This window comes from Aethalodelphis obliquidens, unplaced genomic scaffold (genome assembly GCF_003676395.1).
Source record: "Aethalodelphis obliquidens isolate GAN/ISIS:26980383/991018 unplaced genomic scaffold, ASM367639v1 scaffold43, whole genome shotgun sequence".
In the NCBI taxonomy this organism is placed as follows: Eukaryota; Metazoa; Chordata; class Mammalia; order Artiodactyla; family Delphinidae; genus Aethalodelphis; species Aethalodelphis obliquidens.
Genome location: NW_020837987.1, coordinates 8,177,650 through 8,233,806, shown reverse-complemented (window position 1 = coordinate 8,233,806; position 56,157 = coordinate 8,177,650). Strand labels below are relative to the sequence as shown.

At 47.8% G+C, this 56,157-nt stretch overlaps 2 protein-coding genes, 1 long non-coding RNA gene and 1 pseudogene across 3 annotated transcripts; 2 read left to right on the top strand and 2 right to left on the bottom strand.

The window, feature by feature from the left end:
* Positions 1-8,849: 8,849 nt before the first annotated feature.
* ACP7 (acid phosphatase 7, tartrate resistant (putative)) lies at positions 8,850-16,077 on the bottom strand. Its single transcript, XM_027079258.1, is given in 12 exon segments — positions 8,850-9,401; positions 9,520-9,587; positions 9,680-9,737; positions 9,829-9,936; positions 10,020-10,071; positions 10,074-10,133; positions 10,232-10,294; positions 11,709-11,891; positions 12,199-12,241; positions 12,243-12,326; positions 12,328-12,407; positions 15,874-16,077. Coding segments are annotated over 12 exon segments (1,035 nt in total). The 5' UTR covers positions 15,995-16,077; the 3' UTR covers positions 8,850-9,286.
* A 1,013-nt stretch (positions 16,078-17,090) lies between these two features.
* Positions 17,091-27,975, top strand: LOC113606236 (F-box only protein 27 pseudogene; annotated as a pseudogene).
* Positions 27,976-28,332: 357 nt separating this feature from the next.
* On the bottom strand, positions 28,333-32,338 carry LOC113605728 (uncharacterized). The gene is made up of 4 exons (XR_003427321.1): positions 31,535-32,338; positions 30,978-31,062; positions 30,743-30,864; positions 28,333-28,533 (listed from the first exon to the last, which is right to left on the bottom strand). It is a non-coding gene; the product is annotated as an uncharacterized LOC113605728 (long non-coding RNA).
* A 13,083-nt stretch (positions 32,339-45,421) lies between these two features.
* Positions 45,422-50,701, top strand: LOC113606234 (F-box only protein 27-like). The gene is made up of 5 exons (XM_027080364.1): positions 45,422-45,773; positions 45,979-46,093; positions 46,170-46,265; positions 49,748-49,883; positions 50,558-50,701. The coding sequence occupies exons 1-5, from the start codon at positions 45,422-45,424 to the stop codon at positions 50,699-50,701; spliced, it is 843 nt and encodes a 280-aa protein (XP_026936165.1).
* Positions 50,702-56,157: the final 5,456 nt, after the last annotated feature.

Below are 56,157 nucleotides of genomic sequence, written 5' to 3'. Positions count from 1 at the left end.
TTCGTAAGCATTTACTATGTGTCAGACACCCCGCCAAGTGAAATTTCTCGCTGAATACTCACAACAGCCGTATTGTATGTTAATACCCATTTTACAGATAAAACTGAGGTTTAGAGGGGCGAACGAGCTGGTTCGGGATCACAGGAAGTAAATAATGAGTTTTGGACGACGTCTGTCAGTCTGTCTGAGTCCGGGAACTTGGCCCGGAATCAAGGCACAGTTTGATTTAATCTTTTTATAAGGTTTTTTTGTGTGTTTTTGTTTTGTTGTTTATAGTATTTATTTGTAAAAAATTTTTTTGAAAAAAAAACCCCGTAATCTAAACTCGGACATCTTTTTCTGTGATTGCACTCATTGAGCTCCAGCCAGTTTGCTCTTCCAAAAAAAAAAAAAAAAAATCAGGTGCTCTCCCACTTCAAGGTCATTGCATTGCCTTTTCCTTCTGTCTGGAATAGACTCTTCCCCCAGGTATCGTCATGGCTACCTCCTTTCTGTCCTTCAGGGTTTTACTCAAATGTCATCTTATCAGTGGGACTGTTCCTGCCCATGCTGACTAATGCAGCAAACATCCCTCTCACATGCTACTAAAGCCCTTACCTTGTCTGCTTTTTCTTATTTTCTGTTGCTCAAATCATCTTCTAACATACTAGATCATTAGATAATCATAGTTACTGTTTTTTGGCTCTCTCCGCTGCTGTCGTGTCAGCACCATGAGAGCATTGATTTTTGTCTGTTTTGTTCACTGTACTTGCCCATTTGTTGAATAAACATTTGTTGAATGGATGGTTGGATAAGTTGTAAATCCACCTCCGCAGAGGTACTTTTAAATATTTAGTGCATCTCCCTTGCCCCAGCACAGTGTCTAGCACATAGTAGGCATTTAATTAATACCTGCAGAAGCAATGAATGAGTGATTGCATAATGTCTTTTTTTCTGTGCATTTACCTACCTTTTATTTATTTTTAAAATAAATTTATTTTATTTATTTTTAATTTTGGCTGTGTTGTGTCTTCGTTGCTGCGCTCAGGCTTTCTCTAGTTGCGGCGAGCAGGGGCTACTCTTCGTTGCGGTGCGCGGGCTTCTCATTGCCGTGGCTTCTGTTGTTGCAGAGCACGGACTCTAGGCGCGTGGGCTTCAGTAGTTGTGGCTTGCAGGCTCTAGAGCACAGGCTCAGCAGTTGTGGCGCCTGGGCCTAGCTGCTCCGCGGCATGTGGTATCTTCCTGGACCAGTGCTCGAACCTGTGTCCCCTGCATTGGCAAGTGGATTCTTAAGCACTGCGCCACCAGGGAAGCCCCCTACCTACCTTTTAAAACAGAATTGGAAACACATTTATAAAGAATTTTGTATCTTTTTAAAACAAGACTATAAATATCACCAGTAACTTTCCAGGTCATTAAATATTCTTCAAGAACATTTGTTTTAATGGCTGCATAAGATGCCATTCTATCAATGAATGCTAATTTGTCAGAACCACTCTTTCTTGTTGAACATCTAAACTGTGATAAATATTTTGCTATTATAAATAATTTATCCCACCCCCAAAATCCAAGCAGTTAAATATTTGTGCACATCTTTAATTATTTCCTTTGAAAAGATTACCACAGATGGAACTGCTGGGTCAAAGGAAACGTACATCTTTAAGATTTAATAATAGTAACAGTTCCCATGCTTCAAACATTTCTGTGCACCATACATGGTGCTAAGTTGCATAATTTAATCAGCAGGGGCTGTGATTATCCCTGCTTCACAGAGGAGGAAACTGAGGCTTAGAGAAGTAACTTCATTTGCTCGAAACCCCACACTGGGCTCATCCCTAGCTTTGATGCCCAAACAAGGCTCTCGCTAACTTCCCTCTGCTGCCTCCCCACGGCCTGGGACACACATTGCCAAGTTGTGCTGCAGGGATCCAATTCACACACCCGCCAGTGTTCGGAGAGAATATGCCCTTTAAACTACCCTTGCCAAAATTAAACATTCTTGTTCTTGTGCTCTTTTGAAGTCTTTCTGCCTTACTGGGTCTCCGTTTTTTAAAAAAAAACAAGTCTTGGGACTTCCCTGGTGGTCCAGAGGTTAGGACTCTGCCCTTCCACTTCAGGGGACACAGGTTCAATCCCTGGTCCCTGGGCGGGGAACTAAGACTCTGCAACCCCACCTCACCCCCCCACACACAAAAAAACAAGCAAGTCTAGTAGCTGAGACGATGGCACTTTATCCAAGTCCCAGTGATGGGAGGATGGCCAGGTACAGCCTTTGTCTCTCTCTTTTTTATTTTATCTTGGACTATAGTTGATTTACAGTGTTGTGTTAGTTTCAGGTGTACAGCAAAGTGATTCACTTACACATATACATATATCTAGTCTTTGCCTCTTTAATACCCTGCACACAGTGCAGGGCATCAGGCTCTAGAACCCATGTTTGGGGAAGCCCTCCTGTCACTTAGTTGGGGATCTCAGTCAGAGATCAGAGCCCTGGAACAAGCCCAGTGGTAGATCTGCTCCAAGGGTTTCCTCAGGATGGGCAATCGGGCCCTTCTACTTCAGGGCCCTGGGAGAGGAAATCGGGCCCAAAGAGCCTCCTATAGCAGGCTTCCTGGAGGGGTTGGTGAGGAGGTGACCCCCAATAGATGGAAAAGGTGAGGAGAGTGAGGAGGATTTGGCCTCATAAAAATGATAAATTTCGGGCTTCCCTGGTGGTGCAGTCGTTGGGAGTCCGCCTGCCAATGCAGGGGACACGGGTTCGAGCCCTGGTCCGGGGAGCAGCTAAGCCTGTGCGCCACAACTGCTGAGCCTGCGCTCCAGAGCCCATGAGCCACAACTCCTAAAGCCCGGGCGCCTAGAGCCTGTGCTCTGCAACAAGAAAAGCCATTGCAGGGCGAAGCCCGCGCAACGCAACGAAGAGGAGCCCCTGCTCGCCGCAACTAGAGAAAAGCCCACGCGCAGCAACGAAGACCCAACACAGCCAAAAATAAATAAATAAAATAAATAAATTTAAAAAAAAATGATAAATTTCAATACATCATGGGAAAAGATCAGTGGCAATATATAGATGGCAAGCAAATCTTCCTGTCCTTTATATGTAAAGAGCATTTACAAATTTGTGGTCCAGTGGTTAAGACTCCACACTCCCAATCAGGGGGCCCAGGTTCAATCCCTGGTCAGGGAACAAGATCCCACATGCCACAGATAAGCGTTCACATGCCACAACTAAGAAGCCGGTGAGCCGCAACTAAGGAAACTGCCTGCTGCAACTAAGGAACCCAACTGCTGCAACTAAGACCTGGCACAACCAAGTAAATAAAAAAAGAAAGAAAGAAACTGCAAGGAGCCTAAGGCCTAGTGGAGCCTGGGGGGGAATAAGATGTGAGGAGGCTGAAACTGCATGGCGCAATGGAGGAATACATGTGCCATCAGCCAGAGCTAGGGGCTCACAGGCTTCTCTCAGGGGAGCCCTCAGCCCTGGGGCCAGAGCCCAGCCTTTGCCTAGGACTTCTGGAGTCAGATCCTGTCCATCCCCAGCTCAGAGCCCTCCCTTGGTTCCATGTCACTCAGGAAAAAGGACAGAGTCCTCCCTGTGACCCACAAGGCCCCACGCGATCTGCCCCAGTCACCTCCCTGCCCTCATCCCCACTCTGCCTCTCACTCCCTCTGCCCTCTGACAGGATGGGCGTGCTTCTGTCTCAGGGCCTGTGCATTAGCTGTTCCTCTGCTTGAACTGCTCTGCTCAGAAGGCTTCCCCTTCAGATTCCTTCAGATCTAAACATCACCCTCTCAGTGAGGTCTCCCTGACCACCCTCGTGAAAACTGCCACTGCCCCCCACTACTCTCTATCCCCCTTTCTGCTTTTTCTGTGCATTTATCACTATTTACCATTACATGTTTTACTTATTTATTGTGTTTGCTGTCCGACACCCTGGATAGAATGTCGGCTCCATGAGGGCAGACATCTCTGTGTTGTTCGCAGCACGGAGAACAGGTCCTGGCACATGACAGGTGCTCAATAAATACCGATTGAATACAGGAAAGGAAGAAGGGAAACAGGGGGAGGGGGAAAAATTTAAAAAGGGAGGAAAATGGCAGCTCCGTGAGCTCCTAAGCTTGTCAGCTGCCCCAGTTGGAAGTTAGGAGTGTTAACACTTCCCGCCTTCCAGGATAAGTCAGTGCCAGGCTGGGAAACTGAGGCACGAAGGACACTGGTTACCGCTCCTTGGGCCATTGGAGACAGGCCTCTGATTGGCACTAAGGGCCGGCCTGGAGGAGAAAGTCACCAACGCCACCTGCTGGACAATGGTGTCATGACAGCCATGCCCACCCTGCTGACTTGGGGCTGGTGATGGCCCTCGCACGGTGGTCAGGAGAGGAGTCGGCCCAGTGGGGCATCCCCAGCAGAAGTTCAGAGTCCACGGAGACACAGTCATAAGCCTCTTTACTCCTGAGGCCCTGTGGACACTCTGCCCAGTCAGTGCTATGCAGGAGGGCAGGGTTGTGCCACCCAAGACCTGTCTTGCTTCACTTTGTCCGTACAGCTGCTCTCCCAACACAGCAGGTTGGGACCCCCACCTCTCGGGGAGGGGAGAGCTGCTCCAGCTCCCTCAGGGCTGCATCCACCCCACATGGGACCTAGGAAGGTAGAGGAGTCGAGGACCTCCCTGACACCCTCCCGGGCCTGGGTACCCCAGCCTAGGTAGCAAGGCCCAGGGTTCCTGATGAGAGCTGTCTCCATCCCCAGAGGTACATCATCTGGCCAAGCAGGGGTCTCACCACCCGGACATGGTCCACAATCTTCCCATCATGCAAGGGACAAAAAAAAAAAAAAAAAAAAGGAGGTAATGAAGGCTGAAAGCCCAGATTCTGGGGCCAAGTGGCCTGAGTTCAAATCCCAGCTCTGCCTCTGATAGGCTGTGTGACCTTGGGTGAGCTATTAGACCTCTCTCGGTGTCAGTTTTCCTCAACTGGAAAGTGAGGATGATAGTAATAGTACCTACATCATAGCTATCATGAGAATTAAGTGAGATATTTGGAAAAGGCTGAAAAGGGAACCTGGCACAAGGCAAGGACTGGGTAAGTGTGGGCTATTATTATTAGAGCACAAACCCTGGAGTCAGACAAAACTCACTTTATATCCCAGCAAAGCCACTCCCTATGTGGCCTTCAGCACATGCCCCTACTCTGAGCCTCACTTCCATATTCCATAAAATGGGGAGAACTGAATAGATAACATACACAAGAGCCTGCCTGTGGTGTATGGGCTACACAGTAAATAGGAGTTATTTATCATAAAAAGAATATGGTCTTTGGGGTCAGATCTTAGTTCTGCACCCTCTGGCTGTGTGACCCTGGGAAAATTACCTCCCCTTTCTGAGCTGTAAAATGAAAAGAAAATTTGTCGCATGGTATTGTTGTGGTGATAAAAGACCTAACTATAAGGCATCCAGTTCAGAGTCTGGAACACAACAGGTGTTCAATCAATCAGTTATTAGCACCTTTATAAAACTACAATGGCAGAAATAAAGAAAGGTGAGCCATGATTATTTGGGTCCGTCTAACCTTAAGCCATCCCTACCACACACACACCTCATATTGCTTTCCCTCTACCTGTCTCCCACAACCTACCTTTTTCTTCTCCTGCTTCATGTGATAAATACCTATAGAATCGACTGTGTTTTAGAAACTGTTCTAAGCACTTTATATATAATAAGTCATTCAACCCCCATTCAACCCTGTGAGGTAGAAACTATTAATATCCCCATTTTTCAGATGGGAAAACTATGGCTCAAAGTTGCTTGAGGTCATCCAGCTGGTAAATAGCAGAGGCAGGATTTGAACCCAGGATTTCCAGCTCTCACGTCCACTTCTGAAACCACTTGGCTCCAGAGCATGCTAGGCCTGGTTACTCAGGCAGGTGATTGGGCCACTGCTCACTGACCTGGTCATCAGACACCTGCTGGATGTGGACACGGGTCTCATTGAGGTTGTGTAGCCGTGTGTACCCGTTCTCTTTGACGCGCACGGTGCTCCAGGGCTGCGGGAAGAGGGTTAAGGAGGTCAGCCGCTCCTCACAACCCTGCCGGAGAGAATCATTTAGACCCAGGGCTGGCGCAGGTGGAGTACCCACTGGGGAGCAGAAAAGACCTGCCAGGCCGGGACCCTGCCACCCCCAAGGAAGACAAAGCCAGTTAAGACTTGATCTTGATAATGCTCACAGCTGAGTGTTTTGACCCAACCAGGCTTCCTGGTTCTCTGACTTCTAGAACAGTGCATGGCTGTACAAGATTGTCCACTGCAGCATTTTCTCGAAAAGCCCTGAGCTGGAAGCCAGCCAAACGGCCATCAGTGGGGATCAGTTAAATAAAATATAGGGTAGCCATCACAAAGTGGGGCAGTAGAGAAAAATGGTCAAGACGTATGGTTAAGGGGAAAATGCAATTCACAGAATAGAAGAAATTGGTGGCTCTCAACCGTCGCTGCCCAGTAGACCCTCCAAGAAAGCTATTGAAATCGTCATTGCCTGGGGGAGAGGAAGTGCTTATCCTTGCAGTAGAAACCCAGGTAATGTGAGCAGAAAGGATGAGGGAGCATCAGCCTCAAAAACAAACAAAAAAAAATCACCATTTTGCAGCCATCATCATAGTACCTGATTGAAGCCAGAACCATCAATGGATGGTCAAAGTAGCGGCGAAAATTTGAGGAATATCAGGATATTTGTGGAGTCTCAAAGTACCTCCAGGAGACCCTTGTTAATTTTAAAGGGGAAAACCGTGACTATGGTGGAGAAGATGTGTAAACTGAGACTTAAAGGGGCTAAAGAGGTACCACGCACCTCCTCATAGGGTGCACTGAAAAGAACACAATATCGCTTTTGTCTATTCTTACCCAAAATGTGTAACTTCAGTCTAATCACCAGCAAACATCAGACAAATCCGAACTGAGGGATAGTCTATAAAACAACTTTGCTATGCTCTTCAAATTTTTCAAAGTCATGAAGAATGAAGAAAGAGTGGGGAAATGTTTCTGATTAAAGGAAGGGAGAGGGGGCTTCCCTGGTGGCGCAGTGGTTGAGAGTCCGCCTGCCGATGCAGGGGGCGCGGGTTCGTGCCCCGGTCTGGGAGGGTCCTGCGTGCGCGGAGTGGCTGGGCCCGTGAGCCATGGCCGCTGGGCCTGCACGTCCTGAGGCTGTGCTCCGTAGCGGGAGAGGCCGCAGTGGTGAAAAGGAAGGGAGAGAGATAAGACACGGAAGTAGAATGTATGATCTTAGACTAGATTCTGGACCAGAAAAAAAAAATTCTTTAATTTAAAGGACATGAATAGGACAATTGGCTAAATTTGAATGAGATTAGATAATGGTATATTATCAATGTTAACTACTTGAATCTGATTATTATACTGTACTGATGTAAGAGAATGTCCTCGTTTTCTTAGGACATACAGATGGAAAGATAAAGGGGCATCATTTCCTAAACGTACTCTTCATCGGATCGGAAAATAATAGTAAAATGTATACACTCACACACACACACACACTTAGACAGACAGACAGACAAAAACAGAGATTGAAACAAGCGTGGTTAAATGTTCACATTTGGGAAATCTTGGTAAAGGGGATATGGAACATCTTTGTATTATTTTTGCTACTTTTCTGTTAGTCTAAAATAATTTCAAAATTTAAAATGAAAGAAAAAAGCTAATCTGCACTGATTAAGGTCAGAATAGTGATCACCTACACCTATGAGGAGCCACCTGCACTGATAACATTCTATTTCCTGCTGCAGGTGGTGGCCGCACAGGGGTGGCAATGCCAGGGCCGAGCCCTCGGAGATTCTGGTGTTTGTTCTGGGGTTGGGCCCAGGCATTGGAGTTTTAAAACCTCCCCAGGTAATTCTAACGTGCACCAAGGCTGAGAACTGCTAGGGTGTGAAGCATGATCCAAGCTGTTTTTAAAAAGTGGGTGATGCCGTAACACATCTCCATTGAGACAATGACTCATTTGCATACATGGAAAATGTTCTCAAATGCCACCCGAGATGTAACCATTGAGAGTGGGACTAAGAAGGGTGCGGAGAGTTTTACCTCCTGCCCTCTGTTCTGTTTGAATTTTTATCATGAGAGGTTCTTACTGTGATCTCACTAATTTGTAAGAAACAGCTTAAAAAATAAGCCCTTGCTTCTTGTGGAAGTGACTGATTCCAAGGCTCGGCGGGTGGGGGTAGGGGGACAGAAGATGATCCTGGAGCACCCTGTAGTGCCAAAAAGTAAGGGAGAGCCCACAAAACGACAGGGACACATCGAAAGGACACGGCCTGATCTGAAGAGTTCCCAGCGGCCAAAGTTAGAGCGATCTAGGCAGCAGCATAAACGGCAGGAGTACTGGATTAGAGCCCACGGGAGAAGACAATTACCCATGAGCCCATACTAGTATAAATCCATAACTAACTAACCAAAGAAATGGGGCAGAAGGGACAACTCTTCCTCATGGGAGGATGCTAACTAATAAACCGAGGAGGAATGAGGGAAACAGAAGATCCCCAGTAGAACATCCCAGTGATCACTGTAACAGACAAGACCCACTGATGGGTTCAAAAATTAGCAGGTGAAAGCTGGAGGAGAAACAGGACATTTGCAGGGTCTAAAAGCATCTCCCCCAAGATGTTTATCAACTAAAAAGGGAAATACAACAACTTTACAGAGCAAGAACCCAGCAGACACTTCCTTAAACAGGTGATTCAGAGAAATCCCTCCAGGAATGAGACACAGTGAGGACAGGGACCCCCCCGGTATGGCCCGCTGAGAAGGACAGACCATCATTTGTGACTGTGTGGTCCCAAATGCATAACCCGAATCTTGGCAGGAGAAAATATCAGACAAACCCAGATCCAGGGGCATTCTGAAAAAAAACAACTGACCTGAATGAAAGACAAGGGAAGAGGGAGGAACCATCACAGTTTGGAGGAGACTAAGGAGACACAGTAACTAAATACAGTGTGGGATCCTGAAACAGAAAAAGGTCATTGGTGGGAAAGCTGGTGCAATGTGAATGAAGTCTGGAGTCCAGTTACAATGCTAATAATAAGCCCTCTGCCCTGGATCCATCCAGTAGACCTGGGCAAGCACCCCCTGCCCCCGCCACTTATTGATCCTACGATTCTGAAGGAGTATTTTACTGTCTGAGCCTCTGTTTCCACATCTGTGCAATGGGCATGCTATTGATACTAGGTGCATCTAACCACCTAAGAGATAGCAGCTGTATGAAGGATGAGGCACCCAGGCTGGTACAAGTGCAGCCCTCAATAGATCAGAGGCCAAAGCAGCGCCCCCCCTCCCCCCACCCTGCTCGTGGCAGATCCGGTGATGATGCGGACGGGGACACAAGGGTGGGTGTTGGGCATCTCTCGGCTGCCATTAAATACCTGGAGAAGGGACAAAGGGGAGGGGCCTGTCATACCCAGCCAGGCCCCGCGGTTCTGACCTTGAGAGGGTGGTCCACTGACACCAGCCACATGGCTCTCAGCCCACCCCAGGCCTCACATGGTAGTTGTAAATTGGCCACAGGCATTCATAGGAGCGTTCGTGAGCCCACAGCTGCAGGTCCACCCCTGATACAAAGCAAGAGGGGGGTCAGGTCCCTGAATCCAGGAGAGATGGGGGGTGGGGCCTGGGGCTGGGGGAGTCCCCTGGGGTCACTCACCGTATTTATAGAAAAGATCTTCCAACTCATAGAGCTTGCCGAGGAGGCCTCTGCAAACCTGGGCCGGATGAGCAAGGAGGTGAGGGGTGACTCGGGCCAACCCCCCAACCTGGATTTCAGCACCTTTTCCCCAGGGAGGGGGTCCTCACCTTGCTTTCATGCCAGGTGCAGTCATCCCAATCAGTACTGGAACAGTTCATGGGCCGGTGACCCATGGTAATGACCCACGGCAGGGCTGCTGGGTTCTTATTGGCTTTCTGCAGAGAAGGGCGCAGTGTGAGGGGCAGGGGTTGCAGGAGGGGGAGGCGAGGCAGGTCCAAGGGGGACATTCACAGGTTACCTGGAGGTCGCTCTCCAGCCAGCGAAACTGTCTCTCTACCAGGTGGCGCCGTAATGGAGAAAGAAATATACCTCGGTGGAGAAGGAAATGATGTGTATCGGGCCCAGATCCCAGCTGGAAGGGTCAAAGGGCAGGGGTCAAATATGGGGTCTCTCCTGCATCTCCCATCCTTCAGGGGAGGGAGGCCAGTCCCCCAGCTCCCCCCAGGTTACCTGTACCACAGGCCTTCACCGTCCCCTGGCATGATGAAGCGAGCTTTATAGTTGGAGAAGTTGCTGGATAAAAGGAAGTAAAACGGTGGGGGGAGGGTCTGGGTGCCCCCGCCCACCCCCACCTCCCACTGTCAGGCCAGGCCTGGCTCCCAGCCCAGCCCTCATCTCCTTTCCTCTCACTTCCACAAATGAGCTGCTGCAGTACGAGAGACTAAGTTGAGACGCTAGGAAGTCTTTGGCCAGGCCCTTGCCCACCCTGAAGCCCTCAGGCCTCCCTAGCGGTCTTCGTGATTCCCAGGACACGCATGTATGGCAGGCTGGCGGCCACAGGTTCAATGAGATTCATGAACTTGTCCCTGACGTGAGCGTTGCCCTGAACCATGTTGTAGAAAAAGTCTCCTGGGGGGTGGAGGAGAGAATGAGGACCCAGACCTGGCTCTGCTTTCTCCAGATTCGAGAGACCTGGTTGGTCACGTGCGGGCTGTGCACCTGGTCGCCCCCACTGTGAGGCGTCCTGGTTCTCCGATCCCTACCTCACACCCACGCGCATGTGCGCTTGGAACCATTTCCTGAGCCTCTGGTCCCCGAGGGCCCCTGCAGGACCTTGCCGGTCTCCTGTGCTCTGAGCACACCAGCCGCCATCTCACCCCTTCTCAGAGTAGTAACAACGTTAAGACTGACATAGTCTGGGAACTTCCCTGGTGATCCAGTGGTTTAAGACTCGGTGCTTCCACTGCAGGGGGCACAAGTTCAATACCTGGTCAGGGAACTAAGATCCTGCATGCCCCTCGGAGGGGCCAAAATAAACAAATAAAAAAATATATAAGGGTGAATTAAAAAAAAAAAGACTGACGTAGTCTAGTCAGGTACCAGGCACATTTTCAGATGCTTTACATGCTCGATCACCTGAATCTTCAAAACACCCTCTGAGGTGGATGTTATTATCATCCCCGTTTCAGATGGGGAAACTGAGGCCCAGAGGGGTTAAGTGCTCGTTTAAGGTCACAGAGCTGGTTAGTGAGGATCCAGGAATCGAACCCTGGGAGCCTGATTCCAGAGTCTACTATGGCTTTGAACTATATCGGCCCCAATCTCCATCTCCCATCTGGTTCCCGTCCTCTCAAATCACAACAGAAATGATCATGACAACAAACACTTGTGTAGCACTTACAACAGGACAGGCAATATCGACTTATTTAGTCATCACAAGAGCCCTGTGAATTCTAACCTAGTCTTAGCCCTTATAACAATAATACAGAGGAGAAAACCAACGCACATAGCTCGAAGCGTCAGAATTGATTTTAACCTGGGTAGCCTGGTTGACCACAGCACCGTCTCTGTGGCCAGTCTCATCCCCCAGCCTGCAGAGCCACGCTAGCCCCGGCCCAGGTCCCCTCCGCGGTCCTGGCGTTGCCTCCCACCCAAGCTCCCCCTCCCCGACCCCAAACCTCCAGGCGCACCCTGGCCGATGCCTCACCCACATGAAGAACAGCGTCGTACCTGCCCTGCTGGGTGTCACTGCACAGTCAGGGTAGGGCCCTAGGATTGTCAGTCCCTATGTCCCCAAACACAGCCAGACAGGGGCTCCAGTGGGGCCCATTCTTCAGGGCCCTGAAGAGGAACCGACGGCTCCAGCCCTGAGAACTGCCGCAACGGTAAACTGAGGGGAAAGGAAAAGGTCACAGTCGGCTGGGGAGTGGGGTGGGGGGCGCCCCAGGATGTCTCCTTCACCCCCATCCGTCTTCAACTGGTGCGGGGATTGAATGGGTCTGCCCTATGCCCCTTCTGTCCACCTCACCCCAGGTCCCCAGCCTTCCATTTTCATCCCATGGTCTTATACAATAGGCTTGCAGGTAAGCAGAAGGGGTACCAGCCCACCTGAGCCACCTGCCAATAGCAGCTTCTAGCCCACATCCCACTCCTCTTCCCATTCCCCCCTCAACACCTGGGCCCAGGGCCCCTCTCACCATACTGGACCCTGGGCAGCAGCCCCTGCAGTGTGATTCGGTCGGTGTATGTAGAGCTTCCGCCAGAGAACGCCCCCATCCATAAAGGGGCTGAAGGTGCCCTGAGCCCGGAGGGGCAGGGGCCCCCCCTAGCTGCAGCCCGAACAACTGCACTTCCGAGGGGGTTGGGACCCGTGTGGTCCAAGTTACAGTCATGCAGCCTGTCTCACCTGGAGAGAAAGGAAATGGGGGTCGGGCAGTGAGGCCTGGGCAGGGGTAGGGAGGGATGTGCGGAGAGTGAGGGGCAATAACGAGAGACTGAGGGGCTCTTGAACATTTAGTAATTAAGATCACAGGTTCTGCAGCTTTCCAAGTTCAATCCCCGCTCCACCATTTCCAAGCTGTGCTTTCCTTGGGCAAGTCACTTCACCTCTCTGAGCCTCAGTTTCCTTCTCAATAAAATGGAATAATAATAGTATCTTCCCTATAGGGTTCTGTGAGGCTTAGATGAATAAGTAAAAGTAAAGTAATATGTATAGCTGATTCACTTTGTTATAAAGCAGAAACTAACACACCATTGTAAAGCAATTATACTCCAATAAAGATGTAAAAAAATAAAAGTAAAGTACTTGAAACAGTGCCTAGTACAGTCAGGGTTACATGAGCGAATGAATATTATTATTAATATCGTTACTGGGTGCAGGCCTGTTCCGCGTATTTTACACATGACATAGTTTAGGGGTTGTCAACTCAGATGTCTAGAGGCCAGCTAGGTAATACACATGGGGACAAGGGCCAGCTGTAAGGAGTAAGGCAGCAGGGAGACGTGGAGTATGTTGCAAAGCGTAGAGCCTGCCCTGCCTCAGAGAGGAGCCATCGTTCAGCTCTGGTACCACTCAATCTGTCAACTTCTAGAGCAAATCTTTATACGGTGTTTTTTTTTTTTTTTTTTGCGGTACGTGGGCCTCTCACTGTTGTGGCCTCTCCCGTTGCGGAGCACAGGCTCCGGACACGCAGGCTCAGCGGCCATGGCTCACGCGCCCAGCCGTTCCGCGGCACGTGGGATCCTCCCGGACCGGGGCACGAACCCACGTCCCCTGCATCGGCAGGCGGACTCTCAACCACTGCGCCACCAGGGAAGCCATATACGGTGGTTTTTATAGCCCAAAAGCATGTAAGAGTAGATATACAAACTTTTAAGTGATAGCTCCTAATTCTTAAGTGATAGCTCCTAATTCTTAAGTGATAGCTCCTAATTCTTAAGTGATAGCTCCTAATTCTTAAACGTCAGCAAATCAAGGTTTTAAAAATACCATGTGGTATAGGATGACGTTAAGAGCATGAGCGGGCTTCATATTTATACATTCATATATATATAGAAATATAGGTGTGTACATATGCATATCAACATATCCGCATGTATTGTCAAGCCCTGTTTGTGAGAGGGCCTAGGAGCAGCGACGCCTCAGTAGCACTGAGCACACCTAGTGCTCAGATCTTAGTTTCTAAATACCCATTCTCCAATCAAAGGAACCAGGGCTCCTTGGAGAAGTAGTTGATTCCAGAGATGGGGTAGGAAATATACAAGATGAGTCTGGGATAATTGGTGGTGCCAGAAGGTGAGGCAGTGCTCAGGACACGATGGGAGTGGGGTTGTGGAAAGAACACAGAAGCCAAGCTGGAGGAGTTCTAAAAGACCAAGTCAGAGACAATTTGAGCCACAAAATAAATAGCAATAGTACTGAGTTTAATTCATGGGATAAAATAAATATCCGAGAGTCCATACCAAATAAATAAATAACCAAAACAAACAAACAAATAAATAGAGGGGGCGGGGAGGGATAGCCCTTCCTTACAGTAAAATTCCAATTAGACAGAGAGAGGGAATTAGAAAGTTACAAAATCACAATTAGGCACACCCCATGCTAATAATTGTGGCAGACAAGATTTACCAATGAATGCTAAAATTAGTGCACAAAAGTTTCAGGAGAAAGCTGATTTCCAGCCTTAAGGAATCTTCCCCTCGATATTCATTACAAGGATATTTATACAAAGGAAAGAATAAAAGCTTTACAGTGGAGAAACCCAGCAGGCACCATTTTAACCAAGCAATGAAGGTTCACATTACCAGTGACAGCAATAAGACATGTCAGTGTCATGAACACTCTGATACCATGCACTGAGAAGGGCACTACATCCCACTAGGACAGTCTTGCCAGAAAAATACGTAATTCAATACGTATTCCAATCGTGAGTAAATAGCAGATAACCCCCAAGTGAGGACTGTCCTATAAAAACCAAACAAAATCAGAAAGACAACAGCTCAGTACTCCAAAATGTCAAGATGTTCACGTTAGGAGAAACTGGGTGAGGGGGATATAAGGACTCTGTAATATTTTTTGCAAAATTTCTGTTAAATCTAAAATTAGTACAAAATTTACAGTTTTAAAAACAAATATGACAGGCTTTTGAGCCAGCCTGCCTGGGTTCAAATTCCAGGCTATGTGACCTGCGGTCAGACTCTTCATGTCTTTGAGCCTCAGTTTACTCTTTTGTAAAATGGGAGGAACAATAGTACTTACAGCTTAAGGTCCAATAAGAGGTTAAATGAGTCTTCCATCTGAATCGCTTGTAAGAGTATATTTGTTATTATTATCATTATTGTGTAGGCCAAACAAAGGCCAGCTGTGATCTCACTGGGTTTTCACAGTGAAATGGGTTTTATTTTTGTTCCATTTTACAGAAGCCTCCAGGCAAAGTGCCTTGTCCAAGGTCACTTAGCCAGCAAATGCCAAAGCCAGTTCATTCGTGTGGTTTCAGATTCTCATTGCAACTAACCCTTAAGAAACTACCTTAAAAGTGTCAAGGACACACAAAAGAATAAGGAAAGACTGAGGAATTGTCACAGATAGGAGGAGTAATTAAGGAGACTTAAAGAGATATAAACCAATGCCTCTCCTCACTATATTCCCTTTCTTTTTTAAAGTGTAGTTATTTTTCATGAAAAATGTCATCTACCTTACTAATGAATGGGTTTATTATTGCTCATTTTTAATGATTGAATCAATATTTTTAAATGCCTCCGTTTTAGTTTCTGTTATGGCAACTATTATGGACGTAACTCACATAAACTGAAGCTCTCTAAGGTTCTTATAATTTTTTTAGCTGTGCCAAAGCGTCCTGAGACAAAAACGTGTGAGAAGCACCGCCACACGCCAAGTTCCCTTTTGCTGCTTCACAGCTGATATTTCACTTACTCGTCACTCTGAGCTCACACTAATATCACCCCATTGTCCAGACGAGGAGACTGAGGCCAGAGAGGTTAAGTCACTTGCCCAAGTTTACACGGCAGGTAAGCAGCAAAGCTGGGGTTAAAACCCAGGAAGTCTGGGTGCAGAGGGTCCAGAGTCCAAGGTCCTACTACCTCCTTGCACCTCCACCAGAAGATCAAGGACCAGGAGGGAGCTTTGTGGGAACACCGCAATGAGCGAGGACGACAGCAGCCCCCTTAGGAGAGCGCTTACTATAGGCTGGGCTCCAGAGTCATTTCCCACACAGCCAGATGCGCCACTGCTTATAATCTCCATTTAACAGAGGTGGACACGTGAGGCTCAGAGAGAACCACCAGCCTAGAAATCAGTGTGGGATTCCTGAGCCTCACTGGGAAATGCCCAGGGAGAGGTCGCAGACACTCACCTGGGTAGGACAGGTGGACTTGCTCAGGGGCAGCGCTGGGAGCCTTTGGGGACCCCTGGACTCCCAGGGAGAAACAGAGGAGCGGACAGCAGCAGGACCAGCAGGGACGAGGGGAGCACATGGTAGAGGGCAGGGGGGAAGCAGAAAGGGGAAGGGGAAGGGTCTAACGTGTATGAGATCCCTTCAGAACAGCAGGAGCGGCTGGGGAGGATGGGGAAAGAAGGGGGATCAGGCAAGATCACACGGAGGGAGGGAGGACGGCAGGGAGGTCTTCACAGGGACGGTTATCCAGATGCTGGAGAAAAACAAAAACAGTCATCACTACTGAGAGGCGAATGCCCTCTGAGCCTCGCTGGCTGCTAAGCATTTTACATAGATTAACTCATGGGAGCCTGACGACATTCCTCTGTGTGGTGGCCACTGCTCATCAGCCCCATGTCACAGATGACGGAGCTGATCAACGGAGTGACTCAGTTGCGTGGCTCAGGTGTGATGGAGCGGGGATTGGAACCCAGGGGTCCTGGCTCCAGAGCCCTTGCTCTTACCCACCGCTCACTCTCAATGCAAGAGGCTTGGGAGTGGGGCTGGGGGGTCTCAGTGTAGGAAGTTGCCTTTGGCAACCCCATCCCCAGCATTCCACCCTGCCCTCAGAGACCTCATCACCCTCTACTCCATCCTCCAACCTTCCATTTCCATCATAGTAACCTCAATCCCCCCACTCCATCCCCAGACCGCCCAAGAATTCCGTCCCACCTGGAGCAGCCCCGTCCTCCTTGCCCCTTACCCAGCATCCCATTCTGCCTTCAGTGACCCCAATTCCTCCCCATCTCCACCTGTCTCCCCTGACCCTGCACCTGTATACCCACCCTCCTCCTCCCCAGCCCTTCCCTTCCCGCTCCAGTTCGGTCTCCAGCCCATCGAGGACCTGCCTGCCTGCCTGCCGGGGCAGAGCCAGGCCGGGACTGTCAATCTGGGGGCCGGGAGCTGGGCCTGGAGGTTCCCCCCAGGTCCCTGGCTCACCCGCTGGGGCTCCAACTCCCAGCATGCGCGTCTCGGGGCACCAGTGGGACAGCGGTATTTTATGAGTTTGTAGGCGCTGAGACATCCCGCCGCCCACAGCTATCCCAGCCCCGGAAGAGCCTGCCTTCTCCAGGTGACGGCCTCCCCAGACAGCTGGCGCCCCGGGTTCCACAGGTCCGGCTGGTCTTGGGCGGCCCATGCCCACGCGCCCACCTCCCCCCGCCCCCGCCTCCCCGGGCTGGGCGGGGGAAGGGGACCTAGGTAAATTTGATAAGCTGCTGCCGCCACCTCCAAGCCGGCCTCCAGGTGAGCACCCGGACAGGAGGTCTTTGCTCGTCCCCCAGGAGCCCCATCCCGCAGCTACGGAGCCCCCAGGGCACTGACACCGGTCCCCAGCTCTGGCCCTGCCGGATCCTGAGGTACCCAGGTGTGCTGGCACCTGCGCCTGCGACCGAGGTGAGTGTGGGGAGATTCTCCCATCCCTTCCCGCGGCGCCGGCTTTGTATTCTTGGCAGTTCCTTCCGCCTTCCTCACTCTGCAAGCTTAGTCCACGCCGGTTCCTCCTCAGGCCCCCGGGCATGCTGAAAACAGAAAATCAAAGTCCACCGAACGACGGTGCTGCTTCTGAGTCGTGCGCCCGAGGCCGGTTACTCGACCCCGCTGGGTCTTGGTTCCTTCACCTGTGAAATGAGGGTGATAACAGTATGGACACTATGGGCTACTGTGAGGATTAAACCAGTTGACACATGAAATTTCACGCTGAGAACAGGGACTGGCCCAGAGTAAGGGCTGGATAAGAATCCGCTGTTATTTTTATTATTATTAATGCATGAGTTCCAGAAATTGCCCTGGGGTCTAGGTGGGAGCAAGTGAGTATTTTCTCTGTAAACCTTTGTGAGCTGTTTGAAGGTTGTGAGTGGCTTGCTGCAAAATACCCTTGGGTATTTTCCCAGAGCAGCAGGAAAAGTCAGAGGGTCCAGGTTTTAGTTGTTTCGTCTTCCTGTCTGCAGATCAAATGACTCCACAATTTGGCTTTGTCAAGTCAGGTATAGCAGTGTCTGCTGATTGGGAACACTGATTCCATAGACTGACACTGAGGGTGTAGGGGTGGTTCAAGATGGGCTTTTGCACTGTTTGGACTTTTTTCCCCCACCTTCTGGAGTCTCCATTACAGCTTAAAATGTAATAAAAAGCAACTCTCTTGGCCATATTCAAATACCCTCAAGACCCTGCTCACCCTCAGCAATTTTAACTTCCCCTTAGTTCTCGTTTTTCTGGTGGTCTTCCAGGAGCTGTGGTTACGAACGTTGTTTTTGTTAAAGTCACCTGTGGCAGGCTGGTGAAGCCCTTCTCCAAATCATGTTTTAACATGCATTAAAAAGAAAAAAAAAAAACACAGGATACAAAAGAAACGGATGCTATTGAATTACAGATACACGATTTTTTTTGGATATGTAATACAGTAATATATGTACTTCTTTATCAGTGCATTAAACTTCAAGATGTAGGGACAGGTCCAAAATTATAGTAATATAGAAACTTTGTTGAGTGTATAGACTATGTTTGAGAGTCTTGCGACGACTACAGTGGGGTTGGAAAACAACTGTTAATTTCTTCTCATGACAAAGCCAGAAATCTGCTAACTGTCCTGTGGTTGGCCCTTCCAACACTCGCCCCCACCCCCCATGGCAGAAGCACCTGGTAAATTTCAATTACAGCAACAGTTTATGAACACTACTCTCTTAAAAATTTTTGAGGACCCCAAAGAGCTTTGGTATGTGTGGGTTATATCTTTTAATACTTAGCATGTAAGAAAATAAAACTGGGAAGTGTTTTTTTCTTTTTTCTTTTTTTTTTGGCTGTGCTGCGCAGCTTGTGGAATCGTAGTTCCCCGACCAGGGATTGAACCTGGGCCCTCGGCAGTGAAAGCACTGAGTCCTAATCACTGGACCACCAGGGAATTCCCAAAATTAGGAAGGTAGGCCTTGTTACCATCCCAGTTTACAAAATGAGAAAAAAAGCTTGGGGAGGGCAGCAGCCTGCCCAAAGTCACACAGCTGAACCCCGGTCCACAGGAAGGAGGCTCCTGAGCCCGCCTCTAACCTGCTGTGCGGGGCATCTGAGCAGGGCAGTGACGGGAGGGAACCAGTCTCAGCCAGGAGCTGGCTCTTGGGGGGCAGGTGGAGGCAGGTGCCCTGAGCCCCAGGTCCTTCTCCACCAGCAGTCCCTGAACTTGGCATGGAGCCTAGGGGAACCGTTGGCATCAGTTCTGAAGCCGAGACTGCCAGGTCTCAAACCTTAGCTGGGACAAACCAAACACTCCATACCTGCCCCCTCCCTCCAATGGCACTCCCCACCCCAAGCCACCATCCTGGGAAGGCACACGCTTTGGGTTACGTTCTCCTTTTTCTCCATATGTTTGGCCCACAATTATTATTTTTTAAAAATCTTTTTAAAAAATTAATTATTTATGTTTGGCTGCGTTGGGTCTTCGTTGCTGCACGCGGGCTTTCTCTAGTTGAGGTGAGGGGGGTTACTCTTCGTTGCGGTGCACGGGCTTCTCATTGCGGTGGCTTCTCTTGTTGCAGAGCACGGGCTCTAGAGCGCAGGCTCGGTAGTTGTGGCACATGGGCTTAGTTGCTCCACCGCATGTGGGATCTTCCTGGACCAGGGCTCGAACCCACGTCCCCTGCATTGGGGGGTGGATTCCTAACCACTGTGCCACCAAGGAAGTACCTGGCCCACAATTATCATATAGCATTTTTTAAATGTGTTTTTAAGTTTTATGGAAATGATATATTGTACTCACCAACCCACAGCTTCATGTTTGCCCTGAGGCTGTGCTTTTGGATTAGTCCATATTGTTACCTGGAGATCTTGTCCTCTTGTGTGTCAATACTTAACTCTTCTTTAATGCCCTTCAATAAAGTTTTATAAATTTTTCATAAAATATTGCATATCTTTTGCTGGATTTATTCTGAGCCACCTTAAGATTTTGTAAATCGAATTAAAAAATTTTTTTAATAAAAAATATTCTTGAATAGTCAAATTTCACCATCTTAACCATCTTTGAGTTTAATAACGTTAAGTACATTCACATTGTTGTGTAACCCAGCTCCAGAACTCTTTTCAACTTGTACAATTGAAACTCTGGACCCATTAATCAGTCTCCCCACTGCAACCCCCAGCAACCACCATTCTACTTGGCCTCTATGCGTTTCCCTACTCTAAGAACCTTATATAAGTGGAATCGTACGGTTTTTGTCTCTTTGTGCCTGGCTTATTTCTCTTAGAGAAATGTCCTCAAGGTCCATGTTGCAGCATGTAGCGGAATTTCTTTCCTTTTTAAGGCTGAATAATATTCCACTGTGTGTAAACACCACATTCTGTTTATCCAGTCATCTGTCGAGGGACACGTGGGTTACTTCTGCCTTTTGGCCGTTGTGAATAATTCTGTGAACATGAGTGTACAACTATCTCTTCAAGACCTTGCTTTCAGTTCTCTTGGGTATATACTCAGAAGTGGAATTGCTGCATCACATATGGAATTTAATTTTTTTTAACTTTGAACTTTAACACACACACACACAAGGAGAGAAAATGGCATGATCAGACCTCATGTCCTCATTGCCCAGATTCAACAGTTACCAGCTTGGGGCCAATCTCATTTTTTGTTTGTATATTTGTTTTGCCTTTTTATTGAAGTATAATGTACACACAGAGAGTGTAACTCGACTCCGTCTATAACCAGCCACAGACTGAGAAAAGGCATTTGCTCCTTTTCGTCTGGTGTATTTCCCTTATCCATAGCCTTCTAAAGTCCATCCATGTTGTTGCACATGGCTGTAGCTTACTCTACAGGAGCCCTCCAGAAGAGAGCCTTTTCTGAAATAACCATCACACAAGGTGGAAGTCCCTTTGCTACTGAGTCTAATTTAGTTTTGAAGCATAAAAGCAAGTCATCTGGGAATTTCCTGGCAGTCCAGTGGTTAGGACTTGGCGCTTTCACTGCGGGGCCCCGGGTTTGATCCCCGGTCAGGGAAGATCCTGAAAGCCGCACTGCATGGCCAAATAAATAAATAAAGCAAAAACCTTAAAAAAAAAAAAAAAAGCGAGTCATCTACCAGCATTTTTGTAAAAGCATCAGTGTAAGACAATAATTGTCTATATATGCAAAAGACTGAAAAAGAAATTTGTTGTGACTTACAACTTTTTAAGATAACAGCTAAAACGATGACTGACATCATACCAGGACACTTCAAATTTTAAGAACTTCATGTAATTTCTAGAACATTTATATTAATAATATTTACCTTTACAATGTAACTTAAGATTTATTATTACTCATTTGGCATTGTTTCCCAGGTCATTTAATATACCAAATATACCTAACTAGTTTCATACCTCTCTTTGGGATGTTCAGGGGCCCTCACTGAAGCATCCCAGAGTTAGCTGGAGGTCAAAAGAACTTCATTTAGAATTTGATTTGAGAAAGTTTGTCAAAGACATCAAAATGTTTTAAATTTGGTCAAATAGTATCAGAAGTCACTGTGAGGCAATACTGATACATATAACCAAAATGACGATAAAAGATCTCAAAGGCAAGCGCAGGAAGTCACTGGTAAAGAAACTCTACAATCTCTTATCAAAAGCAGAACCATATTTCAAGAAAACTTTGTCCTCTCAACAGAGAAAAAACCAAATTCTAGTTTTACATCATTTTACCTTTAATATTAAAATTCATTTATTTAATTAAATTAAATCGAAACTTAATCTTGATCATGCATAAAACTCTCTTCTCAGTATTCCCTTTTAAAAATTAATTTCTAGAAATATATGCCATTTCATAGTACAATCTTTCAATAAAGCACAAAATATATCTATTAATAGTTTCAAACATATTTAGTCTCTCTGTAATAAGAGGTCAAGAGTAGGTAAACAGAGGCCTCTTTAGCAATTAATGTTTTAGTATTTTATCTTATTAAAAATGATCTAGACATTCAATGAATTTCCAACATTTGATTTGAGTTAGCAGAACTCTAAAGTTTCAAACTGCCAAAAATCTGGAGAAACTGTTTGCAGGTAGACATACAATAAAACATATTATTCTTAAAGCATCACCCAAAAGCTTTTATCCCATTTATCTCTATTTAATTACTTGTGAAAATAACATCATACCATTAATTATCTTGTTGACAAATTTTATAACATAAATAACACGAGCTTATTGACTTTCAGTAACCCTAGGTACAATAAAAGTATTATACTTAATTAATGTTGATGACTCTAAAGACATGTCTATATTAGTTAAACCATCAGTTTAAACTTGTTTTTAGTCATTAAAGATTAATTCTAGATCATGTGATCCTTTAAAAATTTGGGTTAGTTTTTTTTTTTTTTTTTTTTTTTGCGGTACACGGGCCTCTCACTGTGTGGCCTCTCCCGTTGCGGAGCACAGGCTCCGGATGCGCAGGCTCACCGGCCATGGCTCATGGGCCCAGCCGCTCCGCAGCATGTGGGATCTTCCCGGACCGGGGCACGAACCCGCGTCCCCTGCATCGGCAGGCGGACTCCCAACCACTGCGCCACCAGGGAAGCCCAGCGCTTGCTTTTAAGTCCGTTAAACAGAGCTCTTTTACAAATTAATTTTGATAACACCGTCTGGAGGTAGGGACATAGCATATTTACAACATACACACAGACACGGATACATCCAGACAGACACAGAGACCTCATAATTTTCCTGCTTGAACTTAAAAAGCCTCTTTCCCTTCTTTTCCTTCCTTTCAGTTTTACGTTCTACTAACTGAGCTAAGGCTGTATTCTCAGATGATGTGGGCTGTGTTTACATTTCAAGGATGTAATAAACGTTATAACTTCAAGCTTTCTCCTAGGAATACTTTTTTTCTTTAACTGGCTCCACCTCACAGCATGCGGGATCTTTGAACCTATGCCCCCAAGCAGTGGGAGTGTGGAGTCTTAACCACTGGACCAACAGGGAAGTCCCTCCTAGGAATACTTTTATTCTCTTGGGGTCAGAACTTTGAAAAGTTTTTTTTTCAAAGTGTTTTTTCAAGCTGACTTTCTCTAAAATGTGAAAAGAATTCCCTCCTGGCCATTTAAGAGTTAAGATAAGTGCATTGGCTTTGTTCCAATTGTACATGAAACCAGGCAGAGTTCCCGCGAGTGGCTGCCCATCCAGGAGCTGTTTGGCCTTTGAGGCATGGTTTCCCATTACTAATTTGGCAGCCTAATTCAGATATGATCTGAACAACTTTCTGAAGGCAGTTGTGATGGAGTGAATGCGTGCTGCTTCTGAGTCTAGTTCACCAAGGGAGTTCTATCCTTGGGTTGGTTTGACTCTCTTACGTGTCTCAGTTTCTCCCTCCAGTGGTCTAAAACTGCCAGGGGTTCTCGGGGCACTACATGATCAGCCTTTATTATGCCCCGATGACAAGCAGAATTTACTTACTGATTGTAGTGGGATCCTCTGTGGGACTGCTACAGGTCACGAGGATTGATCCTCAGACACTTCCCCTAGGTTCTCAGTCACCTCAGACCACCTCGTGGCCAGAAGGAGCAGTTGTCCCTTTTCCTTCAGAGCTGTGCAGGCTCAGTCTCTCATTTCACTAGCAGACAGTTTGTTCAGACCATATACACATAATCTTCCCAATTTAAGCCAAATTTTAAAAAAGGACAAGACAACCCAATTCGCTCCAGATTTCCCCCTAGGTCCTTGCCTAGGAAATGTACCTGAACCCCTTCAGGACTCCAAGTCCCAAGAAAAAGAGATAAATTTCAGGAGTAAAATTCAGGACAGCATTTAAGCAATGATGTCCGGATATCAGGAGAACTTGGAGAAGCACCTGAGGAATACCAAGAAGCTGGTGGGGCTCAAAGTTTCAGGGTGGGGGGCTCCTGGTGTCCTTTGGTGGGTGTCTCTGATATCCTGCAGACTACGCCAAGAAAATGTCGATGAAAATTCAATAAACTCTCAAGTTAAAAAAGAAAAAAAAAAAAGGGAATTTTCTTCAAGCCAAACAGGGTTATAATGCTGGAAGCAGATTCTCAGAAAGCTCTGAGAACTATTCTGCCTGTTAGAAGTCGAAGGTACAGTCATATACATTTTCTCGACAAAGGATTGTACAACAAAATGACATATTTTACATCAAGTTCACCAAGGATACCTAGTCCAGGTAAGAATATACAAAATGAGTAGCAAGTCACCATGACCCCCACAGAGCTGGGAAAGAATTCTATTCTTCAGGAAGGTACATTGTGAACCTTCAGAAGAAAGGGGGAAAAATGATCTTTACAATTGAGCAGGCGCTGCCGTATTTGAGGAGCTCTGGGTGATTGCATAATGCAGGCACACGTTGCATTAGAGAGGGACAGAGGAGGCCCAAAAAAGCACATGGAGAGAATTTTATTTTTAATTTCTCTTGTCCTGCCTCAAAATATACAGTTTATTTCATCACACCACGATCTCACTAACACGGATTTATTGTGATTGTTACTCGTTTCTTCTTGGGGTTTTATTGTTTGTTTGTGTAGCCATATGGCTTATCACAGGACACTAAGTACAGTTCTCTGGGCTATACAGTAGGACTTTGTTGTTTACCCATTCTAGATAAAATAGTTTGCATTTGCTAATCCCAAACTCCCAATCCTTCCCTCCCCCAGCCCCCTCTCCCTTGGCAACCACAAGTCTGTTCTCTATATCTGTGAGTCTGTTTCTACTTCATAGATAAGTTCATTTGTGTCATATTTTAGATTCCACATATAACTGATGTCATATGGTATTTCTCTTTCTCTTTCTGACTTACTTCACTTAGTATGATAATCTCTAGGTCCATCCATGTTGCTGTAAATGGCATTATTTCCTTCTTTTTTATGGCTGAGTAGTATTCCATTGTATATACGTACCACATCTTTATCCTTCATCTGTCCATCTGTGGATGGACATTTAGGTTGGTTCCATGTCTCGGCTATTGTAAATAGTGCTGCAATGAACATTGGGGTGTATGTATCTTTTGGAACTATAGTCTTCTCTGGATATATGCCCAGGAGTGGGATTGCAGGATCATATGGCCACTCTATTTTTAGTTTTTGAGGAAACTTCATAATGTTTTCCATATTGGCTGCACCAATTTACATTCTGCAGCATGGCCAAAAAAAAAAAGTACTGCTATGGGCAGCAGGGTGTGGTTTCTAAGATATGCTTCAAATTGCCTGGAGGAGCAAGTGGGTGGGAGTAGAGATGAAACCAGATTGGTCAGGAGTTAACTGCTGGAGCTCCTTACACTATTGCACTTTGGAATATGTTGGAAAACCTCAATAGTACTAATTTTATCGACAGTGTATGTAACGAAAAGAAATTTGGCCCATGTAATAGTCAATCCGTCTCTCAGAATTCAGGATCTCCCCACCCAGATTGCTTATGGCCCTTTTCCCCTTGCCTGCTCTGTTTCCCAGAACACTGATCACCTACACTACACACTACACAATTTCCATGTCACGTCCACTGCTCATCATGGCCCATGTGAATTACAGTCTGATTTAATGTTTATTCCATCATAAAACTCTGAATCTTTTCTACAATTGTGAAGAGGATGTTGGGGGTTGGCAGATTTTATTTTTAATGATTTCCCCAACAGTATATAACTTGCTTATTCTGTCTCCTGTTTACCACGTCTCTCCCCCTTGAGGGTAAGTTCCATGGGGGCAAAAAACCATGTCTGGTTTTACTTGCTGATACTGAAAAATTATATGTGTAGCACACATTTTATTTTTATTGGGTAGAGTTGGTATACAGATTAAAAGCAAGGATTCTAGATGCAGCCTGGTTAGATTCAAATCCCAGCTCTGTCACCTACTAGCTGTGTGAGCTTGGGCAGGTCACTTGGCCTCAGTTTTCTCACCTGGGAAGTGGGGACATAGCCATACCTATCTCAGGGGGTTGCTACCCTGACTGGTAGTAAGAGGCTCCATGAAGTTTGGCTGGGGTTATTACTGGCTACAGCACTCATTTAGGGAGTCAGATAGAAATGCATTTAGCTCCTGCTGGAGCCTGCTTTCTCCTGTGCAATGATCTCTGAGTTAGTGATGCTGGATCCTTAAATGTGATAGGAATTTTTACAGGAACTAAGGAATATTGTTGCAGCAAAAATAGAAATGAAGTTTTCCCTCCCCTGAGAACAAGGAAAATAAAGGGAACAGTGAACAGGCTAGAGAAGAAACATAACCTGGCCTGAAAGAGTTAGTCATGTTGCAGTGTAAATAGAAGTGAGAGTTTTCTTTCTTCTTCTCCCGAGACCAGGGAAAACAAAGGGAACAGCGAACAGGCTAGAGAAGAAACAAAACCTGGCCGGGAAGAGTTCATCACTCCTTGTTTTACTTCAACTGTCACTAATTTGTAGTAACTAGATTTGTACCTTACAAAGCGAACCTCACACCCTGACACTATGTAATTTACATTCGGCACCTATCACCCCTAACGCTGTGTGAGTTACATCCCACGCCTCTCACTCCCTAACCTTATTATGTCGCGGCACTTATATTCTATACGCCCCTTGTAACAAATCACCTCGTAGAGTTTTTGCATTTCAGAGACAAGGTCAGCAGCCGATAAACGGGAGGCAAACGGACGCAATTACCAGGCTGCCGGACCCCAATTATCGCGCGGCCTGACGCCAGCTCTGTTTCGAAATAATGCAAAGGAAAGGAAGAACGCAAGACCTTCACTACTTTGATCCTTATCATATACCCCGGACTTCGAGCCCCACATATAAAATCTTCTCCGATTCCCAAGGATTCCCACAGTTCTTGAGGCGCTAGCCTGCTGTGTCTTCCCTTGTGCCTGGCCGAAAAATAAAGCTATCCCTCTCTTCCTCCAAAATCCCTGTCTCCGTATTTCTGTTCGGCCTCGGTGCCCACGTAAGCCGATATTTCGGCAACAGCATGAGGCCTCCCGTACGGAGGCCTGACTGGATAGCAGCAGTTGTTCAGCACCAAGGGCTTTACAGCCTGGTTAGGGACACTCCAAGGGGCCACTGGGGCGGACGAAGAGCGAGAGACTCTGCATCCTGGCGTTCCTACTCCCTCCCTCTTCTGCGGATTCTGTGTGGTAGTTTCCTCGGGATTTGAATACAGCCCAAAGGAGAGGGTGTCTGGAGATTACTGGAGGCGGGGACGGGAGGTGCTGGCCTGTAAATTGGCGCGAAGCGGAGGGAGGAGGGTGCAGGTCAGTGAGAAGGGAGTGGCTCTCAGAGACTGGCAGTTAGAGGGAGGATGGGGCCGCAGGGTGGTGCCGGCTATTAAGAAGGGAGGGGCGGGTGAATTAAAAGGGGGGAGGAAGAGATAAGGGCACTTGAAGCAAGGTGATGGCCCACCCAGGAGGAGCGTTGGCTGAGATGCAGGGTAGGAAGGACTCAGGGCTCCGCGCGGCCCCAGAGCCGGTTGGCTGTCCGGGGCTGTGTTTGGGGCGCATGGTGGAGAGGGGAGGGGATGGGAGCCCGGCAAGGATAGGTTGGGAATCTGGGGACTTGAGGACAAGACTGGGGGTGGTGAAGATGGGGAGGCGGCTGACGGGGTTTGGGGGCTGACAGTCTTGGGGTGTGGCTGGCATGGGCGGGGCTGACGGAGGCTGCAGGTCTCTGACATCTTGGCCCTGGTTGTCCCGCAGTCGCAGCGGAGCCTGGCGAGAAGACCTCCTCCAGGGGCCAGCCTGTCGGGGTCCCCTTGCTAGAGCAGGAACCCGAGGAGCCGCTGGGGCTGGGCCAGCTGCCCACGGAGCTGCTGGAGACGGTGCTGAGCCACGTGCCCCCTCACGTGCTGCTCGGGCGCTGCCGCCGGGTGTGCCGGCGCTGGCGCGACCTGGTCGACTGCCAGGCCCTGTGGCTGAGCATCCTGGCCCGGAAACACGCCGCCCTGTGGCCCATCGTCAGCACCTGCCTGCCGGCCGCCGACGACCCCAGGCCCTGCGTCCTGGGCCGCTTCTGCGAGCGCCGACCCATAGGACGCAACCTCCTCCGGAACCCTAGGGGCCTAGGTGGGGAGCCCAGGAAAGGGGTCCTCCTGTGACCCGGTGCGAGGGTGCGGAGGCCTGCGACCGACCTCTAGGGTTTGAAGGGTGGGGCGGCGATGAACCACAGGGGAAACCCCTGGGACTTATACCTGAGCTGACAGGTGGAGGAAGAACTTGGGCACAAATTTTTAATTAATAGATGGCTTCCAGAAACAGCCTATGCTGAGCGGTGGGGACGGCTGCACAAAGGAGGGAAAATGTAAGGGCATGCCTGCCACTCCTTGTGATGTCCACTTCCTACCTGCCTACTACCTACCTGGTTACAGGTAAACGTCCCTCCGCATTCCCCAAGGGCCAGGGCTGTGGGGGTGAGTACTTGGCCTGCTCTCTTGACCTTCCTCTTTCTTAGGTGGTTTCAAAAGAAGGAAGTGTTGGACCTGGAGGAGGAGGGTTTCTGGCCAGAACTCCTGGACAGTGGAAAGATTGAGATCTGTGTCTCTGCCTGGTGAGTGTGATGATCAAAACTGCCCTTCTGCTGAGCGCTGACTGACGGCAAGCACGAAGCCAGTGCTCTGAAGTTTGAGCTGTTTCAGCACCCTTCGTGATCCTTGATCCTGTGGGAAAGTGTATTTTAAGACCTCAAATTGAGAAGTTCAGAAAGGGAGGTGACTTCCCCTGGGGGCACAGCTAGGGCTTGGCAGGACCTGGCAGGAGGCTCGTACTTGTCTGACTCTTGTGCACTGTATGATGGTCTTGAAACTGAGGTCCATGAAGACTTTCCAAGGGATGCATGACCCAGATAATTTTAAGGGAGGCAAATTACAAATTCTCTACACTTTTATGTTCCCTGTTTTCAAATTCATCAGCTGCAGATCACATCTATGGTGGGAGCATCATTGGTTATGCCTTCCCAATTCCTACCTCTCATCCCTCCAGTTTTACAGAAAAAAAAGCCCCTCACTAAGATGTATGGTCCACAGATGTAAAGACCTCTGGGGAGACAGGCAAAGTGACCATTTTGAAATTTCAGCCTTACCACATTCAGTTTCAATCAAGACATTTTAAACTCCCCCCGCCCACCCCACCCCGAAACCCCACCTCATTAGGAGATATATTTACAGTAAACTTCTGTTTTTCACTTAATCATTTATAAGTTATTGAAGCACATTTGTGTTGCTTAGAGCAACGGTGTAGCTTTTCATTGTAATAATCCGTGATTCCCAATTTTGCCATACGTCACCCAGGAACACTGAAAACTCTTGATGCCTGGGTCACACATCATATTCATTAAATTGGAGTGTCTGGAGTGAGGGAGTCAGGCATCAATATCTTTGAGAAGTTTAGAGCCAACTGCAAGGTTAGAGGGCACAATTCCAAAACCACCCTCAGACTCAGTAACTGACTAGAAATAAATAGAACTGAATGAAAACTCTTATTACAGGGAAAAGATACAGACTAAAATTAGCCGTGGGAAGATCACAGGGCAGCATCCGGGGGAAGTATCCAACACCAGACTTCCATTGCCCTCTCTCTCCCTGTGGAGTCAGGACACCTGACTCTGCTGGCCTCCATGGGTGACTACGCATGGAATATTGCCAACCAGGGAAGCGCGCCTGAGTTTATAGGGGCTTTATCATGTGTATCATCTCGGCCTCCAGGTCAACCGGTACTGCGTGATTCATCCTAAGTCATATTGTTGGTTTTGCTGGAGTGGCTGGCCCCCATTAGAGACTATCTATATGGATGTGGCCAGCTCCCACCAAATCACATTGGCTGGCTGTCCACTATGACCCAAGTCTGTAGGCAAACAAGGTTATTCCTGTCAGACATAACATTCCAAGGGTCCAGAGATTACATCCCAGTAGCAGAGGGCAAAGACCACAGCTTTGGACAGGCCAAAAAATTTTTCTACACGATATCTTTTCAAGAATGAAGATGATTCCAATCTGTAGCTATAACTGGAACCACTAGTAGGTAATAATCTAAAAGAAAAGATGTTGACACCTAGAGCTTTATGGTCACAAGAAAATTTTAAATGTCTAATTATATTCTTTGTGTGTGTGTGGTTGGCACAGAACAGCATGAAAGATAAGTCCAAAGAACATAATATTATTATATAAGGACAAAATCTGGGAGAAGTAGAATGGACATCTAAGTCTAAGAAGTGGAGTGATGTGAAGTCTCTGTAAAGAAAGTTACTTCTCTGTGTATTTATATAACCAGTTACTCTTGTTTTTAAATTTTTAATTTCTAATATCAAAAATGCACATATCTTGGGTGTGAAATTCAAAGAATTATGACCAATTGAACACTTTCACTTACACCAAGAACAGGATGTTGCCAGCAATCCCCACGCTCAGCGTGCCTCATGCCCCATTCCCCATCACTTCCAACACAAGGGTACCACCATCCAGAATTCTGTTACCATAGATAGATTCCCCTGGATCCTTTTAAATGACTGATAAGAAAACTGTATCTTAAAACATCACCATTGTACACATTGGAAATGACATCTTTTGCTACCAGTGAAATATAGAATGAGAAATAATATGGGAGGAGGTACCTTGAAGAGCACAGCTCTAGGTCATTACTCCTGAATGTGCCTGCAGACCAGCTGGGGAGCACATTTAGGACAGATGGATTCATTGGGTATGCAGAGGGGCCAAACTCCCAAGTGACCTAATGGTGCTAGTTCTGGGGACTACAGCACCATTTTGGGTTTGTATACATGGGAAGGCCATTCAGGTGGGGGAGAATGGGAGGCAGGTCCAGCCTGTAAGGTTTCCCTTCTCCCACAGCTGGATGGAACAAAGAGGCACTAACCGTATACGTATATATCAGCTAATTGTGCAAATTCTAGACGTCAACCAGGCTGTCCTGCATCATTTCTCTTCGAATCCTTTTCCCATCCGGCGGTGGAGGAGAGTCCCCTTTGAGGTCAGTCTCTGTGGGGAAAGGGGTGTGGGGAAAGGATGGTAGGGCCTCCGCTGATCTACTGCTGCGTAACAAACTGCCCCTGAATTTAGTGGCTTAATATTGACAGCAGTCATTTTCTCACCTCTCGTGGGTTCTACGAGTAGGGCTCTGCTGGGAGTTTCTGGCTCTGGTCTCTCTTGTGACTGCATTACGGACACTGGCTGGAGCTGAAGGGCAGGGTGGGGTGTGAGTGTGTATACAGCAGCTGGTGGCTGGCCAAGCAGCTCTTGGTTTAATCTCAGAGCTTGGCCTTGGGATCTCTCTGCATGGTCTAGTTTGGGCTTCCTCACAGCGTGGCGGCTTCAGGGCAGTCAGACTGCTGCTTGGTGGCTCAGGGTTCCACCATGAGGCTTCAGGAGAAACCAGCAGAAGCTGCCTTGCCTTTCTGACCCAGCCTCGGAAATCACTTGGCAAAAGTCACTCAGTACCACTTCCACCACACTCTGGGTTACAAGGAAACCCACCCAGATAGATTCAAGGGGACGGAAATTAGACTCCACTTCTGGGTGAGGAGTGGCATTGATTCTAGAAGTACATGTGGAACTGGAGACATTGTTGCAGCCGTCTATGGAAAATACACCTGTCAGAAGGCCCCCAACTCAGCTTTTGAGGGGAAGGCTATGTCACAACGAGGCTTACCTTTTTCTGTCTGTAGGGCAGCCATGTGTTCTCCAACCTCAAGAAGGGCGTTCGCTTTGTGTCTTTTGAACAATGGGTGTCAAACCTGGAGTTCGGGAACGAGCAATATGGAGTCCTTTTTACCAACTCCAGTGTGATTGTGCGGGTCTGTCTGTCCTAGTCGTGGGCTGTCCTTGCAAAACTACCTGACCGTGCCTCCCGGGAGCTGGGCCCATTGGCTGGGCCGTCTCAGTAATCAAGGGCTTGTAGCTCCCTGGCATCCTGGGAGCTCCTGGGTCCATTCGAAGTTCCTGCTGGGCCCTGTCTTCAGGTTTTGGAAACTACTAGAAGAAAGTTTCTGCTGCTCTCTAAGGCAGACCTTGTTCTACTGAATGGAAACCCACAGTTGAGCACAGGGAAATGCTGGATCCTGAGAGCTCCACGATCCCCCAGAGGCCCTGTGGTTCAGCCCCAGTGCCCTCTGCCCTTGTCTCCTCCTGTTTCTGCTGCAGCAGCTATATTCGTTCCTTCCAGGAGGCCCTCTTTCACCTCTGAACTAGAAGCTCATCCTTATGGCTGGGAAAATTCCAGCCCCCCTTGGGTGGTGAACTTAACCTCACGGGGTTTCAAGCAAGACTGGGACCAGGACTCACAGCAGGAAGTCAAACTAGTGCAAAAAATGTTTGGAGACAGAGGGTTCTGCCCGCCCTGTGAACAATGAAGCGGTTCCCTGAGCCCAACCCTACCCTGAATTGTATGGGGTATATAATAATTTTGTTATTTTGAAATGCTTTTTAAACATGGAGAGAATAAATGAGCAATATATCTGCCGATCATAGGTAATAAATGTATCATTTTGTCAAAAGTGTCTCATGTCTTTTTAATAGAAATACAATGTTACAGCCTTGGTGAATACTTGGTTCAGAGTAAGGAGTTGTCCCAGGTGAGGAGGGAAAATTGTACAGAAGAAAACACCATAGAAGGTGTTCTCCATTTGAGAGCATGGAAGTGTTAGCACCCCATTTCCCAAGCCCTAAGAAAATCATGGAGTCAAAGATTATCAGTCAGGGTTAAAAGCATTAGGCAGGTGGTGGATGTGGGTACAGTGTCAGAGTGACACCACATTTGTGACATTCTAGTCATGATGAGGGTGAGAGAGGACCATGCAATGGCAGGATCCGGCTGTCCTCACCCCAGTCCAGGGGTCGTGGCTAGCCTCACTGCTGCAGGATCCCTAAGGAGTTCCAGTCTCCTGATGTAATGCAGATGAAGCCTGCTGCTGCCTTTGATGTAACTACCCTGAACTGCCCCACCCACCTGCAGTATCAGCATGGGACACACCCACTGAGGACAGTGTTTTGCCAGTATCATCAAAAGGGGAGTGTGGGGCTTCCCTGATGGCGCAGTGGTTAAGAATCCACCTGCCAATGCAGGGGACACGGGTTCGAGCCCTGGTCCAGGAAGATGCCACATGCTGTGGAACAACTAAGCCCGTGCACCACAACTACTGAGCCTGCGCTCTAGAGCCCGCGAGCCACAACTATTGAAGCCCGCGTGTCTAGAGCCTGTGCTCTGCAACAAGAGACGCCACCGCAATGGGAAGCCCGCGCACTGCTATGAAGAGGAATCCCCTCTCACCACAACTAGAGAAAGCCGGCGCGCAGCAGCGAGGATCCAGCGCAGCCAAATATAAATAAATAAAATAAAAATTTTTTAAAAAAGGCTTTCAAATTGAGTGGCCTGTCCTTCAAGAGAAATCGGAAGGAGGGTGGGGTGATCTGTCTGCCTCATCACCCACAGAGGAAGAGCCGGAGCAGGGAGAGGTCGGTGCCTGCAGTGAGGAAGGCACTGCCCAGGGAGGGAAGGCTGCCGCCACCCCTGAGAGCCAGGAGCCCCAGGCCAAAGGGGCCGAGGCTGGTGCTGCCTCCAAGGGAGGAGAAACAGAAGAGGCAGGGCCCCAGGCGCACAGCCATCCACTCCCTCTGGCCAGAGAGTGGCCCTACACCAGCGAGTGAGCAGAGTGAGTATCTGGGTGGGGGCAGATGCGTGATTCCTAAGCTGCAAAAACTGTGCTGTCCTTGTGGTCACTGCCTGGACCTGGTGCCCTGGCTGCCTTCCTGTGCCCAGAAAGGAAGGGTCTGTTGTCCACTAGCCACGTTCCCTCTCCTCCTCTCCCTCCTGTGGATTCTCCCATCATCCATCTGGTCTTCCTCTTAAGCCTCTTAAGTTGAAGATGGTCCCTTGCAGTTTCCCAAGTTAGGTTAGTGATGTGAAATGCTCCTGCCCCTGTCCCTACCTCCTTCCCTGTCCCCACCTGTGCAGAAGGCAGTTGCTGTTTTCTTCCCCAATTCTTTTCCAAGTAGGCTTTTTTTACTCCCCAAATCCCTGAGCCAGATGTGGTGTGCCTACTCCCACACCCTGAGTGTCCAGCCTTCCCCTGTTGAGTTTGTAGTCTCTTGTGCTGTGCCTAGTGGCCCCTGGGCTGGGGAGGACACTGCCCCTGTCTAGGTCTTTGTAAATGTCTTAACTCAAGTTCAAACCTCCAGCTTGTGAATCAGCTGTGTCTCTTTTTTGACTTGGTGAGCAAGTATTAAGCTCTGGGATTTTGGGGGGGAGGTATGTAATGTGAAACAACTTCTTGTCTTTTTTTCCCCCCTCCCATTGTTGTAGACAACTTTTAATGGCCAAACCCCAGATTTGTACATTTTTTTTTCTAACTGCTAAAACCATTCTTTTCCACCTGGTTTTACTGCAACATTTGGAAAAGGAATAAATGTCATCCCTTTAAAAAAAAAAAACAAACCAAAAAAACCCATGATGTTGGAGTGGGGTTGGGGAGGGAGTTGAAAGAACCCAGAAACCCATCTGAAGAAAATCAAAAGACCATATCAGGGACCATCTGAGTCACAAAATAAATAGTAACAGTATTGGATTTAACCTGGGGGACAAAATATATATCAGTAACTCCATACTGACATAAAGAAATAATTGAATAAATAAATAAATGGAGTGGGGAGGAACAGCCCTTCCTTACAGTAAAATTTCAATTAGACAAGAAAGAGAATTAGAAAATAACAAAATCACCATTAGGCAAACCCCATGCTCATAATTCTTGCAGACGAGATCCACCAATGAATGATAAAATTAGTGGGTGAAAATTTCAGAAGAAACCTAATTTGCATAGCCTTAAGGGATCCACACCCCCCCCCCCGAGATATTTATTAACTACAAAGGAAAGAATAAAAGCTTTACAGTGGAGAAACCCAGCAGACACCGCTTTAACCAAGCAACGAAGGTTAATGTCAGCAGTGAGAGCAATAAGCCGTGTCAGTGTCATAAACCCTCTGATACCATGCACTGAGAAGGACACTACATCCCACTAAGACAGTCGTGCCAGAAAAATCCAGAATCCAATTCACTTAATTCCAATCATGAGAAAACATCAGATAAACCTCAAAGGAGTGATATCCTACAAAAAAACAACGGCTCAGGACTCTAAAATGTCAAGATGTTAACATTAGGAGAAACAGGGTGAGGGGGACAGAGGAACTTTGTAATATATCTGCAAATTTTCTGCTAAGTCTAAAATTAGTACAAAATTTAAAGTTCTAAAAAAAAATATCAAGGGTTTTTCGGCCAGCCTGCCTGGTTTCAAATCCCAGACTGTGTGACCTGAAATTCATCTCTTTGAGCCTCCATTTACTCTTTTGTAAATGGAAGGAACAATAGTACCTACAGCTTAAGGTGCAGTAAGAAGTTAAATGAGTTTTCCACCTGATCACTTGTAAGAGTATATTTGTTATTATTACTATCGTGTAGACCAAACAAAGGACGACTGTGAGAACAACTTTAGGAGTGTTTCCTCCTCTTCAATCTTTTGGAAGAGTTTGAGAAGGATGGATATAAGTTCTTCTTTGTATGTTTGGTAGAATTCCCCGGTGAAGGCATCCTGTCCTGGACTTTTGTTTGTAGGGAGTTTTAAAATTACACAGCCTAGGGCTTCCCTGGTGGCACAGTGGTTGAGAGTCCGCCTGCCGATGCCCGGGACATGGATTTGTGCCCCGGTCCGGGAGGATCCCACGTGCCGCGGAGCGGCTGGGCCCGGGAGCCATGGCCGCTGAGCCTGCGCGTCCGGAGCCTGTGCTCCGCAACGGGAGAGGCCACAGCAGTGAGAGGCCCGCGTACCGCAAAAAAAAAAAATTACACAGTCTATTTCACTTCTAGAGTGATAGGTTTGTTCAAATTATCTATTTCATCCTGATTCAGTTTTGGTGGGCTGTATGTTTCTAGAAACTTATCCATTTCTTCTAGGTTGTCCAATTAAATTATGTGGTGTTTTTTTTTTTTTTTGAGCCAATGGTCTCCACCTTTCCCTTCCTGAACATGACTGTCTCATATTCCTCCTATCAAAATTCCTCCAGTTGACCCAAAATTATCCTCCAGAGTTGAATTGTTCAAACCAGTATCTGCTCCAGGACCACACACTACATGTGGTCATGACTCTTAGGGCTGTTTCAACCTGTCACACTTGCCTTTTGATGATACTGGAAAAACACTAACCCCTCTAGCTGTGTCTCGCTGCTAGGTGGGTGGGGCAGTTCAGGGTGGATACATCAAAGGCAGCAGCAGGCTTCATCTGCTTTACATCAGGAGACTGGAACTCCTTAGGGATCCTGCAGCAGTGAGTCTAGCCACAACCCCTGGACTGGGGTGAGGACAGCCGGATCCTGCCATTGCATGGTCCTCTCTCACCCTCATCATGACTAGAATGTCACAGTTGTGGTGTCACTGTGACACTGTACCGACATCCACCACCTAACGCTTTTAACCCTAATTGATAATCTTTGACCCATGATTTCCTTAGGGCTTGGGAAATAGGGTGCTAACACTTCCATTCTCTCGACCGGAGAACACCTTCTATTGGTGTTTTCTTCTGTACAGTTTTCCCTCCTCAACCGGGACAACTCCTTACTCTGAACCAAGTACTCACCAAGGCTGTAACATTGTATTTCCATTAAAAAGAGCGGAGCCACTTTTGGCAAAATAGTACGTTTATTACCTATGATCGGCAGACGTATTGCTCAACATTCTCTCCGTGTTTGAAAAGAATTTAACAATAACAAAATAATTTTATACGCCATACAATTCAAAGCAGCGTTGGGCTCAGGGGACCACTTCATCGTTCACAGGGTGGGCAGAACCTTCTGTCTCCAAACATTTTTTTGAGCTAGTTGACTTTCTGCTATGAGTCTTGGTCCCAATCTTAAAACCCCAAGAGGGCTGGAATTCTCTCAGCCATAGGGATAAGGTTCTAGTTCATAGGTGAAGAGAGGGCTTCCTGGAAGGGACCAATAAAGCCTCTGCAGCCGATCCAGGAGGAGACAAGGGCAGAGGGCACTGGGGCTGAACAAGACGGGCCTGACATCGGGGAAGGGTGAGGAGCCCTCTCCCCATCCAGGATTTCCCTGTGTTCACCCCTACGTCTCCACTCAGTAGAACAGGGGCTGCCTTGGAGAAGCAGAAGCTGATAAATCTGATGCAGGAACTTTCTTGTAGTAGCTTCCAGAACCTAAAGACAGGGCCCAGTAGGACTTCGACTGGACCCGGGAGATCCCAGGGTGCCAGGGAGCTACAAGCCCTTGATTACTGACATGGTCCTGCCAATGGTCCCAGCTCCTGGAAGGCACTGTCAGGTTGTTTGCAAGGACAGTCCTTGACTAGGACAGACAAACCCGAACAATTACACTGGAGTGGGACAGAGAGAATCCGTATTGCTCATTCCTGAACTCCAGGTCCCAGATGTACTGTTCAAAAGACACAAAGCGGGGCTTCCCTGGTGGCGCAGTGGTTGAGAGTCCACCTGCCGATGCAGGGGACGCGGGTTCGTGCCCCAGTCCGGGAAGATCCCACAGGCCGCGGAGCGGCTGGGCGTGTGAGCCATGGCCACTGAGCCTGCGCTCTACAGCCCACAAGCCACAACTACTGAAGGCCGCGTGCCACAAATACTGAAGCCTGCGCGCCTATAGCCCATGCTCCACAACAAGAGAAGCCACTGCAATGAGAAGCCCACGCACTGCAACGAAGGGTAGCCCCCGCTCACCGCAACTAGAGAAAGCCCGCGTGCAGCAACGAAGACCCAACGCAGCCAAAAATAAAATAAATTAAAATAAATAAATTTATAACTCTATACCAACTCTATCCAAGAAAAATAAAAGGGAAGCTACACATATAATTTTCAGTATCAGCAAATAAAACCAGAAATGGATTCTTGCCCACGTGGGACTTAACCTTCTAAGGGAGAGAGACACGGTGAACAGGAGGCATAGTAAGCAAATTAGATACTGTTGGGGAAATCATTAAAAATAAAGTCTCCTGCCACCCCCCCAAAATTCTCTTCACAAATGTAGAAAAGATGCAGTTTTATTTTTTAATTTAATTTTTATTTTATTTTAGAGTACAGTTGATTTACAATGTTGTGTTAGTTTCAGGTGTACAGCAAAGTGATTCGGTTGTACATATACATATATCCATTCTTTTTTAAAATAAATTTATTTATTTTTATTTATTTATTTTTGGCTGCATTGGGTCTTCGTTGCTGTGCTCAGGCTTTCTCTAGTTGCGGTGAGCGGAGGTTACTCTTTGTTGTGGTGCGCGGGCTCAGTAGTTGTGGCTCACAGGCTCCAGAGCACAGGCTCAGTAGTTGCGGCTCACAGGCTTAGTTGCTCCGTGACATGTGGGATCTTCCCAGACCAGGGCTCGAACCTGTGTCCTCTGCATTGGCAGGCAGATTCTTAACTACTATGCCACCAGGGAAGTCCCTTCATTCTTTTTCAGATTCTTTTCCCACATAGGTTATTACAGATTATTGATAGAGTTCCCTGTATTATACAGTAGGTCCCTGTTGATTATTTTATATATAGTAGAGTGTATATGTTAATCCCAAACTCCTAATTTATCCTTCCCCCCACCTTTCCCCCTTGGTAGCCATAAGTTTGTTTCCAAAGTCTGTGAGTCTGTTTCTATTTTGTAAATAAGTTCAGTTGTATCATTTTCTTAGATTCCATATATAAGTGATATCATATGATGTTTGTCTTTCTCTGTCTGACTTACTTCACTTAGGATGATGATCTCTAGGTCCATCCATGTTGTTGCAAATGGCATTAGTTCATTCTTTTTTATGGCTGAGTAGTATTCCATTGTATATATGTACCACAACTTCTGTATCCATTCATCTGCCAATGGACATTTGGTTGCTTCCATATCTTGGCTGTTGTAAATAGTGCTGCAATGAACATTGGGGTGCATGTATCTTTTTGAATTGTGGTTTTCTCTGGATATATGCCCAGGAGTGCTTTTTTAAGGAACCTCCATACTGTTTTCCATAATGATTGTACCAATTTACCTTCCTACCAACAGTGTAAGAGGGTTCCCTTTTCTCCACGTGCTCTCCAGCGTTTATTGTTTGCAGACTTTTTGATGCTGGCCATTCTGACTGGTGTGAGGTGATACCTCATTGTAGTTTTGATTTGCATTTCTCTAGTAATTTGTGATGTTGAGTATCTTTTCCTGTGCTTTTTGGTCATCTGTATGTTTTCTTAGGAGAAATGTCTATTTAGATCTTCTGCCTATTTTTTTTTTAAATTACTTTATTTATTTATTTATTTATTTTTGGCTACGTTGGGTCTTCGTTGCTGTGCACGGGCTTTCTCTATTTGCGGCGAGCGGGGGCTCCTCTTTGTTGTGGTGCGCGTACTCCCATTGCGGTGGCTTCTCTTATTGTGGAGCATGGGCTCTAGGGGCATGAGCTTCAGTAGTTGCAACATGCAGGCTCAGTAGCTGTGGCACACGGGCTCAGTAGTTGTGGCTTGCGGCTCTAGAGCGCAGCCTCGGTAGTTGTGGTACACGGGCTTAGTTGCTCCGCGGCATGTGGGATCTTCCCAGACCAGGGCTCGAACCCATGTCCCCTGCATTGACAGGGGGATTCTTAACAACTGCACCACCAAGGAAGTAACAATATGGACTAATCCAAAAGCACATCCTCAGGGCAAACATGAAGCTGTGGGTTGGCGACTGCAATATATGATTTCCATAAAACTTAAGAACACATAAAAAAATGCTATATAATAATTGTGGGCCAAACACATGTAGAAAAAGGAGAATGTAACCCAAAGCGTGTGCCTTCCCAGGATGGTGGCTGGGGGTGGGGAGTGGCATTGGAGGGAGGGGGCAGGTATGGAGTGTTTGGTTTGTCCCAGCTAAGGTTTGAGACCTGGCAGTCTCGGCTTCAGAACTGATGCCAACGGTTCCCCTAGGCTCCATGCCAAGTTCAGGGACTGCTGGTGGAGAAGGACCTGGGGCTCAGGGCACCTGCCTCCACCTGCCCCCCTGAGAGCCAGCTCCTGGCTGAGACTGGTTCCCTCCCGTCACTGCCCTGCTCAGATGCCCCGCACAGCAGGTTAGAGGCGGGCTCAGGAGCCTCCTCCCTGTGGACCGGGGTTCAGCTGTGTGACTTCGGGCAGGCTGCTGCCCTCCCCAAGCTTTTTTTCTCATTTTGTAGCAAGGCCTAAATCAAGGGGGAGTTGAGAGGAGTTGACGAAATAGTGCTCCTAAGACGTGCAGCTAATTGCCTGGGACGGGGAGAGGGCACAGTTATTACTGAGGTTATTGTTATCATTATGCTTCCTGGGTGAAAGGGTCAAGAAAGGTTGACCGTCATCCAAGGGGAATCCCCATAGCCCTTGACCTCCCCATCCCATGCAGAGACAACTTCTGCAGGGCCATGGCAACCACCGCATCCCTGCTAACACCATCCCCTCCACAAGGTGGCCAGTACCACCCCTCCTGAGCTGGGCAAGTCACTTGTCTTCTGTCAGAAGCTCAGTTTCTTCCTGAATTAAATGTGGGCCATCACCTTTGTTCCTGGAGGTGGACAACGGTTTCCTGACATGGCCCATGCCTGTCCTCAGTCAGGAGCCCCATGCAGAAGAATCTAGTTAAAGTGGAACTGTAACCCTGTGAGGAACTGCCGCAATTCACTCATAAATTCCACAAGCATTTACTGAGCTCCTACTGTTTGCCAGGCCCCGGGCCAGGCATGGAGACACAGCAGTAAATACAACAGGTAAATGGAACCGCAATACCAGTGTCATACATAAGGAATTATTAATGTCTTTTTAAATATATGGGATCACCTATGAATTACATTTTCTAAATGGACAGTTGCCAGCATGCAGTAATGCTACCGGCTGTGGTACACCAGAGGTGCAGGCAGCTCTGGCTGAAACCTTACTAGGAATGTTCACATGGTCTGCGATTTTGGACATTCTGGCTAGACAGTCCCCTGAGAGGCGGGTAGGGTAGATTGCTCTGGAAGGAGGCCGGCGCCTCCACACCCTCCAGGCCCATCTCCCCTCAGGCTGGAGCCGTCCTCCTCACCCCCTGCCTTCTACAGACCTTCCACACCAGGGCTCTCCCTTCCCGCCCTCCCTGGCCTGTCCCACTCCTTGCCCTGCCCAGGACTTTCCTTTCACAACTCCCTAGGTGTGTGTCCTCTCTAGATAGGTTGGTGCTTTGATATTTAAAGACTCTTAGTTTGTTGTAGAGCCTAGAAAACTGGCCCTAGGCAGAACTTTTTTTTTAAATTATTATTATTTTTTTGGCTGCATTAGGTCTTTGTTGCTGTGCGTGGGCTTCCTCCACTTGTGGTGAGGGGGGGCTACTCTTTGTTGCAGTGCACAGGCTTCTCATTGCAGTGGCTTCTCTTGTTGCGGAGCACGGGCTCTAGGTGCACGGGCTTCAGTAGTTGTGGCGCGTGGGTTTAGTTGCTCCGAGGCATGTGGGATCTTCCAGGACCAGGGCTCGAAGCCGTGTCCCCTGCATTGGCAGGCGGATTCTTAACCACTGTGCCACCAGGGAAGCCCCGGATTTTCTTCTTTAGAGCAAAGAAATTTTGTGGGTTTTGTGGCTCTTTTCTGCTCTTGACCCCCTAGAGGCTGGGTTGGGTGGGGAGCTGAGAAGGTTTTACCTGAAATCCCATCTCCCCACCCACATCCTCCCTAATCCAGGAGAGAAGAGCCTTCAGGGGCTGAATCACCTTGAGGAGGGAACTTGAACCCGACACCCAGGGCTGGATGCACTCAACCCTAAGCTAGGGAGCTGGGCTCTCTTCAAATCCCTCCCACCCTTCTGAGAGAGATTTTGTTAACTACTTACCTCCTTCCTCCTAAGATCCCTCAGACCCTCCATCCACACAAAAGGCCCATCCCCAGTCCAGTTCTTTTCCTGGAATCAAAATACCCCTAGGCTTGCTACTCCACTCCTGTTAACAGGATAGAAGAACCAGGGGCAGGGAAGCAAAGTTGATGGAACTTCTGATATCCTTGGGATATTCGTGCAACCTGCCTCCAGTGCTCTGAGGTTCAGGAATTTTCTACTTCTGCAAACCAGGCCCGCAGGTTTCCCCCCAACTTCCCAACCACTCCTCCTCCAGCAGAGAGAGGCACCTGCATCCCCACTCAGCACTTCCCTGCCCATCCTTGTTGCTTCACTCGGTCAGAGCCAACCACAACCTTCCTCCATTTATGGCGAAGAACTTCTCATTCAGCTTTTACCACCTTGAAATGAAATACTTGATGAAACCTATCTCCACAGAGAAATCTTTAAATGTTAATAAAAGGTCCCAAATATATATGTATAGTGTAAAGGTGAAATAAAAGGAGAGAAATTTATAAGTAAAAGAATACATATTTCGGGCTTCCCTGGTGGTGCAGTGGTTGAGAGTCCGCCTGCCGATGCAGGGGACACGGGTTCGTGCCCCGGTCCGGGAAGATCCCACGTGCCGCGGAGCGGCTGGGCCCGGGAGCCATGGCCGCTGAGCCTGCGCGTCCGGAGCCTGTGCTCCGCAACGGCAGAGGCCACAACAGTGAGAGGCCCGCGTACCGCAAAAAAAAACCCAAAAAAAACCATATTTCAATATGCAAGTGATACTCGGGCTTGCTCCCAATAAGATCCAGCTAGTGTGTGGTCCATGGAGGGTAGCCATCAACATCCCTTGGGAATTTGTTACAAATGCAGACCTGATTCAGAGTTGGATTTTAAAACTTCCCCAGTGTATCTGAAAAATCCCCAGCACTCTCTGTGGATCCCTAAAGCTCCACAAAACCACAGCTGGCCCTGCCTAGATGAAGAGATTTTGCAGTTTCCTGAACTGGATCGTAACAACTAGTAAAGTGCCAAGAAAGCCGAGGAAACTCTTCCAATTGACTCAGAAGTTGCGTTCTTGGACCATTCAGTGTCTATTAACACTCTTGACGTTTACAGGCCAACTAATTTGGCTTCTAGGCTCAGATTAACAGGATTTCCTCCTACATAAAACAAACAGGACATTGGCTAGGAGGAGGAATCCACGATAGTTCTCCCCTGGGTGGCACTGTCCTGTGCACGGCTTCCCAATAACACTCTCATTACTGTGACACCAAAATGCACCCACAACTTCCCCAAAAGGCCCCTGGGGTGCCTGTACACCCTCGTCTCCTGGGAGCCATTATTCTCTAATCCTTTTCTTCTAGGCAGTAAGCCCTTGGAACAGAATTATATTTTTCTTTTATTTTTTAAAATTTTATTTATTTAATTTTTTTTGGCTGTGTTGGGTCTTCGTTGCTGTGTGTGGGCTTTCTCTAGTTCCGGCGAGCAGGCGCTACTCTTCGTTGTGGTGTGAGGGCTTCTCATTGCAGTGGCTTCTCTTGTTGCGGAGCATGGGCTCTAGGAGCGCGGGCTTCAGTAGTTGTGGCACGCGGGCTCAGTAGTTATGGCTTGGGGGCTCTAGAGCGCAGGGTCAGTAGTTGTGGCACATGGACTTAGTTGCTCTGCGGCTTGTGAGATCTTCCTGGATCAGGGCTCGAACCCATGTCCCATGCACTGGCAGGCGGATTCTTAATCATTGCGCCACCCTGGAAGTCCCTATTTTTCTTTTTAACTGGAGTACACCATGGGGTGTAATTCTAGGAATTAACGGAAATTGTGTCTGAGGAGGAAATTGAAGAATGGAAACTGACTTATCAGTCTCTGCTCTTTTATCTTACTTGAAGTTTTCAAACTTTTTTATTTTAACCACTTTTTGAAATCCTGATTGGGTCATAATCAATTTTCATAATCTCATTATCAAACTGATTCCCCCAGTTGACAAATTACATTAAAATAATGTATTGCTATGGGCAGAAGGGTGTGGTTTCTAAGATTTGCTTTGAATTGCCTGGGGGAGCAAGTGGGTGGGAGTAGAGGTGAAACCAGATTGGTCAGCAGTTAACTGCTGGAGCTCCTTACACTATTCCACTTTGGGATATGTTGGAAAACCTCAACGGTAAAAATTGTACTGACAGTGTATGTATCGAAAAGAAATTTGGCTCATGTAATAGTCAATCCATCTCTCAGAATTCAGGATCTCCCCACCCAGACTACTTATGGCCCTTTACCCCTTGCCTGCTCTGTTTCCCAGAACACTGATCACCTTCTAACACACTACACAATTTCCATGTCACGTCTACTGCTCACCATGGCCCATGTGAATTACAGTCTGATTTGATGCTTACTCCATAGAAAAACTGTTTGCATCTTTTCTGCATTTTTGAAGAGGATGTTGGGGGTTGGCAGGAGATTTTATTTTTAATGATTTCCTAACAGTATCTAATTTGCTTAATCTGTCTCCTGTTCACCATGTCTCTCTCCCTTAGAAAGTAAGTTCCACGTGGGCAAAAATCAATGATGGTTTTACTTGCTGATATTGGAAATTGTATGTGTAACTCCCCTTTTATTTTTCTTGGACAGAGTTGGTATAGAGGTTAAAAGCAAGAATTCTAGAGCTACCCAGGCTAGGCTCAAATCCCAGCTCTGTCACCTACTAGCTGTTTGATTTGGGCAGGTCACTTGGCCTCAGTTTTCTCACCTGGGAAGCGGGGACATAGCCATACCTATCTCAGGGGGTTGCTACCCTGACTGGTAGTAAGAGGCTCCATGAAGTTTGGCTGGGGTTATTACTGGTTACAGCACTCTTTTAGGGAGTCAGATAGAAATGCATTTGGCTCCTGCTGGAGCCTGTTTTCTCCTGTGCAATGATCTCCAAGCTAGCGATGCTGGATCCTCAAAGGTGATGAGAATTTTATACGACCTAATGAATACAAAGCCTCCTGCCCAGGTGTCTGACCCAAATAGCAGCAGTTGTTCAGCACCAAGGGCCTTACAGCCTGGTTAGGGACACTCCAAGGGGCCACTGGTCCGGACGAAGAGTGACAGACTCTGGATCCTGGCGGCCCCTACTCTGGGAGATTTTGTTCGGCAGTTCCACCTCAGTCCAAATACGGCCTGAGGGAGGCGGGTGTCTGGAGAATACAGGAGGTGGGGACAGGAAGGGCTGGCTAGTAAGTCGGGGCAAGGCAGAGGGAGGAGGGGGCATGGCAGACAGTAAGAAAGGAGGGGCGGGCAGAGACTGTGGAGTCAGAAAGAGCATGGGGCAGGGGAGGTGGCTGGCAGTGGTGTTGGGTATTAAGAAGGGAGGGGCGGGCAAATAAAAAGGGCAGAGGTAGAGATGGGGGCCCATCCTGCGAGGAGCTCTGGCTGAGATGCAGGGTAGGACTCGGGCGTCTGCAAGGTCGCAGAGGAGGTTGGCTGCCGGGGGCTGTGATGCAAATGGTAGAGAGGGGCTTAAATCGCCTGCTGGCAAGGACAGTTGGGAGTCTGGGGCCTTGAGGATGGGGCTGGGGGTGGTGAGGTTGGGGAGGAAGCTGAAGGGGCTTAGGGGGTGACAGTCTTGGGGTGTGGCTGGCAGGGGCGGGGCTGGTAGAGGCTGCAAGTCCCTGACACCCTGAAGTATGACACTGGCTCTCCCGCGTTGCAGCCGGGCCTGGTGAGGAGACCATGGGTGCCTCGGCTTCCGGGAACTGGCTAGTCGGTGTTTCCGTGCTGGAGCCTGAAGCCGAGGAGCCGCTGGGTCTGGGCCAGCTGCCCACGGAGCTGCTCGAGATGGTGCTGAGCCACGTGCCCCCTCACGTGCTGCTCGGGCGCTGCCGCCGGGTGTGCCGGCGCTGGCGCGACCTGGTCGACTGCCAGGCCCTGTGGCTGAGCATCCTGGCCCGGAAACACGCCGCCCTGTGGCCCATCGTCAGCACCTGCCTGCCGGCCGCCGACGACCCCAGGCCCTGCGTCCTGGGCCGCTTCTGCGAGCGCCGACCCATAGGACGCAACCTCCTCCAGAACCCCAGGGGCGAAGGTGGGGAGCCCAGGAAAGGGGTCCTCCTCAAGGGAGCCGGTGGGAGGGGCCGGATGCGGGGGGCGCTTGGACTCCGTGGGTGGGGTGGAACTGGATCCCAAGGGAGGAGCGGGACGTGCAGGTCCCCACGGGAAACCCCAGGGGACTTATCCCTGGGCGGGTGGGATGGCAAAGAACTTGGGGAAAACCCGTTTTCATTTAACAGAAGGTTTCCTGAAATGGACGGTGCTGAGCAGTGAAGACGGCTGGGCGGAGGAGGAGGAAAACTTGGAGGTCACACCTAGTGCCTATATGCTGACCAGCTTCCTGTCTGCCTACAGGTGAATGTCCCTCTTCCCCAAGCGCAGTTGTTGAGGACTTGCCTGGTCCTCATTGACCTTTCTCCCTCTTTCCTAGGGGTTATCACAAGAAGCAAGTGTTGGACCTGGAGGAGGAGGGTTTCTGGCCGGAACTCCTGGACAGTGGAAAGATTGAGATTTGTGTCTCTGACTGGTGAGTGTGATGATAAAAACAGCCCTTTATTTATTTAGTTAGTTAGTTATTTATGGCTGCTTTAGGTCTTCGTTGCTGTGCATGGGTATTTCTCTAGTTGTGGAGAGCAGGGGTTACTCTTCGGTGTGGTTCGCTGGCTTCTCATTGCTGTGGCTTCTCTTGTTGCGGAGCATGGGGTCTAGGCGCACTGGCTTCAGTAGTTGTGGCGCACGGGCTTAGTTGCTCCGTGGCATGTGGGATCTTCCCCGACCAGGAATTGAACCCATGTCCCCTATATTGGCAGGTGGATTCTTAACCACTGCGCCACCAGGGAAGTCCCTGGGTGACTTTATTTAGGCCTCCTAACAGACCCTTAGGATAAAGCAGGTAGGGAAATGAGACTTAACCACCATGATAGCTTTAGTACTTAGCAGAGTACATTCCCTGAACCCATCCCCTAACCCCCAAAAGGACCCGGATGGGATGATGCCAGTTTGGATCCTATACAGAGGACTTGGGCCCAATTCGCTCTTGTCTGTGAATGAGATGCTCCCTGGTTTAGGAGGGGACAAGGTAGGAGACTTGGCTAAAGGTCAGATTCTGGAGCCAGAACCTCTCAGGTTCAAACCCTGGCTTCCCAGCTTTGTGGCCTTGGGCAAGTCACAGTGTGCCTCAGTTTCCCTATCTTTATAAGATAGGGTTGTATGTCAAACACAAAGCCAGTGCTTTGAAGTTGGAGCTGTTTTAGTACCCTTCATGATCCTTGATCCTGTGTGAAAATTATTTTTGAAACGTCAAACTGAGAAGTTCGGAATGGGGAGGTGACTTCCCCTGGTGGCACAGCTAAGACTTGGCAGGGCCTGGCATTAGACTCATACTTGTCTGACTCTTGTGCTCTGTAGTGATGGTCTTGAAACTGTGGTCCATGAGCACCTTCCAGGGGATACAGGACCCAGATGATTTTAAGCAAGGCAAAATCCAAGTCCTCTACAGTTTTATGTTCCTTGTTCTAAAACAACTCACTACAGTTCACATCGATAGTGGGAGCATCATATAGTTATCCTTTCCCAATTCCTATCTCACGGTCCTCCAGTTTTACAGAAAATGAAAGCCCCTCACTGAACTGCGTGGTCCTCAGATGTAAAGACTACTTGAGACAGGAAAAGTGACCATTTAAAATGTTGGCCTTACCACATTCACTTTCAATCAAGGCACCGTAAAATTCCTCCCTCTGCAAATCCATATCTTTAGGAGGCGTACTTCCAATCAACTTTTGTTTTTAATTTAATCCTCTATCAAACTATTGTAGCATGGTTGTGTGGCTTTGAGCAGTGGTGTACCAGTTGATTGTAATAATCAGTGACTCCCCAGTTTTGTTGTACATCACCCAAAATATCTATAACTCCCAATGTCTGGGTCACACTCTATACCAATTAAATAGAGTGTCTAGGCTGAGAGAGCCAGGCATCAACCTCTATGAGAAGTTTAGAGCCAACTACGAAGTTAAAGGGCACAACGTCAAGACCACCTGCCAACTGCCAGTTTGGGGGATTCCCAAAATCACCCTCAGGCTCAGTAATTGACTAGAAAGACAGAACTGAATGGAAACTATTATACAATTAGTTTATTACATGGAAAATATACAGATTAAAATTAGCCAAGGGTAAGATCACAGGCAGCATCCAGGGGGTACCAGATTTCCATTGCCCTCTCCCCAGGGGGTCAGGACACATGACTGTCCTGGCCTCCATGGGTGACAGTACCCATGGAATATTGCCAACCACGGAAGCTCACCTGAGTTTATAGGGGTTTTATCCTGTGTTTCATCTCAGCCTCCAGGTCAACTGATATTGCGTGAGGCACCCTAAGTCACATTGTTGGTCTTCCTGCGGTGGTTTGCTCCCATTATAGACTATGTGGATGTGGCCAGCCCCCGCCAAATCATATTGGCAGGCTATTCAATGTGACTCAAGGTCCCCAGGTGAACTAAGATACTCCTGTCAGACATAACAGTCCAAGGGTCCAGAGATTACCTCCCAGTAGTGGACAGCAAAGACCTTACCTTTGGACAGGGCTAAATGCTTTTCTATAAGGTATCATTTCAAGATTCCAGATGATTCCAATCTGCAGCAATGTCTGGGAATCACTAGTAGGAAATAATTTAATCCAAAAGAAAAAATGTTAATGCTTAGAGTTTTATGGTCACAGGAAAAATTTTAAATTTCTAATTATATTCTTTGTGTGTGTGTGTATGTGTGTGTGTGTGTGTGTGTGTGTGTGGCTGGCACAAACAGTATGAAAGGTAAGTCAGAAGAATTTTAAAATATATTAGTACTACATTAGGACAAAATTCTGTGGGAGAAGTTGAACGGACATCTAAGTCCAAGTAGTGGAGTGATGTGAAATTTCTGTAAAAGGAGGTACTTACTTGTTTGTGTGTTTATACCACCTATTACTCTTGTTTTTAAATTTTTAATTTCTAACATCAAAAATGGGGCTTCCCTGGTGGCGCAGTGGTTGAAAGTCCGCCTGCCGATGCAGGGGACGCGGGTTCGTGCCCCGGTCCGGGAAGATCCCACGTGCTGCGGAGCGGCTGGGCCCGTGAGCCATGGCCGCTGAGCCTGCGCGTCCGGAGCCTGTGCTCCACAGTGGGAGAGGCCACAACAGGGAGAGGCCCGCGTACCGCAAAAAAAAAAAAAAAAAATGCACGTCTTGGTTGTGCAACTCAGTGAATTATTACGAAGTGAATACATTCACTATTTCAAGAACAGAATGTTGCCAGCAAACCCCGCCCTCAGCATCCCTCATGCACCATTCCCCATCACTTTCAACCCAAGGGTAGCACCGTCCTGAATTCTGTTACCATAGATAAGTCTTGTCCATTTTGGTACTTAATACATATTGAGTCATACAGTATATAGTTTGTATCTGGCTTCTTTCAATCAATAACACATTTGTAAATTCATCCATAGTTGTATGTAGCTGCAGTTAGTTTACTTTCATGGCTTTATAATATTCCATTACATGAATGTACCATAATCTATCCATTTACCATCAAAGGACATTGCATGTTGTGTCTTTGAATATTGCTGGATATCCCATCACCAATTTATCTAGATTCCTCTGAATCCCTGTAAATGGCTGATAAGAAAATTGTATCTTAAAACATCACCGTTGTACACATCGGAAATGACATCTTTTGCCACCAGTGAAATATAGAATGAGAAATAATAGGGGAGGAGGTACCCTGAAGGGCACGGCTTTAGGTCATTACTTCTGAAATGAATGTGCATGTGGACCAGCTGGGGAGAGAGTTTAGTGCAGATGAATTCACTGGGTAGGCAGAGGGGCCAAACTCCTAAGTGACATTAATGGTGCCAGTCCCGGGGATCACAAAACTCTTTTGTACTTGCGTACATGGGAAGGCCATTCAGGTGAAGCAGGCAGACCCGCAAAGAGATAGGACGGCAAGTCCAGCCTTCAAGGTCTCCCTTCTCCCACAGGCGGAATGACCAACAAGGAACTGACTGTATATATCAGCTAACTGTCCAACTTCTAGATGCCAACCAGGCCATCCTGGATCACTTCTCTCCTTTGCCTGTTCCCATCTGGAAGTGGAGAAACAGCGTCTCTCCTCGGGTGAGTCTCTGGGGTGTGGGAAAGGACAGTGGGGCTTATGAGAATCTATGGCTGCATAAAAAGTTGCCCTCAAGTATAGTGGCTTAATAGCATCAGCAGTCATTTTCTCACCTCTCGTGGTTTCTGTGAGTAGAGCTCTGCTGGTTGCTTCTGGCTCCATTCTCTAGTGTAGTAGCCTTCAGGCGCTGGCTGGGGCCGAAGGGCAGGGCAGGATGTGAGTGTGTATACAGCAGCTGGTGGCTGGCCAAGCAGCTCTTGTTTAGTCTCAGAGCTTGGCCATGGGATCTCTCTGCTTGGTCTAGTTTGGGCTTCCTCACAGCATGGCGGCTTCAGGGCAGTCAGACTGCTTCCTGGTGGCTCAGGGTTCCACCATGAGGCTTCTGGAGAAACCAGCAGAAGCTGCCTTGCCTTTCTGACCCAGCCTTGGAAGTCACTTAGCAAAAGTCACTCAGCGTCATTTCCACCACACTCTTGGTTACAAGGGAACCTGCCCAGATTCAAGGGAACAGGAATTAGACTCTATCCTTGGATAAGGAGTGGCATGATTCTAGAAGTACCTGTGGAGACATTGTTACAGCCATCTATGGAAAAATACCACCTGCCTGAGGACCCCAACTCAGCTTCTGAGAGGAAACCTATGTCACAATGAGGCTTACCTCTTTTCCTTCCTACAGGTCAGCCACGTGTTCTCCAACCTCAAGAAGGGCGTTCGCTTTGTGTCTTTTGAATGCTGCATCTGGGACTTGGAGTTCAGAAATGAGCAGTATGGAATCTCTGTGACGAATTCCAGTGTCATCGTGCAGGTCTGTCTGTCCTAGTCGAGGGCTGTCCTTGAAAACTACCTGACCGTGCCTCCCGGGAGCTGGGCCCATTGGCTGGGCCGTCTCAGTAATCAAGGGCTTGTAGCTCCCTGGAATCCTGGAATCTCCTGGATCCAGTCAAAGTTCCTACTGGGCCCTGTCTTCAGATTCTGGAAACTACTATAAGAAGGTTCCTCTATCAAATTTACTGGCTGCTCCTGCTCTAAGGCAGCCCCTGTTTTACTGAGTGGATACGCAGTGATCAGCACAGGGAAACACTGGATCATGAGAAGGCTTCTCACCCTCCACCCACACCAGGCCCTCTGTTTCCGCTCCAGAGCCCTCTACCCTTGCCTCCTAGAAGTTCATCCCCATGGCGGAGAAAATTCCAGCCCCCACGGGTGGTGAACTTAACCCCATGGCGTTTCAAGACTGGGATCAGGACTCAGAGCTGAAAGTCAAACTACCTCAAAAAAATGGATGGAGACAGAGGGTTCTTCCCACCCTAGGAACAATCAAGTGGTCCCCTGAGTCCAGCCTTACCCTGAATTGTATGGTGTATAAAATTATTTTGTTATTTTGAAATTCTTTTCAAACATGGAAAGAATAAATCAGAAATATATCTGCCAATCATAGGTAATAAAGGTATTATTTTGCCAATAGTGTCTCATGTCTTTTTTTTTTTTTTTTGCGGTACGCGGGCCTGTCACTGTTGTGGCCTCTCCCGTTGCGGAGCACAGGCTCCGGACGCGCAGGCTCAGCGGCCATGGCTCACGGGCCCAGCCGCTCTGCGGCATGTGGGATCTTCCCAGACCGGGGCACGAACCCGTGTCCCCTGCATCGGCAGGCGGACTCTCAACCACTGCGCCACCAGGGAAGCCTTCTCATGTCTTTTTAATAGAAATACAATGTTTCTGCATTGGTGACTACTTGGTTCACAGTAAGGATTTGCCCCAGTTGAGGAGGGAAAATTGTACAGAAGAAAACACCTATAGAAGGTGTTCTCCATTTGAGAGCATGGAAGTGTTAGCACCCCGTTTCCCAAGCCCTAAGGAAATCATGGAGTCAAAGATTATCAGTCAGGGTTAAAAGCATTAGGCAGGTGGTGGATGTGGGACAGTGTCAGAGTGACACCACATTTGTGACATTCTAGTCATGATGAGGGTGAGAGAGGACCATGCAATGGCAGGATCCGGCTGTCCCCACCCCAGTCCAGGGGTCGTGGCTAGCCTCACTGCTGCAGGATCCCTAAGGAGTTCCAGTCTCCTGATGTAATGCAGATGAAGCCTGCTGCTGCCTTTGATGTAACTACCCTGAACTGCCCCACCCACCTGCAGTATCAGCATGGGACACACCCACTGAGGACAGTGTTTTGCCAGTATCATCAAAAGGGGAGTGTGACAGGTTGAAACAGACCTAAGAACCATGACCACATGTAGTGTGTGGTCCTGGAGTAGAGACTGGTTCAGACAATTTAGCTCTGGAGGATATTTTTAGGTCAACTGGAGGAATTTGGATACGAGGAATATGAGACAGGCATTTACAGGATACGTGGTAGTTATAGCACATAGAGCTTTCCCCCCCTGAAACATTGAATACATTTCCAACTCGATGCACCATCAACATCACTGCAAAATCCTTTCATGTGTATTTTCTACAAATGTGGACATTCTTCTACATAACTACGATAAAACCATTGGAACAATGAAGGTCACATTGATTAAATAACAGAAAGGCTTCACATAGCTTGTCTCTCTTCTTTGAAAGGCCTGTTTGCAAGGTGGGCTGGAACCTGGGAACTTGAATTTTGGTAGTTGTCCCACCATTTCCTAACTGATAAGAAGGCTCATTGTTCTTAGACTGTGCAAACACGATGGTTTCTCCTCAACACCTGTTTTCATATGGGGAGCCTGGAATTTTGGTACATGCCAGGCAGAGGGTCCTCTGTGTCTAGGGCCCAGTGAAACCCTAGTGTGCTGGGTCCCTCATGAGATTCCCTGGACATCACACACATGTGGCTGCATTTTTATTGCTGGGAGAAGAGTACACTCTGCATGTTCCCCCACCGGGGAAGGGAGAGGACGGAAGGAAGAGGCACATGGATTCTTCCAGTCTCTGCTTGTGTGTTTTTCCCTTAGGATCCACTGTGCATCCTTACGGTACCCCTGTAGTTCATCTCTGGAGTGAGTCCAACTATATGCTGAGTCCCCCAAGTCCTCCTGGCAAATATCCAACCATGGGGGTAATCTTGGGACCACACAAACATGTGTACAGTTGTGGCAGGGGTGGCATTGCTAGAAGGATCCTAGCTACCTAAAATATGGCTACTCTGTTTGGGGGAAAGGGAGGGGGTGGGGAATGGTGAATCCCCAGTGCCTGGTGGCCACGGATTTGCTCATGGTTTGAAACAGCTGAGCTGCTGTCTGTTTGAAACTGAGTCCCCCTAAAACTGTAATCCCTACCAAGTCTACGATTAACCTCTCTATCCAAAACTTTATTCCTTTTCTTGTTCCACCCCTGTTCCCCTCAAGATTGAGGAGTATCAAAGAAAAGGGGGGATTGGAGCTGAGGAGGACCCTGCAGGGCCCCCCCCGAGTAAAAAGTCTTTCCAAGGCCCCCGTTTCTTGTTTGTAAGGAAAAGGCCTCAGCCTCCTAGACCTTCCCTGATTTCTGATGAAAGAAATTTTCACATATTGAGGTCTGGGGAAGACATTGTGGCTTATACATGATGTAACTCAAATTTTATGCTAACTAAAACAGCCTGTTTACGGCCTATCAAACATACATTGTACATCTGCTTTAATTATTAAAGAAAAACGTGCATTGACCAGAAGTAAAAATGTCCATCTTAAGAATAAAGATTAAATGCCCCCCTTCCTAGGACGCCAACGCTGGTACTGCTTCCATGATAAGACTCCCTTGCCAAGGTCATACTGATTCACTGTGTACATGTTGATCTTTTTCTTTTCTTTTCTCTTTTTTTTTCTTTTTTTTTTTAAACCTTGAAGGAATGTATCTCTGACTTGTTCGGTGTTCTTTGTTCTGACAAGTGATTAAACCGTGTTGAAAACCGTGCTTCTCTGGAGCAGTTCCTCAGAGTTCTCTGAGAGGGCATCTCCGGGCTATAGTCCTCAGTTTGGCTCAAATAAACTCTTTTCTATTCCTATTATAGATTGTTTATTGATTATTTTTGTCAACTGTTCCAAAGGGCAGATTCAAACAGTTACTAATTAGGGAAGTGAGGGAATGCAGAATGAAAGGAAAAGGAGTCAAGGAACAATAATGCAGGGGAAAAAAACAGAGTCCTAGCTCCTCCTCAAGGGATATACATAACAATCTCATACATATTTTTGAGTTCTTCTGCAGGAACTAAAGCCCCCATGCAGGCAGAGGATGGCAACTACATGCTGAGACTCCAGACTTGGAACCAGAAGACTGACGATCGAGATTCCTTGTACACCACCCTGTTACCTCACCACCGGCCAATCAGAAGAAAGTCATACACCCTGCAGCTCTCAGCCCAAATGTTACCTTTCAAAAACTCTTCCCTGAAAACCTCAAGGAATTCAAGTCTTTTGAGCACGGGCTGCCTGTTCTCCTTGCTTGGCCATTGCAGTAAAACTCTCTGGGCTCCAAACTTTGATGTTTCCGTTTGTTTGGCCTCACTGTGTGTCAAGCACATGAACTTGGGTTCAAAAACATGTTGTGAGAGGTAGAAGTTACCTATGCAATGAAAACAATAGGTCCAGGGGCTTCCCTGGTGGCGCAGTGGTTGAGAGTCCGCCTGCCGATGCAGGGGACACGGGTTCGTGCCCCGGTCCGGGAAGATCCCACATGCCGCGGAGCGGCTGGGCCCGTGAGCCATGGCCGCTGAGCCTGCGCGTCCGGAGCCTGTGCTCTGCAACGGGAGAGGTCGTCAACAGTGAGAGGCCTGCGGAAAAACAATAGGTCCAACCCCTGGGGAGTTGGCCCACAGGACCCCCTGGCTCACTTTGGCCCGGAAGTGAAGATGATAATGCGGCCTGATGATGCCTTTGGTTTTTCCCACTTTCCTCCAGGTGGGAGTTTGGGGGGGGGGTCAAAGACAATAAATATTAGTTTGCAGTTGCTCCCTATTCTAGGTGGGAAGAGAAAAGGGCCAAACTTCCCAAAGATGGGTTTCAGGTGAACCTAAAAGTTTGCACTGCTTTCTCCTCCGAGTAGAAGGAAACTAGGTTCAAATCCATTCCCAAGACTGGATCGAAGCTTTAGGTAAGCCAGAGGAAAAAGAAGAAAGGAAACATTCCAGCTCTTAGGCCTGGAGGCTGCAGCAGCCCTCCCTGTTCAGGTGGCCATGATGCTAACCCTGAATGCTGAATTTACTTCTAGGGATTTGAGTAAACTCCCAAGGAGGAAAAGAAAAAGGGAAATCTACAACACAATATTGCCTCTCAATTAGATCTCAAAGGAAAAGGGAAATTTGTATTTTCTGGGTATTTCATCTGCACGTATGATTTTAAAAGATCAATGATCAATGTATACATATATATACGTACGTATGTATTATATATATAATACATATGTATTTTATACACACACACAATAGTTTGTTTTCTCTGTATTACTGTTACCAAAAGCTCCGCCTCTCTGTATACCGGTGATGAATCGAATCTCCGAGACAGAGTTTTGGGTGAAGTAGAAAAGAATCGCTTTATTGCTTTGCCAGGCAAAGGGGGCCACAGCGGGCTTCTGCCTCGAAACACTGTGTCCCAACCTGGGAGGATTTGAGGAGGGGTTTTATAACAATGATTCAAAGGTGGGGTCTCTGAAAATATTAGGGTGTGTGTAGGACCTGCACTCCTTTAATCTTGTCTCTCAGGTGTTTGGTCTTCTAATCTTTCTTTTTTTTAAAAAAGCATTTATTTATTTGGCTACACTGGGTGTTAGTTGCGGCATGCATACGGGATCTTTTCTTTAGTTGCCGGGAATGGAACCCAGGCCCCCGCATTGGGAGTGCAGAATCTCAACCACTGGACCACGAGGGAAGTCCTGGTCTTGTAACCCTGATGAACTTCTCTGGTCCCTTTAATCTGGCCTCAGCCTCCCTTGATTAGCAACTGTCCCTCTGGAACTCAGGGAAGGTCATGAAGGCTGGAGTGTTGCTTACAAGAAACGGGGACAAAAGGGCCTCACTCGGTTTCATTATGACATTTTGACAGCTTTTAAAAGACGTTTCTGAGGCTTCCCTGGTGGCGCAGTGGTTTGGAGTCCGCCTGCCGATGCGGGGGGTGCAGGTTCGTGCCCCGGTCCGGGAAGATCCCACGTGTCGCGGAGCGGCTGGGCCCGTGAGGCATGGCCGCTGAGCCTGCGTGTCCGGAGCCTGTGCTCCACAACGGGAGAGGCCACAGCAGTGAGAGGCCCACGTACCGCAAAAAAAAAAAAAAAAATATATATATATATATATATATATATATATATATATATAAAGGAGAGGT

What these genes read in the sequence shown, in the direction of transcription:
- LOC113606234 (XM_027080364.1), top strand. Translation starts at nt 45,422, where the DNA reads ATGGGTGCCTCGGCTTCCGGGAACTGGCTAGTCGGTGTTTCCGTGCTG. An exon ending in CCAGAACCCCAGGGGCGAAG is followed by an intron (nt 45,774 to 45,978) that starts GTGGGGAGCCCA and finishes TTCATTTAACAG; the next exon opens with AAGGTTTCCTGAAATGGACG. An exon ending in AGCTTCCTGTCTGCCTACAG is followed by an intron (nt 46,094 to 46,169) that starts GTGAATGTCCCT and finishes CCTCTTTCCTAG; the next exon opens with GGGTTATCACAAGAAGCAAG.